This window comes from Adiantum capillus-veneris, chromosome 6, assembly GCF_014529385.1.
Source record: "Adiantum capillus-veneris isolate H3 chromosome 6, ASM1452938v2, whole genome shotgun sequence".
NCBI lineage: Eukaryota > Viridiplantae > Streptophyta > Polypodiopsida > Polypodiales > Pteridaceae > Adiantum > Adiantum capillus-veneris.
In genome coordinates this window covers 126689711-126761799 of record NC_140936.1, presented here as the reverse complement: position 1 = coordinate 126761799, position 72089 = coordinate 126689711, and the positions used below count along the sequence as shown (strand labels likewise).

Sequence of the window (72089 nt, the reverse complement as noted above, 5' to 3'; positions counted from 1 at the left end):
AACCAAATTCACAACCAGGGAACCCAGATGAACCCTAAACTAGAGAGCCATATCATACCATACCAGCTTGATCAAGAGCCAACCAAAAAACTAGCACCTCCAATCACCATAGACTGGCACGATGTTGTGCAGAACCTGCCCATAGAGAAGATGCAGGGAAGACAAAAGCTCAACGCACCTCCAAACATGACCAATAAGCAAGATCCCCACCAGCACACCAACCCTTGAACAAAGGATTTTCCACCATGCACTAGGTGTTGCCATCGGTGGATGCATGTCCCCAACTCTCAAGGGTCAAACCAACACCATTGCATCCATACAAAGAGTTGACATAGGCCACCTTTGTCTCTAGTAAGGGAAAATGGAGGGAGGCTGCACCACTTGAAGCCAAGAATAAGGGAGGCAAAAGCGAGCATCGGGGACATGCAGGAGACAAGGCAGTTGGTGCCCCGCCACTAGGGCACAACCCCGCCTCAATGGCAACTCATCACCCCAGCAAACCTTGAAGCACATTCGACCCAGTGCACCACCTACCGTAGAAATCGCTCTTGAGCCCCTCCAGCTCTTGGCTTCTCGTAGGCAAACTATAAGAGAGAAGGATGCGGTCACTCAACTAGCACAAACCCTAGTAAATGTTCTATACAAATAAAAGATCAATTAATTACATACAAATAAGGGATTTTGGCTTTCTAGAACAAGCTTTAGAGGAGTATAGAGTTAGGGGAAATTCAAAATTTTGTAGGTTTTAGTGTAATGGAATTGGCCTATTAACTTGAGAGTACCAAAAATTAGAGAGAGTACTTTTGCGAAATTACTTTGTGAGCATAGCAGGTAAACATAATTGATGGTAGCAACATAAACATAGCATTTAGTTAACTTGGCATGAACAATACTTTTGCAAGAGAGAGAGTTTAGAGAATATGACAACAGTTGAGGACCAGATTTATGTGGAGCCCGTCCCCCCTCCAATAGGCATTTGTATTATGGTTTCTCCCATCAAGAGAGACTTGTTACAATACAATCTTTGTGTTCTTTGCGACCTAGGTGATGCAATGAAGATGGAAAGCTTCAAGCATCAGGAGCATAACATAAACTTTGTGGAAAGCATTAACTATCCCAAGCCTCAGTCCCAAGACCTCAAACACCTTTGAAGGTGGAGAGAGCTAGCAAGGAATGAGGATAGGGAAGAGGAAGAAAAAACATTTCATACGAGAAAGAACTAGTTCCTCACTTATCATCACTCTTCTTGCTAGCATACATAATAGCATAGTAATCAAGATGGAGAAGATGTCAAGCTTAAGCATTGAAGCATGGCTCTTGGTTGGATTTGCATTCCATAGCCAAGAGTGTTGGTGTAGTAGGCTCTCAACCTCTCTACCTTCTTGGAGAAGGACAGGGAGCTCTTGCACTTTGCACTTTGCACTTCACACAATGAAAGTGTGTGTGAGTGTGTGTGGGAGAGTATACTCCTCAAGCAGGCCCCCTACTTGCTTTGCTCGACCCCCCCTTGTAGCTCATGCTTGAAGCTCATTGGACCCCTCCAGGCCTAGCCAATCACAAGCAAGAGTCATACCAAGCAACAAGGGTAGCCTTGGGACAAGTGTTCCCCTTTCCCCTTTGAGAGAGAGGGGTTGATAAATGCCAAAACAATTAATTAAATCATTAAATTATCATTGGACCCCTTGGAAGGCCGGCTTTAGGCATACCATGAGGGTAACCTAGCTAGGGGCTTGACATTTGTCCTACTTGCCTCTTGGAAAAGAGGTGCAATTTGGGAGAGAGAGTGGCCAAGCAACCACCCCCCCTTCTTGCATGGCTCGCCCCCTCCTTGTAGGGTTTTACTTTGACTTTTGTGCCACCTCAAGCCCCTTAACCTTGGGACTAGTTCTCACCACAAGCTTGGCCCTTAAGCCCCTAAAGCTTGGATCGGGTTCTCACCTCAAGTACAGCCCTAGCATCTCAAGCATGACAATCACCTCAAGCATCTCAATCATCAAGCACTTCAAGCATCTCAGTCATCAGACATGACAAGCACCTCAAGCTTGGGCCGGGTTCCCATTTTAAGCACAGCCCTAGCTTACCTAAGGTCAAAGGACTTTTAACACTAACTATTGGAGGTCTTTAATGAAGCTAACCCTAAGGTCTTTATGCTCCATTGATTAGCCTTGCTCTTTGATAGACAATCTCTCATTTGGGCCACTTTACCATTGTCCCCGTGTTGAGATAGATCTATAAGCACATGTCTATATCCTAACCCTTGTTCCCGTTTATTCTCCCACATTAAATGATCAATTTAATATGAGAAAATCATTTGGGTTGGTTAGATATTAGATTTTATGACATTACCTCTCTGTTGAAATCATAGTCATCCTTGACTATGAGGTAGACGAGATAAAGCTTTAGTCATTAGTCAATCTTGGTTAGCGGGTAGAGGATCCCTTTTTACCCTATGACATCTTTCCAAGATAAATGACTAATCCATTTCGTGTTTGGGAGACATAGCTGCCGCAAGCATGTCTGCTCTTTAGTCCATTTCCTTCTGCCAAGTAGAGTGACAAATTCTACTTGGTGTTTGAGAGATGTTGCCAGCACAAACATGATTCTAAGCATGCATAGTATTTAAATTTGTGCACAATAAAAAGAGAACTAGTCTTATAAGACAAAAACATTGGTCATTTAAAAGAAATTTGTACATGTGCTTACTCTAACGTAGCATTGTAAGCATTGACGAGGTTCATACTATCCTTCAGCTATATTCCTTGCATCCATCTAGCATATTTGAAAGGATAATTTTTAAACTTAATAAGATACCATCGGATAATCTTACCATGTCGTAATACCTTGTCTTCATGCCGAAGGATAGCTTCGGGTTGTAGCACCTCTTCTTGGTCTTCAACTTCGGGAGGGTCTTCAATAATTGGTTCACTTGGTGGCTCTCCTTTGTAGGGCTTGAGTAGGCTCACATGAAAAGCATTGTGTTTGAGCCAATGGTTGGGCAACTTGAGTTGGTAAGACATCTCATTGATAGGCTTCAAGATTTGGAAAGGACCATAGTATCTTTTTGCTAGCTTAGCATAATACTTTTGATGGCTCGTAGGATTTTTGCCCGTCATTTGCCTTAATCTAGCCTTAGGGAACTTAAGTAAGACCCAATCATTTTCTTTGAACATTAAGGCACTTTTGTGCTTGCCAGCAACAACTTTTTGCCTTTGTTGAGAGATGTATATAGCCTCCTTAATCTTTTGAAAATATTCTTGTAGGTCACGGCTATACTCATCGGCAGCGAAGATCTTCCCATGTACTGTAAGTAGTAAGGGACTTTTAGGTCTTCCCTCTATGATTTCAAAAGGTGCTTTTCCCATAGAAGTATGTACAGTGTTATTGTAGGCATACTCTACAAGAAATAAGTACTTTTTCCATTGTGAGCATTGATTTACTTCTGTAACATAAGTCTTTAGTAGATCGAGTATCGTAAGATTGGCTATCTCACTTTGGCCATCCGTTTGTGGGTGATAGACCGAAGAGAAATTCAATCTTGTTCCTAGATTTTCAGAGAGACCTTTCTAGAAATTACTGGTCATTCTAGGATCTCTATCTAACACGATGGATGTTGGTAATCCATGGTGTTTGAAAATCTGTGATATGAAGAGAGTTGCCTTTTGGTGTGCCTTAATAGTCTTTTTGACAGGAATAAAGTGTGCTTGCTTGCTAAACCTGTCGACTATTGTCCATATTCTCGTATTCCCAGGGACAGACTTGGGTAATCCAATGATGAAATCCATGGATATACTCTCCCATTGTGAATTTGGGATAGGCAATGGTGGCTGGAGTAATCCAGGTTGATTCCCTCTATCATAGTTCGTCTTTTGGCATACTACACATTTTGAAACATACTCTTGTATGTCCACTTTCATAGTAGGCCAACTGAAATACGTCTCCACTCCTCGGAGAGTAGGTTGAATGCCTCTATGCCCCGCATAGAGAGAAGCATGGGATTCATACTTAACTTTCTCAGGAAGGGAATGGGTAACACATAGCCTATTGTCGTGGAGAAGATAACCATCCTGCAAGGTGAATGGTTCCTCTTTCTTCCCCAAAGCAAGGGCTGACATTATGTCTCTAAAGTCAGGGTAGTAACATACTCATCTATCATAGAAGATAGATCATTGTGAGTAGCTATAGACACCGCATTAACTTTTGGTCGTGAAAGTGCATCAGCCACTTGATTGTGCTTACCAACAATGTGAGCAATATGGAAATTAAATTGTGAAAGAAAATTTTCCCACCTCATTTGTTTGTCGAAAAGCTTGGTTTGTGTCATGAAGTATTTGAGACTTTGATGGTCGGTTCGTAGAATAAATGGAGTCCCCAATAAGTAGTGCTTCCATGTGTCTAGGGCATGTAGAACAGCTAAAAGCTCTTTCTCATAAATGCCCAAGACTTGTTCATCACCTTCGGCTCTCATAGGCTATGGCATGCCCTTCTTGAAGCAAAACTGCTCCAAGGCGATCACCACAAGCATCACATTGGACCTCGAATGGCTTTGAGAGATCCGGAAGCATGAGGACTGGTTGGGAAGTAAGCTTCTCTTTGAGCTTATCAAAAGCATTTTGCTCCTTAGCAGTCCATACATATTTAATGTTCTTCTTAGTTAAGTCATGTAGTGGTCCTGCTACTTGAGAGAATTTTGCTATGAAGCGTCTATAATATGTGCACATACCAATAAATCCTCTTAGCTCATGTATTCCTTGGGTTAGGCCATGCTTTTATTACCTCTAACTTCGATGGATCCATACGGATACCATCTTGAGAGATAATATGACCTAGGTATTGAATCTCTTGAAGGAAAAATTTGCTTTTCTTTCGATTGAGAAAAAGCTTGTTCTCCCTGAATGCTTGAAAATCACTTGGAGATGTTGCTTATGCTCCTCCAAAGACTTGGAGTAGATGATGATATCATCAAAGAACACTCCAGTGAATTTGCGGTAGTGTCTAAAATTTTTCTCCATGAGACGATTGAACGTGGTCGGTGAATTAGTCAAGCCAAAAGGCATGACTAGATATTCATAAAGACCAAACGTTGTGCAAAATGCGGTTTTTAGGATATCTTCATTTACTATCCTTATTTTATGATAACCACTTTTAAGGTCAGTCCTACTGAAGTAGGTAGAGCCTTGTAGCTTATCAAACATATCTTCTACTTGAGGCACATGAAATCTGTTTTTGATAGTGATATGATTTAGTGCTCGATAGTCCACACACATACGGTATGTACAATCTTTCTTTTGCACTAAAAGGACTGGAGAACAAAAGGGAGAGGAGCTAGGTCTCACCATCCCTTTGTCAACCAATTCTTGTACTTGCCTCATGATGTCCTCTTGTTGAGCTTGAGAAACTCCATAGGGAGGTTTGCTAGGCGGTGGGCTTCCTGGAAGGAGCTCAATGCAATGGTCATCATCCCCTCATTTTGGAGGTAAGTCCATAAGGCTATTATCAATGAACATGTCTTGGAATCCTTTTATAAAATTAGACAAGTGTAAGTCTCCTTGATTCCTACCATTTATATTTGATGAAACATTAGGATCTTTTAGGGACTCTTTAACAAAAATCATGTACGCAAAAATAGAGATATTCATCAATTTATCAAAAGCAGGAGGCTTTACAAGTGGTATAGTACAACCACACTCACTAGCATCTATATACACGTTCTTTCCCCTGTAGGTGAAGTAGATTCTCCTTTCAGGGAACTTCAGGTTGACAACCGTGCGATCAAATCATGGCGCCCCTAGGATAGCATCCTCATCTTGGAGAGGAGAGATTAAAAAGTCTTCTTTGTTGACATAGCTTTGGACATGGAGCCTCAACTTCTGAATCAAGGGAGTAATGGAGGCTCGCTGTCCCTTGAAAGCATTGTCGGCCGTTATAGCATCTCCGATTTCAAAAGCTCGAATGCCCAACTTGGTGGCCAACTCTATTGATATGAAGTTGTGAGGAGAGCCAGGATCAAACAAGATGAAGGTATCATGCTCTCTTACCTTTCCCCAAGCATAGGAGAGAGGTGCACCTTTGTAATGAGCATCCTCTTTTGGAGCTTCTATGGTGGAAGCTCTAGGAGTCTCATTGCGAACATTCTTCTTGGGGCAAGAACTATAACCATGTCCTTGCTCCCACACTTAAAACACTTATGGTCCTTGCGAAAAGCTTCAAGCCCTTTAGGAGAGAGTTTGTTTTTGCCTTTGTAAACTCCCTTCTCCTTGGACCGATTGTTGTTGTTGTTGTTGGAAGTGCCTTGGGAAGAATTTTGGGCATTGGTTTTCCCCTTGGCATCACCTTTTGTCTTTATTTTCCATGGGCTTGACATTCCGTCTAGCCCCTTCTTGGAAGTTGCTGCGCGAAGCAACCATGGTGTGGTGGATTACTTCAATAATAGAGCCGTTGAGAGTTGACATACTCGGCCATCTCTTAGGTAATCCCGCACAAAACTGTTGCTTTTGCTCGAAAAAGTCTATCTTTGGGTAGACAGTAGCCTTGAGATGTAAATCCCAAAACTTGTCTACATACTTGTGGATAAATTCATGAGAGAGAAGCTTCAAGCTGCACCATTTGGTAAGCACTTCGTCCTTTGCATCGCTTGCAAGGAATTGCTTCATGATGGAAACTCGTAGAATTTTCCATGTCTTTGGGGCTTCACCGTTGCCACAAAGGCTAGCCCACCATTGACGAGCCAATTTTTGGAAGTGCATAACTACATGGCGTAGCTTGGAGGACTTTGTGAAGCCCTCGTCTCCAAAGGCCACATCAAATTGCTGGATGAAGGCCAACACTTTGTCAGTAGCACCAAAGGTGCCATTATAGGTGAGAAAAGAGGTACTCTTTTGTCCTTCTTTGAACTTCTTTAGCTTTTGTGACCTTCACCATGGAGGGTATGATTTGTGATGTCCTCCCCTCTTGTATTCTCTAGGAGAATAGCCATAGCTTTCATCGGAAGAGGAGGAAGGTAAAGAAGAAGGAGAAGAGGGTGACCTCTTTCTTGCCCTTTTCTTCCTTTGTTTCCTCTCTTCCATTTCGGGGAAACAAGGAGAAGGACTGTGTGTTGATCTTTTCCTCTTGGGAGGAGTTGCCGATCGTCCTGACCGCCGTCTTCGTGGAGCCACATCTTCAAAGGAACTTAAAGTTTCATTGCTTTCTTGCTCTTTGGATCCTCCTCTCATATAAGAGAGAGTCTTCTTTTGGGGGTCTCTTCAAGAGGCTTCTAAGCTCTCTCTACTCTTGGAGAGGTAGGGAAATCCCATAAGCACGAAGTTGTTGAGTAACTTTGGCTTGCAAAGCAGGGTTGCCGATAGCTTGTTGCAACCTAGTAACGAGATAATTGACAAACATGGGGCATCATCATTAGCATCTTCATGTGCAAGATCAAAGCTATCAATGTTCATTCTACTCTCTTGGTTATTGTCAGCCATGTTAACAAAATTTGTGTACGTACTTAGTGTATGCTTTGGCAATCAAAACCTTAGTTGCCACTCCTTTTAGCCTTTGAAAATCGGCTCTTAAGTATCTACACCCACGGCTCGAAGTGGTTAATTATAGAGAGTAGTGGAGTGGGTCTAATATTGCAGAGTTGCCGAGGGCTAGCTCCTTTTGGACTTCTTATGGCTCAATAATGGTAAAGTCGTAGGCAAGTCTAAAAATACTCCATTATTAAGTCCAAACCTCCCGAGGTGTCCACCATATCACACATAGTGGGCTCAACAAAACCAATAATAGATCCCAGTCCCACTTACCCTAATATAATCAACAAAATCAACCATTTATAAGCTACTTAAGGACCTCTCTTCTTAAGCAAGAAAAGAGAAACCAAATGCCTTGATACCAATGTAATGGAATTGGCCTATTAACTAGAGGATATAAGAAATTAGAGAGAGTACCTTTGTGAAATTACTTTGTGAGCATAGTGGTTGAACATAATTGATGGTAGCAACATAAACATAGCATTTTGTTAACTTGGCATGAACAATACTTTTTCAAGAGAGAGAGTTTAGATAACATGACAACAGTTGAGGACCAGATTTATGTGGAGCCGGTCCCCCCTCTAATAGGCATTTGTATTATGGTTTCTCCCATCAAGAGAGATTTGTTACAATACAATCTTTGTGTTCCTTGTGACCTAAGTGATGCAATGAATATGGAAAGCTTCAAGCATCACGAGCATAACATAAACTTTGTGGAAAGCATTAACTATCCCAAGCTTCAGTCCCAAGACCTCAAACACCTTCGAAGGTGGAGAGAGCTAGTAGGGAATGAGGGTATGGAAGAGGAAGAAGAAACATTTCATACGAGAAAGAACTAGTTCCTCACTTATCATCACTCTTCTTGCTAGCATACATAATAGCATAGTAATGAAGATGGAGAAGATGGCAAGCTTAAGCATTGAAGCATGGCTCTTGGTTGGATTTGCATTCCATAGCCAAGAGTGTTGGTGTAGTAGGCTCTCAACCTCTCTACTTGCTTGGAGAAGGAGAGGGAGCTCTTGCACTTTGCACTTCACACAATGAAAGTGTGTGTGAGTGTGTGTGGGAGAGTATACTCCTCAAGCAGGCCCCCTACTTGCTTTGGTCGACCCCCCCTTGTAGCTCATGCTTGAAGCTCATTGGACTCCTCCATGCCTAGCCAATCACAAGCAAGAGTCATACCAAGCAACAAGGGTAGCCTTGGGACAAGTGTTCCCCTTTCCCCTTTGAGAGAGAGGGGTTGATAAATGCTAAAACAATTAATTAAATCATTAAATTATCATTGGATCCCTTGGAAGGTCAACCAATAGGCTTTAGGTATACCATGAGGGTAACCTAGCTAGGGGCTTGACATTTGTCCTACTTGCCTCTTGGACAAGGGGTGCAATTTGGGAGAGAGAGTGGTCAAGCAACCACCTCCCCCTTCTTGCATGGCTCGCCCCCTCCTTGTAGGGATTTACTTTGACTTTTGTGCCACCTCAAGCCCCTTAACCTTGGGCCTAGTTCTCACCACCACAAGCTTGGCCCTTAAGCCCCTCAAGCTTGGGCTGGGTTCTCACCTCAAGTACAGCCCTAGCATCTCAAGCATGACAAGCATCTCAATCATCAAGCACTTCAAGCATCTCAGTCATCAGGCATGCCAAGCACCCTCAAGCTTGGGCCGGCGGGTTCCCACCTCAAGCACAACCCTAGCTTACCTAAGGTCAACAGAGGACTTTTAACACTAACTATTGGAGGTATTTAATGATGCTAGCCCTAAGGTCTTTATGCTCCATTGATTAGCCTTGCACTTTGATAGACCATCTCTCATTTGGGCCACTTTACCATTGGCCCCGTGTTGAGATAGATCTATAAGCACATGTCTATATCCTAACCCTTGTTCCCGTTTATTCTCCCACATTAAATGATCAATTCAATATGAGAAAACCATTTTGTTAATTAGATATTAGATTTTATGACATTTAGATTGTCAGTGGGTCCTTCTATTTCAAAGTTAAATGTTTTTTTTTTTTTGCAAAACTCACAATTGTGAGTTAAATATATTAATATAAATTTTTTTTTACAAGTTCTTGACATGCTCGTGTTGAGCCATGATAGCTTCCAAAGGTCATCATTATATCGATTGAAAGGGGAGCCACCCCATGGCAAGTGATGAGCCCACACATTTACTCAAGAGAGGCAGTCATAACGGTGCCTATTGCATTGTTCCACTCATCAAAGTTTATCCGTTTCTTGATGGCGATGACTGCCTTCCTACTTTCTTGGATTATCTTTGTGAACTTAGCTACTTCCAATGTGCTCTGAATATCCAATTGTTCCTTGTCTTCCAAACATGACAAAAATAGCAACATCTCACAATTTTTGTGACAATGAGTAGCATTTGACTCCTAAACACCTTCCTTTCCAAGAAAAGGTCATTCTTGAAGAATCCTATTTTTCAGGTTTTATGGACCCATTTGTAGATTTGTCCAGCTAGGCCACAAATCGTTGGGCACTCCTTGAATAGGTGAGTGAGGTCTTCACTAGATGATGTGCACTATGGGCATCTATTTGAATCAATTCCCCTAGTGAACACCTTCACCCTAGTAGGCATGGCTCCCCATATAACCTTCCACATGAATATCTTCATTCTATGTCGCCATGGTGGGTGCCAAATATTCCTCACAACTATCTCCCATCTTGACTCCGGCCAATGCTTGCCCCACTTCTTATTAAGCGGAGAGAACCAAATCTTTGAATCCATTAGTGTATAACACACTTCCTTGGTTGGTTTGAGGTTTAAGAAGGAAGTGTTGTTCTTAGGCCACTGCAAAGATTTCCACTGAAACTCGGATTCACAATCCGGTAAACACAACTTGTTAACCTGCTCTAGAGCTTTGTTGATCAGTAACCTTTCCATCCAATTACAATTGATGTAATCCCAGAGTTGACCAAGAGGTTTAATAACTTTGTTATTAATTTTCCGGGAAAAGTCTCTCCAACAGGGTCAACAGGATGCTTCCAGTCTTGGAGAACCAAGAAGAGTTATGGAATTATAAAAGTACCTAAACAACTCTCCTCATTCCAAGGACTCTCTTGCCATGTTGCATTTTTGAGCAAGTCCGCATGTCGTCATACCCCCAAGTTTAAGGATGGCCCAACAAGGGGCAAGCAACTTGTCATGCACTTTAAGCCCTTTCCACTAACCACCTTTTGAGCATACCATAGAGTTATCTATCATAGCCTTAATCATAATAGCCCAAGCCTGATCCTGTTTTGTGAGTGCAACCACAAGCTTGGACCCTGGGCTTCCGCATGAATGCTAGGGTTAAGAATCTCGAGACTGCCTTGCTCCACAAGTCTAGCAACGGTCTCCCATTTAGTCCACTACTAGGGCGTAGAGTCTTTAGTGTTCTTCTTCCATGAGAGTCTCTTAACTGGTTTAAATAACTCTTTCTAGTTGCATCTGCCAAGCTTAAGAAACAACCCATTGAAGGCTATATAAAGGAGTAAGAAGGAATTGATAACATTAATTTTGCTTACAAAGGGGAGGATCACATACTCCGACCTTTGCATCTTGCTCTTCACCTTATCCACCACCCATATGAATATTTGCTTGTGGGTTACATCAATCCCTAAGGGGCTCCCAATTCTGAAAAATGCTCCCTTTAGTTACAATCTCCCTTGCCCACATTGATGGATCGAATCAGTCATTTTTGGAGTGGTAAAGATGAATCTAATGGTTGAGTGCCAAGCTCCATCACTATCCATAAACCCAAACCGAGGAGAGGCACTTCACAAAGCATGGTATAGAAATTGTTTCCAAGGATCGGCCCTAGGAAACAATCCACATACTATGAGCTTGGTAAAAGTGGCTATGAGGTTTATGGGATTATTATCACACAAGAGGGATATTTTATCGGATTATTATCACATAGGAGGATAAAAATGGCTCTCATGGGGGACTGCTTATACCGAGAATGAGTTCATTTGAGAGATGGGAAGCTAAGCATCACAATCGTGATGTCAATGAATCAAAACTCTTGATAGCAATCTTCTTTGTAGCTTTGCAAGCCTCTACGAAAGCACAGGTGGATGAGAGGAGGAGTCAGAGCTCATACGGGGGGGTGAATGGGTAGCGACACAACAATGGCGAAAGCATTGAGGGTGGGAGATCAAGGCAATTCGCATTTGGCTCCAAAACGGAGATGGTGAAACAACACCAACTTAATGGATTTAAGGTGACAAAGTTTTTATGGCAAGCTTTATTAATGGTTTAATAGAAATAACAACCTTTGACCCCACTCCTACCCGTAACAGGCTCAACCATGGATGCATTGCTCACCTGTTGATAACTCCAGCTCAACAACATTGCAAGATCCGTTATTTGCATCCAATTCACCATGCCTATGCATTTGCTTGGTCAATACATAAAACCTACGAGGCAAGGCACGGCTTCCATTTCTTATAATTTTTGGAGAGACTACATTGCCAACTCTCCACCATACTTTTGTATGGCACTTCTGCATTATGTGCACTATATAATTAGCATTTTCACTATGTGACGCTTTATTGTAGAACAAAATGTTTATCTATTCACATTGCTTTTATATAGCATGACACAAATATTTTCGTCCAGCTTTTATAATTGGACGACACCCGTACACGATTATCAAGTTGGTAGTGCAGTTTAATTTTTATAGTATGTTCATGCTTTCTGTATTTTTTGAGTTTGTCAATGCTTCTTTTAGTTTAGCTACATGTTTGCCTCACTAGTACATGCTCAATCTCGATCATCGTATCTATGTATCAAATAGACACGCACTTCTTTTCTCATAGTTTGGGAATTTAACTTATGTTTTGCAATACTCAATGCACTCTATGCATGTTTACTTTATTCCTAGGTGGTTGATGTCAATCTATGTACATCCTTATTTAGCAATGCACTTTATATATTGCAGTCCAACATTCTCCTCTGCATAACCATCTTTAGCACAAGGACAACCTTTTATCCCAGTGTTTTCCTCCTCTCATATGTGTTGCACTAGGTTTTGTGATCGACAACCAAGTCTCCTTGCTCCCTCTGACTATGACAATGCCAAACTCTCTCTCTCTCTCTCTCTCTCTCTCTCTCACACACACACACACACACACACACACACACACACACACACACACACACACACACACATATGATGTATTTTAATAAAATAACAAGTAGAAAGGGCGGGCTTATTATACTTAGATGCATGATTCAAAACAAAATAGAGAGCGAGTATGTGCACATGTCAATGAGCTAACTCTCATAATGTCATCAACCCTAGATGATCGGCTCCCCAATCACCCTTGAATGTTTCAAGCACCCTTCAATCTTTCAAGCAAGAGAGAAAGAACCCTACAAAGAGAGTGCTATGGCTCCATTTCTATCCCTCCCTCTTCTCGCCATGGGACTCTTGACAGAAGCAGACCATACCATACAATGCCGATAGGGTGGGACTCGCAGTGCCCATCTTTGAGAGACCTCATGAGGTGCCACCAATGAGTTATTGTTGCCACTCTTTCTGCTATTGGTTCCGCATTTGAGAATGCCTCCCCCCCTCCTAGCCAAAATCCTCCCGGACGACAAGGTATCGTCTCGGAGTATGTGCCGTGCATAGGTTGAAAAATTTGTGCTAATGCTTAGCCGATTAATGTAGCCCTATTTTATGCATACTCGATCAATGCATGGAAAAATCAATGTTGTGCAAGAGAAGGGTATAAGCAAGATGCTTATTGGCATTCGCCGTCGAGGTTTCCTATTTTCTTTGCAAGTAACAGTTGTAACTCTACTGCTCTCTGTTTAATCTTCTTTCTTGCAAAAGATAGTCGCTTTGCCGCTACTGTTGATATGGCCGTAGTTGTCTCTTTGGAGAGGATTAGCTTGGCCGGAATGGCCATAGACCGTATCTCTTCTGCTTTCCATTGGTAGCTTGTTTTTGCCGGTTTCTGTAGGTTTTTTGCTACTTTCTTTGTTGCCACTGTTTTGTTGCTTATTGGCATCCACATAAGTCGGTTTTCCGGTTGCAAATGCAGTTGTCTGCCTTCCGATGTTGCTTGTACTGAAGGGAGTTTCTTTTGCTTTTGTTTCGGTATCCAAATGCGGGTAACATTTGGGTTATTGCTAAGAATTTTCTTTGGGATCCATATCTGTTTAATGCCCTTGGTTTTTGGTTGAACTATCTACTTCGGTTGAATTCTCCGTTGTATTGTTTTTGGTCTGCCATGTTATTTCTATCCTTCCGCATCCAAAGCTCATTGGGATGTAAAGGATGTGCAGGCTCATGCATTGGTTGCAGGCTCATGCATTGGTTGCATTTTCTGTGAAGTGCACCATTACTCCTCACATCCATTCATCAAAGTCTGCAAAATAGGCTTGGGATATTCTAGCAGGTCTTTATGCAAGCCGCAAAGAGCTAAAATTGCTTTGCTACGTAAAGAGCTGGAATCGAACATTATGCATAAGGAAGATTATATGGACACTTTCCTTGCTAGTGTCAAGGATATCAATAAGCAACTTATTTTCTGTAAGTGAAGTCATTTCAGATGACTGTTCTTGATGCCTTACGAGATTCTTACCACACTTTTTCTAGTACTTGGAGACTTATGACCCAAGGAAATCCTGAAGTTGTCAAGTTTGATGCATTACGCACATTGTTGTTGCAAGAGTCACTTTCCAAAAAAAACAAGACTAGGAAGTGTGAAGTGGAACAGGCTTTTATTGCTTCTCAAAGAAAGGGTGGTAACAGCAATGCAACCACTTCTTATGGTTCTGCTTCGAGTGGCAAAAAATTTGTTCCTAATGCTTCTACTGGCAGCAATTTGTCTGGAAATTCTGATGATAAGGGCAAAAAGAAGATGCGTTGCCATTATTGTAAAACTAATGATCACTTGATCAAGCAGTGTCCTAAGTTGAAGACCAAAGAGGCTAAGAAGAAAGAGGGTGGTTTCATTGCAAATGCTGCTTCCACTACAAATACAGCCATTGTTGAGTCTTCTGTGAAAGGAGACTGTGATGCTGATGTTGATGCAGTATGGGCTTTTAATGCAGAGTGCACTTACAATCTTGTTGTCCATGATGCATGTATGTCAGTTGGTGCAGATTCACATGTGTGGTATTTTGATAGTGGTGCTACAAAGCACATTACCTCACATCGTGAATTGTTCACCTCTCTCAAGTCCGTCCCTTATGGGAATTCAGTCACTTGTGCCAACAATGCATCTTATCCGGTTCAGGTAGTTGAAAAGATGTACTTACTGCTGCAAATGGCGGTTCCTTCACACTTGTTGATGCACTTTATGTACTAGGGATCAAGAAGAATCTTTTGTCTGTATCCACACTTGCTGGACTTGGACTTGTAGTTAAATTTGTGGATGACAGATGTACAATTCATGATCTTAGTTTTGGTGATGAAATTATTGCATCTAGCCTTTTGTGCCGTGGGCTGTATAAGCTTACTTTGTATCACAAGTGTGGACAAAATTTTGCAAATGCAGTTGTAAATTCAAGGGCTGTTTCAGATGCAAAACTGTGGCATGCACATTTTGGGCATTTGAATTTTTCTAGTTTGCTGCGTTTGCAGAAATCTGATATGATTGCTTCTTTGCTGCCTCTTGAAGCACATGCCAAACATGTTTGTGAAGGCTCAATTTTGGGTAAGATGCAGCGTTCGAAGTTCCCAAAGGATGGTGCAATTAGGGCCACATTCAGGTTGCAGCTTGTGCATAGTGATGTTTGTGGGCCCATGCAAACTCCATCCTTGGGCAATTACCTTTTCTTTGTGACTTTCATTCATGATTACTCCAGGCATTCATGGGTATTTCCGCTCAAAGGGAAGTCCAAAGTTTTTATGTGCTTCAAACAATTTTTGGCTATGGCTGAAAACGTATCGAAATGTACTATGGGCACCCTTCGTTCCGATTAAGGGGGGAAGTATATGTCTCATGAATTTAATGCATTTTTGGCTAGTCGTGGGATAAAACACCAAAGTATAGTGCCTTATACACCTCAGCAAAATGGTGTTGTTGAAAGGAAAAACAGATCACTTACAAAAATGGCACGATGTATGGTCAAAAGTGAAGCTTTGCCGCACTCTTTTTGGCTTGAGGCCATCATGTGTGCCACTTATGTACTTAACAGGTGTCCTAGGAAAGCTTTGTAGTCTATTACTCCATATGAAGCATGGCATGATAGAAAGCCTTCTATTGAGAACATGCATGTTTTTGGTTGTTTGGCATACACTTTGGTGCCACAAACACAGCGTAGAGAATTGGATGATAGGGATGTCAAATGTATTTTTGCTGGTTATAGTGCTGAAAGAAAAGGTTACAGGTTGTATCATCCGCAAACAAAACGTACTCTCGTTTCATGGGATGTAGTGTTTGTCAAAGATTCTATTCAACCCTTGTTGTCATGTACTAGAGACAGTAATGTAAGCTCATAGGACATTTATGACACTTTGTTGCCTCTTTTCAAGTTTCAATGAGGCAAATGTACAACCTATGGGGGTTTTTTAAAATGTTATAGATCAGCCTATTATTGATGATGTACTTGATGAGGAAAGGGCTGAAAATGAGCAGGCTAGAGGTATGGCAAAATGGCTGGTGCATACATTGCATGACATTAAATTGGATGCACCTTTGTCTAGTCGTACTCACTCAGGTTCTCGCCATGCATCTTATGCATCAGATTGTTTACCTTTGGTTGTGTCTAGCTTACATGATACCTTCTCTCTCTGTCAGCATTTTCAGAAAGCCTAGGGTATGGTGTCTTTGTGTTTCCTTCCTTCTTTGACATCGATCTTGTCTACCACAATCTTTATCATGGTGTGGATCATGTCTACTACGATCTCCATCAACATCTCTTTCCAACTTCTGCCAGCTTGTCAATTATCACGTTCACTTCTGCTACCATGTCTACCATCACCACTATTTCTATGTTGTTCCTCTTCTTTCAATTTAGCTTAATGCTTAAGCTTGTTTGATTCTCCCTCTATCATCAAGGACAAAAAGCAGTCTCAGAAAAGTTGAGATTGGCTATTTTGATTATAAGCTTTGTTTATAAAGCCTATCCACCACTGAAAGACGCTATGGTTGAAATCGTAGGAAGTTATGGTAGTGGATGCAGGTGGTTGAAGACATAGGCTGCCAGAAGGGCTTCCACAAAGGACACGTAGCAACAACTACTACCAAAGGGGTCATCAAGTCCACTTGCATGCACTGCTTTGGTAGCCAGAGGGATGCTAGTGGTTTGAATGCACCCTAAGGGTGGGTCCGCCGTCTGAGGGTGGCCACTGGCATTGCAAAAAACACCTTTTATGCATGGCTTCGAAGGTGGCGCTGCAGTCTTCTTGGCCGTCTAGGGTAGCCACTAACTGCGTCAACAATCGCAGCATTTGTGTCGGTCGAGCTTCGCCATCTGCTATTGTGAGGGCCTGTGCATCCACCTTCGCATCCTAGATGCGGTAAGGTTGCTCTTGTGCCATTCTCCTTTTAACGTTCCCTGCTAGGCGAGGTCGATGATGAACAACCGATGAGGCTTCTAGGTATGTGAAAACCTTTGAAAAGATGGACAAGTACCAATCGTCGCCTTTTTGTAGGGTGCGGAGAAGCATCTTTTCCACGAACAATTGCTAGAAGAAATTGGGTAATTTATAAATTCCACATCTCTTGATTACATGACGTGGTAAACAAAGTAAAAAAATCATCATGGGTACGTTGTTTTTGTGATATGATACGCTGGGTGTTTTGTTGTTTCTTTTTATAAGTCTAGAGTACTTAAGATTTTCAACGTTTAAAAAATCAACAAGTCTCACTTTGAGGCCATTCACACCAAACAAGGGGGGAGCCCTAAAAAGAAGAGTTGGACACATGGAAAGGTGTGGTTTCTTCTCTCTCTCTCTCTCTCTCTCTAAAGATAGGGTACATGATGCTATGAAAGAGATCTAGTGGCTAGACCACATGCATGAAAGTTTCTATTTGGGGCTTCTCTTAACAACCCACATAAGTAGGCCTATATATGGTTTGCACCCATTCACTCTTTCATGCCCTTCTCTGTTCAAATTTCGCCTCCCTTCCCCCCCCTCTCTCTCACTTTTGTGAAAGATACAGAATCCTCATTTTTTGCCCACCTTCCCTGGATCCAGGGGTGAGATTGCCTTTTGAAAACCCATCTGCATCTTCCATGTGGGTCTTCTTGTCATCCTTGTTTGAAGTTGAAAGGCACCAGACATAAGAGTGGCGCTTTGCCTTTTAATCATCGCAGGCCTCCATTGATCCATCCCTCTTTTGGATCGCCAGGTACTTTTTTCGCCACTATCAATTTTATTTTTTGCGTTTTTGTTGTTTTAGGAAGTTTGTGTCTCCTTCTTTCTTCCTCTGCCAGGTTATTTTAGTTGTTTTGAAGGGCGGGTGGGTTTTATTGTCTGCTATCACTCCGATCATGCTGTTTATTTTCATATTGGGTTTTCGTAATCATGCCGTCGGAGATCATGCAGTTCAAGATCGAGGTTTTCATGTATCGGATTGACTTCAACATAGTTATCATGTAGATTGGCATGTGTTAGGACATCATCATGAGTCTCATGGTGTTCCATGACCGTTGTGCGAAAGCATCCATTTGTATTCTTCTTGCCATTGGTGATCATGGCTTGCTAACACGTTGTGCGACAACAATAACATGCAAATGTCATTGTCTTGCAAATACTAGGTTATCAAGCCTCTTTCAAACACAATGATGACTATGATATGCTTTGATCAAGTTCTTTGCAATAGCACCAGTATTCAATGGGTGTTATTTTTGACCGGGCCGTAGAAATCAGATTTATGATCTTTCCTTCGACCAAAAACATTGACATCCTTTCTATGTCACCATCTTTAGAACTATTTTACTTCATACTTGATGATGTGATCTTGTATTCTACAATAGCATTAACTTTTTATAGAACACTATGACTTATATTGTGACAAGACAATGCTTTGAATCTTCTTTTTTGCAATAGCGTCAATTCTTATGATTCATTTTTCCCTTGACATTTGTTTGTCATTTAAAATCACGTTGATTCTGTCTTCATCTCTATTGCGTTACTTGTTTTGTGTTTGCAAAAACAATGGATGAGGAGCAAAAAGCTTGCTTAAATGTGAGGAAGCATAGGAAGTTATCTGTCAATGATTGTTAGTTGAGTAGGTTGTATAAGTTTCCTTGCGTGCCATAGTTGAAAGTCCATGACGTGCCAAATAGTGTTGAGGACATAGACCCTTTGACACATTGTGGGAGGCTTCTATAAGAGATCTTTCAAGGTAACTTGGTTTAGTTTTCCATCACTCTTTTGTGTTTGCAATGTGGAGCACTTATTTAGCCTTTGATTCCATGAGATCTTATTTCCCTTCTTGTCCTTGACATTGAGAACTCTTTGAGAGGTGAAAAATCTGCTCTGGTTTGCATTTTTTTGCAGTCGCATTTGTAGATTCACATTTCCCTTTGGTCTCATGTCCATTCCACATGTATCGACACCTTTGGACAACCCCTATGCCCTTTGGTCTCATGTCCATTTCACATGTATCGACACCTTTGGACAACCCCTATCTCGGGCGTCTTGGATCCAATATATGATGGTGTTAAATGCAACGGAATTGAGAGGTTAGACATCATGCGTTTGCAAAAGAGACTTTGTTATTGATGGTACTTTCCTTAGAATGAATAGGGAACCTGATGGAGAGATATATGTCTTTTAGATAGCTAGGATCCATGCAGAAAAATGGTGATTTGCCATTGAGAATTGTATATGTAAGATATGTAAATAATAGATCTAATAGTGTTTCAGAGAAATGGAGGGGGGGGGCGGGGGAGAGAGAGAGAGAGGGAGAGAGAGAGAGAGAGCGTGAAGGAGCTCCACCCTCTAGTTTTCTCTGTCGCTACGTGGACACGCTTCTGCTACAGTCTGGTGTCAGTCATAGTTAGCTTAGGACCTGGCCTAACACTTTGTGAGCCTCTAGCAGGATGTGCATGCCCAGGCAGGTCATAGTAGCATACCCTCTCTTGCACAGTATAGCATTTCAGCACAGAGGCATTACCGCACGTGAACCGCCTCTTAAAGTGCATTTTATTAATTGTTGACTTTTCATTTACCCTTGTTCCGACCGACCCAGACATTTGTACCTATTTAACCAGCCCTTGGTGCACCGATAGAAGCCAAAGGAGGAGTGAAGGTGCTTCTCAAGAACTAAGCAATACCAAGCGGTCGCAGTCCTCGCAGTGTCTACACCAGCGTTTTTATTTTTCAGTCCTCAGAACAGCCAACGTTTTTATCTTTTTAGCCATTGTCATCCATGATGACGACTGATCAGCCCGTAGCCTCGCCGCATTAGCAGATTCCCATCAGCATTCCGAGTGATTTCAGGTTTCAGACACGAGCATCAAGAGCATTTTCAGATTTCAGCCCATTAACTTCGACATCGTCGTCGTTGTCGACATAAAACCCCTCACTACCTCGTCATTGTCGACATAGAACCGAGCAGTACCTCGTCGTCGTCGTCGTCGTCGTCATCATCAACATAGAACCCATCAGTACCTCGTCGTCGTCGTCGTTGATATAGAACTCCTTAGTACCTTGTTGTCGTCGACATAAAACCCATCAATACCTCGTCGTTGTCGTTGACACAGAACCCATCAATACCTCAACACCCCTTAATGCCTCGCAGTACCTTAGTACCTATCAGTACCCAGTATTACCCAACATTAGTAGCATCAACACCATTAGCATCAGCATCAGCATTTAGCATCATTGTATCATCATTGTGCAAGAATAAAGAAAGTACTGGCTCTTGCAATAGAGCAAGGGGGCCCTTGAGGGTTTGGGATCCAACATTCGGTGCTCTCTGTGTGTGTGTGTGTGTGTGTGTGTGTTTACATCTCTGATTCATCAGTTTCAGTTTCTTTTTCAAGCGAAGTAAAATAACCTTGTGTTTGTGTGCGGGGAGTACTAGATCCGAGCTAAATCTTTAAACACTTTTGTTGCACCTGATATTGGTATCAGAGCTTTGTGTATGCTTCGGCTTCACGAACTCTAGGGAAGAACCACCAAGAATCCAAGGAGAACCAAGAACCCAACGAACCTCTCTCAGTTTTTTCCCCTAAAAGAAGCTTCACGTCCCTACCTCGGACTTATTAGCCTCTCGACACCCTCAGTATCAAGCATCAAGTACCAACTCCCATCTTCATTGCCATGTCTTTGAACGAAGATCGACGTCGGATGCACAAATCCAGATTTTGAGTATCAAGATCTACTTGCCTCTTATGCGGATATGGAAGCAGTTGGAGCAAGGATCCCTAACCCTCTTGGGCATTCACATTCGCATGTAGCATGCATCCACTTCCATCGACAAGAAACCCTTGGAAATATCTCCGAGCACCCTTACCTTTCAGCTTCACCCGCAATGTTTTCACAATAGGACTATTCAAGTGGTAGTACTTGCTCGCGAGGCAAAGTTAGCACCAAGGCTCGTATTCTTCGACAGTAGTAAGGCTACCTAGTAACTCGTGTGGTCGGTGTTTGTAACAAACTCGGACACCCCAAGTCTAGATTCTCTCGCGACAAGAGAGAGATTCACGTACAATACTTCACGACTTTAAAATCACAGTTCAATTTAGTCGACATGCCTGGCGTAGTTCCGTGCCAAGAGAGATTGGCCCCAAAGACTGGCGCCCCTTTTGGTATTTCTTTTATGTTAACCTTTGAGCAAAGTACAACTCCCGTAGGGTCCTCCTCTCTCAGACTCTGCGTCCAGATGCTTTGAGAAGTGAGTCACTTAGGGCTCTTTTATTCTTACAAGGGATGCCAAAAGCAGAGCCCCAAAAGTAGTTAAACTCTACAAACAACTTGATCCCAAAAGCTTTAAACTTTAAAGCAAAAGTTCCAAAAGCAGTAAAACTAAAAGATCTGTCCAAAAAGCAAGTAGCACAAATTACGAAAATCCGTACTGTTGCCACGTCACCCTGTCAGTGCATTATGCGGAAATCCGTATTGTTGCCACGTGACACATGTCAACACAAAATCCGTTGCTACTGTATTGTCTGCCACATCATCATTTATCAATGTAATTTGCGAACAGTTCGTACTATCTGTCCACGTCAGCAGATTGCTGTGTGTGTGTGTGTGTGTTCGGGTAGCATGGCCATGTCATCATTTTGTGACATCCCCCTCTTGAAAAAATTGTAATCGCCCTTGATTACGCTTGCAAAACAGACAGAGGTCATAAACCAGTTCAGTAGACACTAACTCTAAGTACCGACGCACTAGACACGACACCTCTAGTACTTGTACAAAGACAACAGTCACATTACTGCACATGACATCACATGACAATCAATCACAGCAACATTCATTCCAAATCTCAGACCATGAGTGCCAGCAACGTATTTAGTAACACATCTAGATCCATTCTGGACCTCATTGATGTCAGATTAACTAATCCCATATTGCGATCATGTCTATAGAGATTTTCTACTCAAGCACTATCATGTGCAAGTAGTCATTCGCCTCAAGCACTCTCGTGTGCGAGAATCTTTCGCCTCAAGCACGGTCGCGTGCGAGGAATCTTTAGCCTCAGGCACTCTCGTGTGCGAGAAATCTTTCGCCTCAAGCACTCTCGTGTACGAGAAATCTTTCCTGAGGGTCCCAATCCATCATTCTGTTCATACTGAACAGAGTGGTTTAATCATTCATTCCATTGAATCAGTCGTGATCCATGATTTGTTATCAAGTTCATTCGGGACCTGTCACTGCTCCAAAATCATCATCATCTCATTCTTAATTCTGCTCTTTGTCTAGAATTAATAGATTCTTTTATAAAACATCAATTTTATTCAATTTAAAATCATCTTCCAGAAAGTCTTATTTCATAAATTCATAAAGCAAAATAATGCTAGTCATCAAAAAATCTGTTCTGGAACGAGAATCGCCTCGTCCAGTTGTCCTTTGAATCTTCCAGTCATCGTGATTCTTGTGCCTTTTTGGGGCTCCGTGTAGGGATATATCCTTGTTCTCCACATTCAAAACACTTTCTTGCTTTGAAATATTCATCTCTTTGGTCTTTTGTCAGTGAAGGTCGTCTACCTCTTCGTCGATTGTTTTTGCTATGACTTCGTGAAGATTCATCTGATGGGTAAGTCAAGTTACCTGAAGGCATAGCAAATCCCCGCTTCGCATGTCCCATCAACTATTGTATAGACTCGGACTTCCTTTTGAGATAATAGTCTCAAATTTCTTTGGGAAGTCCACAACAAAACTGTTCAATCTGCTCCTTAAAACTGATCTTCTTAAAGGATGAAACAGGTAGAAAAATTTTCCAAAATTTTTTACAGTAAAAATCCAAAGATTCTGTTTTGACCATCCGAACATGACTCCAATCAGTAATTACGTCTCGTTCGTATTCTTGTGTGGGCCATGAAGAAATAAAGAGCTTAAATTTCAGCCACTTTGTCGGCGCTTGTTTCCTTAACAACAGAGTGGACCACCATGTCCGCCTGAGAAACCCTATTACAAGAAGGCCGATGCTTTGAATGTTTTGAAAGAGGGCATACGTTGACTACATGTCCTTAGCGAGCCTCGATGTCTTCAAAGCAACGCTCTTATGACAGAAAGATCCCCAGGGCCACCTCTAGCTAAGAGAGCTAGATCTGCTATTGGACTAATACTCGATATTTATGGCATAAACATCGAGAGTACAAATGAATTATGCAAAGCTTATGACAAAGTTAACGGCTTAAAAGCCCTGATCTTCTTTGACCCCGACGCTTCAGAGAACTTCATCTATCCAGTCTTCTTGAAGGCTGAAGCAGATGCTTTTTGATTATGATGTAGAGAGTGGAGAACTTGAAGCCGAGCTAGCCACGGGCAAACTCAGAAACTGTTATCGCTTATTGCCAATTGATGCTCTTCCAGTGACTATCCACCAAGGCTATCATGAAAAAGCCGATTTTGACATTATGAAGTTAGGCAATTGCGACGTTCTCTTGGGCATGCCTTGGCATGACAAGAATGATGCGACTCTCCAGATCCGGAACCAAACTATTACCGTGATACAGAAGGACAAGCAAGTCTTTCTCAAAGTTTCCGAACAAAAACGTGAATGAATTATCTACTTGTTTTAAATACTTTTGAACTCTGTTTGAGGAAGTCGTGTTTGGAATTTGTTTGAAATAGATGGTATCTGTTTTAAACCTATCTTGGTGCCGATTTGAATTGTTTTGACTCTGGTATTAAGGTGTCAATGCGTGGTGATTTACTCCTGGGTGGAGTAGTGAGAAATCCTTTTTTGGTATTATCAGAACCTCGGAACGACGCATTTCGTCGGAATGACGTAGACGGGATGTCTAGGGAGCATTTCGTCGGAATGACGTAGACAGGATGTCTGGGGAGCCTTTTGTTGCATGTTGAAAAACTTGCGAATGACGCAGATGGGATCTCTGGGAAGCATTTGGTTGTATGTTTGAAACCTCCTAGCGACGCAAGCTGAGATCTGGGGAGCGTTTGGTTGTATCAGTCCTTTGAGCTCATGGCCCGGACCTTTTGAGGTTATTTGTGTCAAAGTCCGCAATGCGAAAGCGTGTAGACCAAGGTGAGAGAGAGAGAGAGAGAGAGAGAGAGAGAGAGAGAGAGAGAGAGAGAGAGAAGAAGAAGAAGAAGAAGAAGAGAGTTTTAATGTCTTAGGAAATTATCCCAAGAGACCTCAAAGATCTAGTCGACGAGGAGAGTTGAACTCAAGACCTCTTATTCAAGAGGGAGAGATGCAATGAACCAATCAACCAAGGTAATGAGATAACAGATGATAGTACATTGGGGGCTGAGGGTTTCTTATATAGAAATAGTAAATTGCCCTACCCAAACTATGACAAATAAGTGAAATAAATCCCTAAAAGCTAAAATAAATACTAGGTTCACACTGGGCAGTTCACTTGAGATGCCTAAACTTTTTAACACCCTCTCTGCAGTTCACAGCAGACATCAATAGTGAAACCAAGTCGTTGAAGAAGCTAGCATGGACACCCAAGCAGCTCTGCAGACTACTGGATACACCTCGGTGTTGCTCTCCTCAACTTTGTACCTAAAAGAAATGTCATCTTGAGCATCGATTGCCTCTGTAGAAAATCTGAACTGTAGACAAGACTACGTCCAATAATCCCCATTCGTGAACTGTGAACATATCATGTCCAAAATATAACACTCCAAGATAATGAACTTTGGAATACATCTTGTCCATGATGCGACCAACAACAATGAATTGGCGTGCCCATCCATAGTGTCTTTGATACGCCTGATTAGTTCCCTGCCAAATGCATGTGCCTTGAACTCCGACTTAGGGGTCCAAACACCAATAACTTGAACCCCTACACAAGGGTCCAAATCAATCATAGGGAGCACTGTATGTCCCTCTCTGCCACTCACAAGCCTCTCTCTGGCTGAAGCTAGTGGTGACACCTGTCATTTGACTAGAAATTTGACGTCGAGACCACTGTGGCCACCACCACGAGTGCCATGCCGATCTCCTCTGTCAAATCTTTATTTACCATAACCTCTGTCCAACTTGCCTTGGACTTTGTCTTCAAGTGAATTCCTGCTTTTGCCTTTGGCTTCCAACTCCTGAGCCAAAGAAAGCGTCGAATCACAATCATAACTGTGGTGGTACCTCTCGGGTACGGAGGCAGCTAACTGAGTACTGGTACTGCCATCCGTGTCAAGCTTGCCGATGCCGATGTCCTCAATCAAACTCGCCCATTTGCCTTTGACTTGACAACGTCGAGCCAAACAATTGGGTGGTCTCCTTGAGAACTGTGCCGGTGCATAGGCCGCTAACTCGAAGGCTGATCTGCTCTCGATAGCTTTTAGTTGGTTGTCCACACCCTCTTTTGCTGCTCTTCCCAAGTCGCTCCAATAGATTCCTCTTTGCCGCGCCACGACCGCCGCAAAGCCTCGCACCTCTTCCACCTCGCACCTCCTCCACCTCCTTTGCACTTGCTGCACTCGCCCTCGCCTTCCTATTCGGCCGGGGGAATTACTGCTGCGTTTTGAATGCAGGTGGGCAGAGTTTCAACTCCGTGCAGGCAGGGCAGCAAGGGGTTGCGTTTCAAAACGCTTGGAGGCAGATTGCTGCGAAGGCAAGGTGTGAACAGCCAGCAGGGCAGGTTTCCGCGCAGGGAAGAGGGCAGGGCAGGGCAGCGTTTCAGAAACGCCAGGCAGCAGGGCATTTCAAAAAACGCCAGGGCAGCAGGCTTTCCAAAACGCTGGCTGTGCAGAGGAAAAACGCAAGGTAGCAGTAGGCAAAAATGCTAAATTCCAGCGCTGGGCAGCAGATGGAAAAAACGCCAGGTTGTGCCAAAAATGCAGGCAGCAGAAATCTGAAATTGCAGGGCAGCCAGCAGGTGATTTGGTGGCAAGTTACTTCTTCGTCTTCTCCTCCGGGACGCCTCGCTCCGCCAGGATCTTTCAATCGCGCTGCTCTAATACCATGTCAAAGTCCGCGATGCGGAAGCGTGTAGACCAAGGGGAGAGAGAGAGAGAGAGAGAGAGAGAGAGAGAGAGAGAGAGAGAGAGAACCAATCAACCAAGGCAATGAGTTAACAGATGATAGAACAATGGGGGTTGAGGGTTTCTTATATAGAAACCTCAGTAAATTGCAGTACCGAGACTTTGACACATAAGTGAAATAAATCCCTAAAAGCCAAAATAAATACTGAGTTTACACTGGGCAGTTCACTAGAGATGCCTAAACTTGACGAGGTAATCGTTAAGTAGCTTCATACCGCAAACCGTCTGTCTCGGGGGAGTGCATAGCGGCGCTGTTTGTTGTGTCTTATAACATGCATATGTGAGCATTTGTGTTGCTTTGTGATGTGCCAACCATTAAATATATTCCTAATTGGATGAGATTGCTTGGTATGTAATTTTAGTGCATCAAGATACTTGTTAGAGATCAAAGCGGTTTGGGTGTGATGGCTAATTTTGCTATGCCAAAATATTAAGAGCTCCGATTTGGAATGAGAATATACTCCTTATTGGATGAGATTTTTTTGGAAAGCCAACGACCTAGGATATCAAGAGCTCCAATCTGGAATGAGAAAACTAATTGTCCCTCGGAATGACTTTTAATTTTTTTTGAGCTAACTTGAGTTGTTTTATAGATATGTTGTAATCGTGGATGATTACCACTGTTGACGTTTCAAGCCACTGAAGACCTGAGCCGACTTGCATATCCCGACTGAGGGGCCTAAACCCTAAGTGAAGAAGCAACAAAAGAAGCAGCAGCAACAGAAGTAGTTTTACCAACTTGCAAAGTCTTGTCGAGTGGCCTATTTTTAAAGAAGAGTTCCCATCAACTTATGGGACCACATTCGATGGGTCCAAGTGCCTAGGGGCATTAAAATAAAGCAGGACCACACACACACTGCCCAAAGGTGATTACGTGGCAGCTGTACGAACGCCCGTGATTTGTGCTGATGATGTGGCATCTTGTATGAAATTCCACGAAACGCGTTGATTGTTGATGACCTGGTAGATTGTATGGACAACTCTTTTCCTAGCTGTTCATGTAACTACTTCTGAGAAGCGAAGGGCCTTAAAGTATGTGCCATTGGCTCAGTCTCTGGTACGTCTCTGCTTGGGAATGCAAAGGATAGAGTATTTGGCTTGTACTGAAGTCTGAGTCGAAGCAATATAAAGAAATACTGAAAGGGGCTTCAAGGTTTGGGGCTAGTGCTCTCTTAGGGTGAAACTCTGCCACTCCCCGTCTCGTGTGTCGTGCATCTCTTTCAGTTTAGTTGTTATTTGAAGTGCTTAAAGTTGTTCAGTCTGTTCTTTTCCGTTGGCATGTGGTGCCTGTCTTGTACAATTGCCTCTTGGTCTTGATGAGTTTGCTCACTTGTCGTTCTATAGCCTTGTCAAATTCATCCTCCGAGTACACCCTTTGCCTTGGTACCTCCGGTGTAGATTTCTTCTTTAAAGCCGACTTGAGAGGTGAACGAATGGCGGCATGCCATCCAGACTCCACCTTGTCAAGTGGATGCTTTGCCAAAAATTTTGTGCATTGGGGATCTTTGGAGTACTTAAGCATCTACAGAGCACAATTGTCGACCTGTTGTTGATGTTGTATCTCCAATTTTTTTCGCAAGTTGTGGGTGGTGACCATACTCTTCTCCCAAATTGTCAGAAGGAGGTTGATGTCCATTCGAATCCCCGTTCTTTTCTTCTATACTCGAGTGGTCGGGTGCAACAGTTTCCTCCTGACGAGATTCGTCGACTGAATCCATGTGTGTTGCAAGTAAAAGGATCTGATCCTTTGTAGAAGAAGAATTGTTTGAGCTCTATTGCACCCAAGTGGCCGGGTGCAACAGTTTCCTCCTGATGAGATTTGTTGATTGAATCGATGTGTTTTGCAAGTAAAGGAATCGAATCCTTTGTAGAAGAAGAATTGTTTGAGCTCTGATACCACTGTAATAGACTTGGACACTCCCAGACAAAGATCTAGTGCAACACACGTGAGAGAAACTGAAAGAAATAAACAAAGCTGAGAGAGAAATGACATGGAACGACGAAGTTCCGCGTCTAGAGCTTCTAGCCTCAAAGGCTGAGGCCTCTTCTCAGTATTTCTTTATCATTAATCTTGCATAAGTACAAGGTCCAAGGGTCTTCTCTCTCCGCGGTGCTCTCAAGCTAATCTACTGGTAGAGGAGCCCTTGGCACCCTTTTAAAGGCCCTTGGCCAAAGCAGTACACAAAAAGCATTAGTGTAAAAGTATTTGGAGCCTCAAAAGCTAGCGCCCCATTGGCTGTGCATACAGTCTGCCACGTCACTTGCTATCAGCGCAAAATCGTGGCGCATTTTGTGGTGGTCCATATAGCTTGCCATCCCATTAGTTGCTATGCGAATTGGGTTTCCTACTTTTATTGATAAGGTTTTAGGCCCCTCGGTCTGAGTATCGTAAGTTGGTACAACATATTAGGTTAGTTTTCCTTAGTTTTGGACTACTCGAATGAATTCTATAAGTTGGATAAACTTCTTCAGTTTCTTTCGGAGAATCTCTAGGCCCTTCTGTTCAGGCTCTGCCTTTTTAGGCTATGAGTCATGTCTTCGTGACACCCGGAAAGGGGCGCCTGTGGCTTGTAACTCTTGCACATCAGAGTCATACTTGCACATAGAAAGGATTAATGCCTTGGAGTATATGCTAGATCCGCGGGAAATGACAATTACTTTCAATAAGATGGCATGATCATGAAAGGTTACTCATTGTGCATATGTGGGTTGAATGCTTATATTTTTTCACAAACATCTTGGATTTATGTTTTGAAGCTAGAATCAAGGTCTGCATGAAAAGAGCTTTTATTTGATACCCATAGAGATTTATCTTTTTGCTAGCAATTTTTCACAGAAAGAAGGTTTTAGAAGCTTCTAGAAGATTCTAGGCGGCGGATTCCATAAGGACAAGTGGAAGGACATTTGTTGCAAGGCTTTCAAAAATTGGAACACTTGTCCACTCTTTTTGACCATTGAAAGAACACTTGTCGCGAATTTTTCAAAAGTTGGGACACTCCGCCTTTTTTGACATGTGGTTTGACATTTGTCACAGGCTCCTCTTTTCTCTTTTGTTCTTGAGGCCACTTCACCTATAATTACAACCCTTTTCCCCTCACTTGAGCTAAGACTCATGCTAGACTGCAGCAGAAGCATGTCCACGTAGCGCAAGTGCAAGTGCGCACGTGACACTACATTTCCCTTCTCTCTTTCTTGAAAGAACCCATTTCCGTTGTCAGGTGCAGCGGGATTTAGCTCGGATCTAGTACTCCGCACAAACACAAGGTTACTTTACTTCACTTGAAAGAGAGTCTGAACTAAACACAATGAAGGGGAGAGAGAGAGAGAGAGAGAGAGAGAGAGAGAGAGAGAGAGAGAGAGAGAGAGAGAGAGAGAGAGAGAGAGAGCATGTCAGGTCCCAACCACCCTTAAGGGCCCCCTTGCTCTGTTGCTAGAGCAAGTACTTTCTTTGTTACTTGCACAAATGTTGATACAATGACTAAATGTTGAGATGTCGAGATGCTAGCGGGTACTTGATGCTACTGATGCGAGGATTGCTGAAGGGTACTGCGGTAGGTGCCGAGGGATATTGCGGTGGATGCTTGAGGCTAAGTGCTAAGTATTGCGGGTACTTGGTGCTTAGTACAACGGGGTACTTTGGTATTGTTGGGTATTGAAGGTTCTTAATGTTGCGGTGTTGCTGAGCTGGTAGGTGCTAATGGGTGCTGCTGGAGATGCGACGACAACAATGATGACGATACTTGAGAGATGTTGTACTACAAGGCTATGGCTAAATGCTGAAAATGCTAGGGATGCTTGTTGGAATCTGTAAATGCGATGAGGCTATGGGCTGATCCGCTATCGCCGGTAGCGGCGATAGGCTGAAAACTGAAAATGCTGATGGTCTGAGGGCTGAAATCTGCAGTTTGCTGGCAATCTGCTGAATGCAAAACGCTGGCAAGGCTGATGTTGGCTTCTGAAAACGTTGAGGATATGCTGATGAGGCGAAAGTGCTGAATGGTGAGGGCAAAGGGGCAGATGGCTGATGCTGAAAATATTGGACTTGCTGATGAGAAACGTTGGCTGAACAGTCCCGTGGTACTTGAGAGGCACTTGCCACTGCTCCCATGTCCTCTTTTGGCGCCCCTAGTGCTACCTATATAGGATGAAAAAGCTAGGTCGAGCAGCTACATGGACAGCCTCATGATTTGTTAAAATACCCAAGTGACTTATAAGGGGTGGTTCCCACGCCTACATGCCTATTGACTGTACTGTGCAAGAGAGGGTATGCAACTATGATCGGCCTGGACATGCACGTCCTGCTAGAGGCTCACAAGGGTGCCGGTGTCACCAGGAGGTGTATTTTTGCTGTTGCCTTCCGAAAATAAGTACTAGATATTTTTATTTATTTTTACTTTTACTTGTTTTCCCCGGAACCCTTGAAAAGGTGCAAGTGGACATTGCATGGCCAGTGTGAAACGGCTGCGGCCGAATAGCTTTCTCACAGCGGGAGTCTTGGTCGATCAGTCTGGGACTGGTCTGGCCAGTTAGCACTGAATTCTGATGAGTATGGAAGCCTGTGTGCCCCAAATGAAGTCTGGGCCACTCGGAAAGTCACTTATAACTTTATAAGTCAGTGGGAACTAGAGAATTAACTCAAAAGGGGCAAACTGGACACATGGCGGCTCCAGGTAGTTTTGCCACTTCTAGCATGAAGAGGGGACGCCCAATTTGAGAGAGGAGGCTGATTTTTGAACAGAAGTGACCTACAGTGTGTGTGTGAGTAGTGGGTGCAGATCTACAACTTTAATGGAAAGCTTGCCTTCTCCTCTGTCTCATGTAGCGCGATGACTTGCTCTCGTGCATCTCTCTCTCCGCTTTGGCACATGAAACCGGCCCGTAGGGCGGTAGGCGTTGGCTTTCACCCGAAATTCTTTACTTTATACACACACACAGAGCACTTTGCAAAGAGAACCTGCGACGGGAGTTAACACTTGAACACACACACGGCTCGGAAGCTAGAATGCTCCGAGCAGACGCCGACAACCTGTAGGCCCCAAAATTGGCGCCCCTTTCGGTATTTCTTTATTCTTTAGGAGGGTAAATTACAAGGTAAGGTCCCGGGAATCCTTCACGTGTATCCACCTAGATACCATTTGATTTGGCCAAATTTCGGCAGCATAACAGCCCCAAAACTTGCGCGAAACCAATTCCCCTGCTGGAACTCGCTTGCACTGTCGTATACCCTCTGATTCCTGTCCAAAAACAGTAAATTCAGCACGCTGTATTTACTGGTTTTTGCCCTGTTTTCAGCCCCAAACAGTCCCCTAACTGTCCTTTGCCAGTGGGGCACGATTCCCAATGATCCTGGCGTCCGTATGGCTGAAAAACAGTCAAATTACAGCGCATACACAGCGCTGATTCTGCACCTGTACGGTGAGGTTATGACCCTCACCAGTGCCTGCTTTGGAGCAGCAGTTAGCTACCCCTGTTCCTGCTCAAGGAGGCTCTTGCCTCAGCACAAAAGCATGAACCCACACAACTGTACATCAGTCAAATGAGTAGCCCTCTTGTGGGGCATCACATAACTGCACGTAGAGGAGAAAGAGAGCAGTATGTAGCGTGCGGGGCATCACTCCCGTCACCATACTGTGCATAGAGGGCAAGGTAAGCATTCCATAGCTTCTGTACCTGTTGCAATCCGCTTGTGGCTGAAAATGGCGCCCCCTTTGTTGATATGCAGCTCGTTTTTGCCTCCCAAAGTGGCAGAATCGCTCACAAGCTGACACGTCGCCCAGTTTCCGAGTTTGGGCTTTCCCTGCTAAAAATATCTCAACTGGTGCGTCAGTTGACTTCGCGGCAGAGTTGTAAAGTGTTCCCCTAGTCATACCGAAGGTAATGACGCGAACACATTTCGTGGCCCAAAATAGCAGTTCCCTAAATTTTAGGAGATGCTCCCGTTGGGCTCCCACTGGTCTTCTGACCATCTATCCTCATTGGGACCGCATCCAAAAATGCAATGTGGCCCAACTGTCGGATACTTTTTGTTGGAAGTCCCACCTTGACTTTACGCCTTAATTGAGTTCACTTCCTAGTATCCACCAACTTGCTAAGTGCGACGGGGGGACCTATATGATCTTGCTCTGAGCCTAGACATCCTCTTACCATACGAATTCCAGTGCCGACCACTTCCCGTCTGCGGGTGAATCTACCGTTCACATTGGCCATACAATGTCCGACCGTTTGCTACTTCAAGAAGAGGGTCTTAAACAAATAAAATAAACCCCATTGGAAAGAACCAACAACCAAGGTTAGCAGTTGCCACATCTCTGTGACATGGTTAATAACTGCCACGTCCTCGTGACATACCCCCCTCTTGAAATCGCAAACGTCCTCGATTGCATACCATAAATACATGCCACTGATGATCTTGTGCTATTAACACTCTTTTATCATCGCATGTATCCGCAAGAAAGGTCGTAACATACATAGATACAAATGACTTAATGAGGCCTTCATACTTTTGCCATTTCCATCTATGGCACTGAATTCATATGTACATTTGATGTACTAGCTCTATCATTACCCCTCCTTTGCACACGGTGGGTTGGGGCATAAGTAGGCTGTAACCCAAAGGCTTCAAGGTAAAGCTGCAATACATTTGGTGACTCTGACAGTTCATGCTCTTCCATCCACTTTGCATCCATAGGCGGATAGTTCTTGAACTTCACCAAATAGCGTCTTGCAACTTGTCCTTTAACTTTTCTGTCCTTATGTGCCAAAACTTGCTCAGGTACCAGGATCTCATCAAGTTCCTCAACTTCTGGCTGATCCTCAACTGGCATATCTTCTGGCACATCACCCACGAAGGGTCTTAGAAGACTCACGTGAAACGCATTATGAATCTTCCACGCATCAGGCAATTTCAGCCTGTAAGCCACATCGCTGATCTTGTCAAGCACTTGAAAAGGCCCATAGTAACGCATGCTGAGCTTAGGAAACAGCCGTTCCTTACCCTTCATCTTCTTTAACCTTGCCTTTTCGAACCTTAAAAGAACCCAATCACCAGGTGATAGTAGCAATTCACGACGGTGACGATCAGCAGCCTTTTTCTGTTTTGCCTGAGTCTTCTCCAAGGCAACTTTAATCTTCTTATACATCTCATCCAAGTTCTCAACATATCGATCTGCCTCAAAGATCTTGTCCTTTGTATGCAAAATGGGAGGAACCTTTTTGTCGCCTTCAACAATTTCAAAAGGTGCTTTGCCAGTAGACGAATGCACTGTATTATTGTACGCATACTCAAGCATAGGCAAATACTGTTCCCACTTGCCCTTATTATCTGACACATAGCATTTCAGCAGATCTAAGACAGTAGAATTGGCCTCTTCTGACTGTCCATCAGTTTGTGGATGAAACGAAGACGAGAACTTGAGCGTAGTACCCATGTTCTCAAACAATCCTCTCCAGAACAAACTGGTCATGCGAGGATCACGATCACTGATAATCGATTGTGGCATATCATGGTACTTAAACACATTGTACATGAACAAGCGTGCCATCTGATCAGATTTTATCTTCTTCCTGACAGGGATAAAATGGGCCTGCTTGCTGAACCTGCAGATAATGGTCCATATACCATCATTCCCTGTTGGTGTCCTTGGAAGATCAAAGATAAAGTCCATAGCAATGCTTTCCCATGGCTTATCCGGAATCGGCAGTGGTTGTAACAACCCTGGTGCCTTTTGCCTGTCAAACTTGACCTTTTGGCAAACTATGCATGCTCGCACAAAGGCATCCACATCTCTCCTCAAGGTAGGCCAATAGAAGAAGGTCTCTACCGCTTTAACTGTTGCATCAATGCCACGATGCCCTGCATACGGTGGGACATGACTCTCTTCCATGACCTTATGTCGCAGTGGCCTAGTGACACAAAGTCTGCCATGCATCATCATAAAACCATCTCTGAGGAGGTAGTGCTCGTGATGTTGCCCCTCTTGTAACTGTTCAAAGATCCTTGCAAAATCTTCATCAGCAATATACTGTTCCTTCATGTCATCTAACTCATGATGATAAGGAATTGACATAGCTGAAATTTGTGGCTTTCTTGATAACGCATCAGCCACAACATTCTTCTTGCCTTCCACATGCATAATCTGGAAGTGGAACATGGAAAGAATGTTTGCCCATCGCATATGCTTTTCGGATAACTTTGACTGTGTCAAGAAGTATCGCAAGGTCTGATGATCTGTTTGGACAACAAAATCAGCACCTAAGAGGTAGTGCTTCCAGCTAGAAAGCGCATGAATCACGGCCAAGAGCTCTTTCTCATAGACTTGCATAGTCCTCTCTGGCCCTTGCAAAATTCGGCTTTCATAGGCTACTACCCGTCCATCTTGCATTAGCACTGCTCCGATGCTACTGCCACACGCGTCACATTGGACCACAAATGACTTCCTGAGATCTGGCAAAACAATAACTGGATCTGAAGTCAACTTTTCCTTTAAGAGACTAAAAGCTGAAATCTCTTTTTGGGTCCATCTGAAAGTGACCTCTTTCTTTTGCAATGCGTGAAGAGGCGATGCTATCTCTGCAAAATTTCTGATAAACCTTCTATAGTAGGAACACAATCCCAAGAAGCTTCTGACATCGTGCACAGTCTTCAAGTCTGGCCATGTCTTGATAGCTTCGACCTTTGCGGGATCCATTCTTACACCATCCTTTGAGACTATGTGGCCCAGAAAGTGGATCTCTTCAAGGAAGAATTCACTTTTCTTAGGATTGACAAGCAATTTGTGACTGCGCAGCTCTTCGAACACAATGGTCAAGTGACGCCTATGCTCCTCTTCATTCTTCGAATACACAATCATGTCATCGAAGAATGTTCCAACAAACTGTTGATGCGAGCGGAAAATCCGGTCCATCATTCTGTTGAACGTGGCTGGAGCATTTGTTAGCCCAAACGGCATCACTAGAAACTCATAAAGACCAAATGTCGTTCTAAACGCAGTCTTGTGCACATCCTCTGGGCTTATACGAATCTGATGGTACCCACTCTTCAGGTCTATCCTGCTGAAAATTGCAGCACCCTCTAAACGATCGAGAATATCATCAATGCGAGGAATAGGAAACCTATTCTTGATGGTATTCTTATTCAACGCATGGTAATCAATACACATGCGCCATGAGCCATCCTTCTTCTGCACTAGGAGCACTGGGGAGCAAAAGGGTGAAGAACTAGGCTGAATCAGCCCCTTCTCTAATAACTCCTCAACCTGGCCCATAATCTCTTTCTGCTGCGCCGCACTAACCCTGTAGGGAGGTCTATTTGGTGGGCTACACCCTGGCACCAAATCTATCCGATGGTCCTCAGGTCTCTCTGGCGGTAATTGCGACGGTAATGAATCAGAAAAACAGTCACTAAACTTTTGCAAAAATGCTGACCTTTCTTTATCTAACACAGATAAATTTGACTGATCCTTATCTGAGACATCACGTGCAAAAATCAAGTACACAGAAAGATGATTCTTTATTACAGAAATGATAGCAGAAGCAGATACAATAGGGACTGACTCTCCTTTAAGCTTTACATCCAAGATGTGAGTTTTGCCCCTATGCTGTACAGTGATCTTTTTGTTGTAGGCATCCAAGACTCCATGCACTCGGAACATCCACGGGATCCCCAATAAGGCGTCACAACCTTCCAGCGGCATGATGTAAAACTCTTCAGTGTCCACATACGACTGAATATGCAGACGCAGTTTTCCAATGATGGGAGTAACACACTCTGAGTGGCCAGGACATGCCAACCCTGCCTCTGCTGTGTACCCCATCTCTTCAGCTTTGATGCCGAGCTTCATAGCTAACTCTGGTGAGATAAAGTTGGCTTTGGCACCTGGATCAAAGAAGATGAGTGCCGTCTGATCCCTAACTTTACCCCATGCCCTGCATAACTCACTGGCATCTGTGCTGGGTCTGTCACCCACCATGTCTGGCACTAAACCTGCCGTGGGTTTAGGCTTCTTGCCTTTCTGGTCTTCTTTATCCTCTGAGTCAGCTGGCCTTTTCCTTTGTGGACAATTGATAGAAATATGACCAGGCTGCTCGCATATAAAGCATTTGTTCTCAGCCATTAGGACCTTCTTTTCCTCGAGCGACTTGCGCACAAAAGGCTTCCTTTTCTGTTTCTTTGCCTGCGCTCCAGAAGTCCCAGCTGAATCCTTGTCCTTGGTGGCCTTTTTTGACCCCTGTGACGCATCAGGAGCCGTCTTCACAAAGGGCTTCTTCGCTGAATTTTTCTTTTGCTGCCCTCCTTTATCACTGCTCGGAAATCCACTGTCCTCTCCTTTCAACAGGGCAAGACTAGTGTTTGCAACTTCCATAAGCTGAGTAAGGGTAGCCACTCTGTTCTTTGTACAGTAATCGCGAAGCCCTTTAGGCAACCCACAACAATACTTCTCTATCTGCTCTGTCAATGGCACAAATCTGTAGGAGGTCACTGAGAGTAATGCTTTACAAAACCTCCTATTGTACTCCAGCAAGCTCTTGCACGAAGCTGCCGTAAGCTGGTGCCAATCTGTCAAGACATCAGCTTCAAATTCATTTGATAGCCAAGCAGATGCAAACATTTGCTTGAAGTAAACCCAAGTGGCGGGTGCCTGTCCTTGCATTAACAATGTCGTCCACCATGTCAGCGCATTGTCCTTTAAGAAAGTGGCAGCTTTCCTAACCTTCGAGGCCTCTGTAAAATTCCCTCCCGCATAAGCTGTATCAAACTGCTGGAGGAAAGTGAGTGCCTTTGTCTTGTCCTCGAAACCACTGAAGGTACTGAACTTTACTGCTGCACCACCTTCTTTGTAAGCCTTCGGCTTCTCTAGTGCCCCCAAGTTGTCATACGGGATGGTCTGCAACATGGGCACTATAGTAGGCATGATCGGCACGTGTTGGCCATTCACATTTTGCGTCAGAGGTGCGATATCTGGCTGCTGTCCAGAAAAACCAGCCATGCCAAAATGACCCTGTGGCACCCCAAACTGGCCCTGGTTGCCGTGGAAACCTTGCTGCATGCCGATAGTACCATACATGGGGTTTGGCATGATGCCTTGCATACCCCCGAACACTGTTCCTGGCATGTACGGCTGACTTCCAGACGCATAACCAGCCATACTTTGGAACACTGATCCACCCCCGAAATACCCAGGATGTACCGTGGGTGGTGGAAAAACTGAGTGCATAGCCTGGTATCCAGCTCCCTGTCCATTCAAGACAGCATGCTGGCTCTGAAAGGTGGCGGGCTGAACTGGCATAACCTGTGGAATAGGCGTTCTAGCCACTTGTTCAAGCACGGGAGGAACCTGCTTTGGAGCCCCCGACTCCGCAACATGCGAGTGTTCCCTTTCCTCCTGCGCCTCATGAAGTACCTGGGCTTGAGCTTCAAAAAGCTCCGTACGCGGCGTAGGTTGCCTATTTTGATGTTGCACTGGTGGCGCTTGCAAGAATTCCATAAACCTCGGATTCTGCACCAGCTGCGAAAAGACATTCACCGCGGCAACTAACTGAGTCTTAAACGCATCATCCTCAAGTTGCCCTGTCATAAAGCCCTGTACTACTGGAGGGACATTGACGTTGACAGTAGGTACAGACTGACGTGGCTGTGAGCTCTCGCCAATCTCAAAAACCATAGGAATCTCCTGCCTGTCCTTTGGAGAGGAACCCTCTTCCATAATTCCCTTCCCCTTGTCGGCCATAGTGTAATCCCCGCGTTCTTGCACTGTGTGTCTTTACCCTGAACAATCCAGGCTCACTCTTTGAGAAAAAAGTGATTGATATCCCGGCAATGGAACCATGAAACCGGCCCGTAGGGCGGTAGGCGTTGGCTTTCACCCGAAATTCTTTACTTTATACACACACACAGAGCACTTTGCAAAGAGAACCTGCGACGGGAGTTAACACTTGAACACACACACGGCTCGGAAGCTAGAATGCTCCGAGCAGACGCCGACAACTTGTAGGCCCCAAAATTGGCGCCCCTTTCGGTATTTCTTTATTCTTTAGGAGGGTAAATTACAAGGTAAGGTCCCGGGAATCCTTCACGTGTATCCACCTAGATACCATTTGATTTGGCCAAATTTCGGCAGCATAACAGCCCCAAAACTTGCGCGAAACCAATTCCCCTGCTGGAACTCGCTTGCACTGTCGTATACCCTCTGATTCCTGTCCAAAAACAGTAAATTCAGCACGCTGTATTTACTGGTTTTTGCCCTGTTTTCAGCCCCAAACAGTCCCCTAACTGTCCTTTGCCAGTGGGGCACGATTCCCAATGATCCTGGCGTCCGTATGGCTGAAAAACAGTCAAATTACAGCGCATACACAGCGCTGATTCTGCACCTGTACGGTGAGGTTATGACCCTCACCAGTGCCTGCTTTGGAGCAGCAGTTAGCTACCCCTGTTCTTGCTCAAGGAGGCTCTTGCCTCAGCACAAAAGCATGAACCCACACAACTGTACATCAGTCAAATGAGTAGCCCTCTTGTGGGGCATCACATAACTGCACGTAGAGGAGAAAGAGAGCAGTATGTAGCGTGCGGGGCATCACTCCTGTCACCATACTGTGCATAGAGGGCAAGGTAAGCATTCCATAGCTTCTGTACCTGTTGCAATCCGCCTGTGGCTGAAAATGGCGCCCCCTTTGTTGATATGCAGCTCGTTTTTGCCTCCCAAAGTGGCAGAATCGCTCACAAGCTGACACGTCGCCGAGTTTCCGAGTTTGGGCTTTCCCTGCTAAAAATATCTCAACTGGTGCGTCAGTTGACTTCGCGGCAGAGTTGTAAAGTGTTCCCCTAGTCATACCGAAGGTAATGACGCGAACACATTTCGTGGCCCAAAATAGCAGTTCCCTAAATTTTAGGAGATGCTCCCGTTGGGCTCCCACTGGTCTTCTGACCATCTATCCTCATTGGGACCGCATCCAAAAATGCAATGTGGCCCAACTGTCGGATACTTTTTGTTGGAAGTCCCACCTTGACTTTACGCCTTAATTGAGTTCACTTCCTAGTATCCACCAACTTGCTAAGTGCGACGGGGGGACCTATATGATCTTGCTCTGAGCCTAGACATCCTCTTACCATACGAATTCCAGTGCCGACCACTTCCCGTCTGCGGGTGAATCTACCGTTCACATTGGCCATACAATGTCCGACCGTTTGCTACTTCAAGAAGAGGGTTTTAAACAAATAAAATAAACCCCATTGGAAAGAAACCAACAACCAAGGTTAGCAGTTGCCACATCTCTGTGACATGGTTAATAACTGCCACGTCCTCGTGACAGCACATATATGGTAATGCCCCACTAGTTGGGCTACTCAGATGAACATGTACAGCTCTGGGGGTTTATGCGCGTTTGCCAAGGCAAGAGTCTTCTGAACAGGAACCGGATTAGCTAATTGCTAATCCCCCACAGGTACGCACAGTTCCATCGCGAAAGATTTGCGAGTTCGGAGAGTTTTCTCGCGTGAAAACTCGTCCAATTCACAAGGGAACTGTCCCATTGCGTGCGGGAGCCCTTGGGACACGCGTAGGCGTGTTCGCTCTGCTAAAAACGATCCGAAACAGCGAATTACAGCTTGCTGTGTTTTTCTGCAGGTTTAGGGTTTCGCACCTAAACTGCAAAGGAACCCCGGGGGAGCCTCGTGAGAGCCTTGGGATGTGTGTATAGTCTTTTGGGCACCCGGCAATGAAAAACAGGGAATTACAGCCCGCTGAATTTTTGTGACAGCTCACCAGAAAGCTTCCAGATAGCGAGGGAATCCGTCCTAGACAGGTGCTTTTGACCTACAGGGGTTTTTGTGCCGTTATGCTGCCAAAATCAGGTCGAAAACCTGCGTTTTCAGCCCTCGCCAGGTTTGGACAGCTTTGTGAAAGCTTGTGCTAAGTGGTCGGATCGTCTACCTTAATTTGAATAAAGAAATACCGAAAGGGGCGCTAGTCTTTGGGGCCTACAGGGTGTCGGTCTCGTGTGCGCAGTGACATTCTAGACGCTGGACGCAACTGTGTTCTCTTCCCTTCTCAGTGCTCTGTGTAAAGTTAACAGGTAATTGAAATAGTACCGCCCTCTACGTTGTACAGGCCGGTTATAGCCGGGCTAGGTCCTAAGCTAAGACTGAAACGTTAGACTGTAGCATAAGCTCGTCCATGTGGCGCAAGTGCAGTGCACACGTGACATCCTCTCTTTATTTACCTTGCTGTTTTTACTACAGCAAACCCAAAAATCTGAATATTCAGCTCATTGGGCCTGACCTCGTAGTCGTAGTATATCATCACTTAACGACGGGTTGCTTGCAGTTTGTCGGTCTGCACTGGGTCCTCCATATAGAAGAACTATAGGCAATCTCCTATAAGTGCAACGTCGGCACAAAGGAAGTGCCATCAATCCTATTGTTGATGCTACAAGCTCCTTCCCTTGCCGTGGATGTAATTAAGACAATGTTCCTCTACCTTCTCTCCAAATTGGGCTGAAATTTTCTCTTGTATATATGTTTATGTTGGCAGATTTCCTCTTATGTTTAGTTTTATGTTTATGCATGTGCACACATGACATATGACATCTTGCATGATCTACGATTGTGAGTTACTTCAACTCACTATTGGGTGGATTGTAACTAAGCTCAATCCTAAGGTACTTGGATTGAGCTGAAATACATTTTCCTTCGCGGGGATTGCCCATCTTCAACCTCATTCTCTCTCTAGATTCTCATAATCATGAAGAGGTTGTCAGAGTTCTTCCCTTTTTCCTCTATTTTTCCCTCTTATATCTTCCAAGTTTTACGAAGTGAATACATAAGAAATAAGCACTCTATAGTAGTACGGGGTCCTTACACTTCTCGACACTTCGAATTCACGGGGTGGAGTTCTTTGATAAATGTCTTCAAAAACTCGCCTTCTTTGAAAGCGGAGGAGGAGGGATTTGAGAGTTTTTCCATAAGGCATCTTAGGGTGAAGCCAACGTGTGGTTAGAATCTTCATTAGAGCAGCAAATCAGAAGTTACACTCTTTGAGGGGCAAGGAGGAAGAAGATTGCGCTCAGGACATCTCTCTCTTTTCTTTTGCTCTTGGACAAGGAAGGCGAAAAAGAAGACGACAAAGGCGAAGAAAATCGGCATTCAGCTTAAAGCATTTGGCTTTGGCTTGTTCCTCTCCTCCACTTGTAGTGAGCTACATAGAGAGTGAGTTAACCTGGGTGTTTTCCGTCTGTATCGAGCATACACAGGGCCCCGTTTGCGGCATTTTCTTGTATCTGGGTTTTAATCTCAATTAGCAATATTGTTCTTGGTTCCAATTTGCAAATTGTGTAGCTTCTCGTGTTTTGATTCTTTCCAATCACTCCTTACAGCCTCTTTGGTCATCCCAGGTAGTGATAACCTCCTTTTTTGTATTCTTCTGTGAGCAAGGCAGAGGTGAAGACGCGTTTGGATTTTAACGACTTTGTAGGCGCTTCTTTGTGCAACAGTATCAGATAAGAAGTTTCTCTTTGTACTTTAGAATGTTCGGAAAATTGTCCTCCCGAAAAGATAGTGTCAAACTGCCGTATGAATGCAAGAGCTCTATGGGTGTCTTTCTAGCCTGAGAACATGTCAAACTTTAGTGCTCGCCAACCCTTTTGAAAATCCTTGGTCTTCCGGCCTTTCTTCTCGAGATGGTCAAACTGGTTCAAACGGTACAAGTGTCTTCACTTTTTTTCAAACATTGACTCATCTGAATCGTACTATCAGAGGAGAAGGTGTCCTCGTTAGAACCTTAAGTGTTTCTGATGCTTCCGAGATTTCTTATCGAATGTGCTCTTCTTGGTTCGCTTGTTCTTCTCGCTCTTCTTGCTCGTTGGAGTTGGAGGACCTCTTTTCTTGAGCCTTAGGTTGATCTAAAGGACGCTTTTGAGAGGAGGTTTCTTTTTGAGTAGAAAAAGATTTTTGCTTCACATGAAAGGTACTAAACTTGTGTTACAAGGAGATGCAAGTTTTCACTAGTGCATTATCTGAATATGTTGTGAGGATACAGTTTCATACTTTTTTGCAGTGGCAGTTGGAGCACAACTTTTAATTTCTGCATTTTTTCTTTGTCAGAGGCTTTCATAAACGGGGCAACTTTGAGAAGTATCTCCCAGAATTTGTCAACATAATCAGAAATTGTTTCATGCTCTTTTTGAGAGAGCTGATCCCATTCCTTCTTTAAAAATCGGGAGCGAGAAACTGAGCATAAAAATGCTTTTTGAAGTGCTCCCAATCCCCACCAATTGCTTAGTTGTATCCTTAAGATACATACTAATATGTTGTGACTTGGATCATTTTGAGAAATTGCCTTCTTCAAACTTTTATTAAACTAATTGGTACCAAAATACTAATATGTTGTGACTTGGATCATTTTGAGAAATTGCCTTCTTCAAACTTTTATTAAACTAATTGGTACCAATAAATTCATAATAGATCTTATGTGCACAAATATCATTGTTTTTCATTTTCCTCTATGGTTAGCAGTTTAGTCAAAATTGTTCAGACAATTTGAAAACACTTGTAGTGGAGAGAGTCAAATGTTGCGTGAACATTGATGCACCCATGCTCTGTACACACACTGCACACCTGGCTGCCACTTTTTGTGTAGGGCTGCGTCTTCTCAGTCATGATCTATTTGCTTGCTTTGTTGAGAGATCTAGTCAAGCATATTAGTTCAGCCAATCACTTGCAAAGCTTCAAGGATCCACTTTAAATGTTTAGTTTGTTCATCTGAAAGCGGCAGGCTTATAGTGGTTCTTTTTTTGGATCAGGGGATTTCCAAGGGAGTCAAGCTTTGCTCAAGCCTAAATTCTTTCTCCCTTACTGCAAGGGAATGCAAAAGATACTTAATAATGACAAGGTGCCGAGGATGGAAACAGGAACAATAAATGTTAGTCAGAATTTCGTATCTGCATACCAGGAGAGAATGGCTATGGAGGTTTTGACCTGTGTAAACAATCTACAAAGTAGATGTGATATGCTTGAAGATGCAAGTGCAATTTTGGGCTGTGCAGCATGTTGCTCTGGCATTGAAAGTACAAGTGATGGGTCACTACACAACAATTGTTTGCAAGAGAATTATTTATACACCGATGTGCTTGCAAGTGCTGTTGGTGGGAGACCTTTTATCGGCCAGTTGCATAGTTCTCAAATAGACACCAATAACCAATTTTTCACATCAAACATCCTCAACCAACAAATGTCCTCCTATGTATACGCAAAGCGGTTACGGAAGAGGCCAGCCATATCCCTAGAAGAGGAGACAGCAAAAAAGAAAGGAAAGGCAAATCACTTGGAGAGCTTATCTGATCCAGTAGGCACTCTTTTGACCGGCATTTCTGGTCAGCCACACGCTGAAAGAGAGAAATTAAAAGCAGCAAAGCCTAGGAAAGGAAAAGATTTTTCAAATGTGGTTAAAGTTGAAGATGGAAAGCCTCTTCTAAAAGCACCAGAACCCCAGGTTAGAGACGAAGAAACTGATGCAGAAACAGTTGCCTTTGAATGGCAACGGTGTGTCTCTCTGTTGAAGGGCTATGGTGTTATCGACAACCCAGATTTTGTCGACACAAAGTCAGCGCATCGTTGTGTGCCCCATCCTGGTTATGCTGGTGATGGGTTGCTAACGAAGATGTGCAAAATATGTGGGACAGCGGAAGATGCAAATAACACTGTGATTTGTGATGATTGCCAGGAAGCGTATCATCTGTCGTGTTGTGTCCCTCGCTTGACCTCCAAGTATTTCAAGCGAGAAGACAATTGGTTCTGCGTTTCTTGCAGAAAACAGAGGAGAAAAATGGGACCCAAGTTTGCAGAAAAGGGATCTTCTCAGGAGGACAATAACATTAAGGCTGCTGCACATAATACATCCAAAGCAAGATTGGGTCCTGCACATCAGGCAAACGTGCCAGAATGGCAGGAAAGGGCTCTGGAGGATGATTTAGAGCGTCGGTGAGATTCTCTGCATAACACTGTCTATAAGTATGTTGTATTTTATGTGGCTCCTGTTGGATGGGGCAAAGAAAGCTGAGCACATGTAAAAACTGTGTTTTTTAGTCCTTCGAGGGCAATTAGTAGAAAGAGGATTTTGACTTGTTAGCTTTGTTGCAGTGTTGAAGGCTGTATAGGCATGGAAGGGCAACTTACGGAAGAGCAAAGAGATGCACTGAGAGACAACCTCTTGAGAACTTATGATGCTGTAAGTTGTCACTTGATGTATTAAAAAATGTCATTGAAGAATCTTCATTGTTAGGCTTCAAATTCTCATTCTCAGACAGTTGAGACAATAGCTTTAATGATTCTGTTTGTTTTGTAGAAAATTCAATCGTTAGGTTGGTTACCTGCCGAGAAGATACCTTCTGGTACAAAGCAAAATTGGGTGAAGTGTAACAATGTCATCTCAAGAGCATACAAGGATGGTAGGAAGCAAAGTGAGACTGTTTGTGGCAAGTGGCGAAGGTAATTTCTTGTTCCAAAATTGGGTATTCCAATTGATGGCAAGTTGTAGTGGAGGTGCTCCTATGTGCAAATTAGTTTTGGATCTCTTTTTGTTTCCGTTATGGCATCCTAAATGCTCTCTGAAGCCAGCCCCACCTGCTGATCTAAGATGTCATTATTCTTGAGTGTCCATGTTGGAAATGATAGTGTTGTAATCATTTACAATTTTTGCAGAGCTCCTCTCAATGTTGAACAAACTGATGAATGGGAATGCTTTTGCGCAATAGAATGGGATCCCCTTCATGCTGATTGTGCCGTTCCACAGGTAATCGAAGTAGGCCCATTCTTATTTGTCGGGTGCAAAGGTGAATTCCTTTGCAGCCAGAGTATCTCTAGATGTCATAAGAATTTGTTGCTAACATTAAGGTTGCAATGGGCTGGGTAGGAGTTTTAATAAACCAATAGGTGCTTATGTGAAAGGAAGCCTGCATGGGTTTTGTCCTCATGCTTGAAATCCTTTTCCCAGAGCCACACTGAGGGCAATTTCTAAGTAAAGAAGAATAGTTCCAACAATCTTTTATACACATTTTGTTCCCAATTGTAGTGTGGGTGGTAGATGGATAAAGCTTTGTTTTTGCAAGGGCTAATTATAATTATTTTCATGGATGGGTAGGAGTGTTCGGATGAGGAGGTCCTCAGTAGGATTGCATATCGGACGCAAGCACCCACAGATATTCTTTCCTCCGAGGTATTCATGGTTCAAATTATTGGCTATGTGCAGCTTATTTTTTTACTGATTATCCCATTCCTTTTTTTTCAGGCTGGTGGCAGGAAATCCACCTTGAGACAAGGAAAACTTGTATTGTAAGTGGTGGCAATCAAATCGCTCCCGAAGGACTTCGTGGGCATAAAATTTTGACCCATATTTAAGTGGGAAAGTTATGGTTCAAAGGAAATGGAAAGAGGCGTGATATCCATAAATGGAAAGCGTTTACCTTTGATTACCGGCTGTATTTGTACTTTTTGAGTCACGAGAAATAGTAGGCGGAGGCGAAGATTTTGAGAAGCACTGGATTGTAGAAAAGAGTCATCTATTCTTATTGCTGGACTATACGATAAGTGCAATATCATTTTTGTGGATGAGTACTGTGAGTTGTGAACCTACACTCTTTCAGTGGTGAATGTGGGCTTTTCCTTAATTGATTAATGTATCTCTATTTAATAAGAGTTCCGGATACTAGAACACTACAATGGTGTGCAATAAGGAGAGAGTTTCTTACTGTGAATTGCTGGAGCATGTATTGATCCTACACTCACTATTGGTGACTGGAGATGTTAGTGGGAATGTCGACATGTCTAATCAACACACTGCTCATGATTGTCATGTGGATGACATGATGTCTTTTACTTGCACTTCCTGTATATCAATATTTGGGCACCTCATTATCTAAGATCTTATTTCAGCACCAATGCTCCTCTTATCTTTCCCTGTCGAGGTAGGGTTTTGCATTCTGTAAAAGAAAGCATTGCCAATTGTTGGTTCGGATATTCTCTGGCGAAGGATGAGAAGTCTCTCTATGCTTCCTAGTGTCCTTGTAAGTTTGCTCATTGGTCCAAATCTTGGAGGTTTTGATTTTTTCCCTGTGCTTTTCTTAATTGATAGGTATTAAACAATTTCTCCATTTTGGTCAATGTCTCATATGGGGAGTGGAGAGAATCGATAGGGCTTGGATTTTCAAGACTCAAGACAAGGAGCTTGCTTTGGCTCGAGAGCTTGAGAGGAGATGGGAGTTGTGAGTAGAATCTAGATAGGAAGTAGGTAGAGAATGGGATTGGGAACTTGAGCTTGCTTTGGCCATTGAGAGCTTGAGAGAGATGGGAGTCGTGAGTAGAATCTAGATAGAAAGTAGGTAGAGAATGGACTTGGAAAGTTGAGCTTGCTTTGGCCATTGAGAGCTTGAGAGGAGATGGGAGCTTGAGAGCCTAGTCAATTGAGCTTTGTCATGATTGATTAGTTGTTTATATAATCTTGATGATTCCTTAGGCATAAATAGATCCTTCTCCACCTTGGTTCTAGTCCATTAATTAAAGAAGATGAATAGGGTTTATATAATTTTGATGATTCTTTTGTCCCTTCTATACCTAAGGTTTGGTTCATCACACAAAAACAATGATCAGAGTTATATGTTTTTGATACCATACAAAATGTTGGTATCCTTCTTTTATATCCAACTTGATTTTGAGTTGGGTTGAAAGGAAAAGGGAAGAGAATCTCTAGTAAACTGAGGAATTATTTTTCTTCATAGATGTCAATGTTGACCCTATGGTGGTGGGGACCATAATGCCCAAACTTGGGAATGAGATGATGGCCCTTCAGATGTCTATGATAGACATAATAGTATGGGTGTCCTCAATGGACATAGTCATATTTGGATTTATCTTCAGAGTCATGAAATTTTTCTCAATTTTAGGTCTGTGAATAGTTAGTGTATATGACAAGGTGGTGGTGTTTGAGGAGAGCCCAACTACTTACTTGTATGTATGTGATGATGAGGATCACCCAAAAGGGTTGCCATTATAGGTCCAATGGGCTTGGACAATGTGCACCTATAAGATAGGCAAATTTTGTTGTACCTTTGAGCAAGACTAACCTTCACTTGGGTGGCTTTAGCTGACCTCTTAATTATAACAAAGAGCTTTTGTCCAATTATACAAGTAGGTAGAGTGCTCAAAGCTAAGGAAGTTTGCAAAGCCCGTTGCCTCACGTCTTTAATGACTTAATGTATGCAACCAAATAGAGGAATAATTGTTATAAAATGAGAGTGGTTGCCCAAGGGAAGATTTTAAACTATGAGATTTTAAAGTTTTGAGATACTTATATATTGGCTTCTTCTAGGCATTGTTTCTTTGATAAAATCTCAGTCACTCATTTTTAAATCTTTTTTGTGCTTTTGCTATTTGTCAACCTTGTGGTTGTCTCAATTCAACATCTAGCTTCAAGTGAGAACTTCATAGGTTGATACTTCTAACATAATTATTAGGTATTTGAAAGCAAACATAAGCCATACATTTTTGATTCCTTGCACGTCAAAAGAAAATCAATTAATGCACACATATTAAGTAAGCTCCAAACATCAATTATTTTTTCTGTAGATGTTATCATCATATTGAGTAGTGCAGAAGAAGTAGCCTTCGGCTTCCATCTCCATTATCTGCTCTCTTTGTCGCATAAGTGCGTGCAAAAGCTCAATTTCTCTCCTTTTCTATCTCTTTACATGGTATTGAAGCCTCATTGTGGTTTAGCAATTGTGAGTACAAGAAAGAATAGCGGAAGAATTGGTTGAGGGTAAGGGTTTCTCAATGCTCCTTTGTGTTTTTGTACTACACTCACCTTGAAGATTCTTGGGAAGTGTCAATAACAATATCTTATTTTGGTAATTTTTGTGAGTGATCTTGTAGTTTGGGAGCATGTGTGCGATTGTGGGGATTGAGCTTATGTAGCCGCATTACCATTTTGGGCGTGTTTTGCTTTTTTTTTGGGAGTTAGAGTGCATTCACATGTAGAAACACAAAGGTTTGGGTTTCTTCAATCTCTCATTTTGCTGTTTCCAGAAGCTTAGTTAGTGTTGCATTTTTCATAGCTAATGTATAATAGGGTGAAACAATATACTGGGTGTGTATGGATATTATGATCATAGGTGTAATAGATACATGCTATGTTTGGTATGCTATATCTTTTGTGAAGATTTTTTATTTTCTTCAATCATGTCTGATAATGATGGAATCAAGACTATTGGCAGTGGGAAGTTGGACAAGAACAATTTTCATGTGTAGAAGTTTAGGATGACCAAGTTTCTAAGGGGTAAAGGCTATTGGGAGTAGATAGGATGAACATGAAGAAACACTAGTGTTTCCCAAGGAGAATCCTATTGTTGAACATGTGAAAGCCTTTAAAGATGGGAACCAATGAGCACTGGAAGTCATGTATTGCTTATTTTTGGACTAGAATACCATGATTGTACATAGACAAGATGCCACTTTTCACCCAAGAATCTGGTCTCGCTAGATGTGACCAACAATATGGAAAATATGGCAAGAAAGCTGATAGAGTTCAATACTTTGAAGAGCATGGACCTATCGGTGAATGATCGTGTTTTGAAGATTAAGGGCATATGTGAATCCCTCGCTCTTCTTTTATTTTATTCATTCACTAACGAGATGCTTCTGCTTCCAGCTTTAGTCGAAGGCCTCTTCACCTTCTAAAAGCCTTGAAGAGGTTTTGAACGCAGCGTGTATGTCGTCAGACCTTAAGACGTTAAGCTAAACCAACAAGTCGTAGGCCCATGCTGTTTGACGCAATACCTCAGAATTAAAAAAAAGAACTGTCCCACGCCCTCCCGTTGCCTTGCTGCAACCTACCATTCGCCTTCTCCTTGCAGTGCCGCCATCCAGCCACTGCTTGATGTTGTCCCCTGCCACCTGCAATGCCAGTTGTCATCTCCGGTGACTTGCTGCCCTCCTCCGTCGTCGTCCACCCCCCTTCTCTCACTCTTTGAGTCCACATCCCCTACCTGGCTCGCATGCCGCGTGGCCTCGTTATTTTTTCTTTCCTTGCTTAACCCTCAAAGGATCTCCCAAGATTCGCCCTATTCTTTCCTTTTGAAAATGCGTACCACCTACTGGTGCTAGAGGAAAGGACGACAACAAGGTGAAAGCATGCTTACGTGGTTTAGGACTAGCATACAAGAAGGTCAAGACCTTTATTTGTACTTGTGTAGAAGCATGTTTGTGTTGTTTAGGACCAAGTAATTTGAGACCTCTTTTCATTCCCAAAATATCATTTTTTTTAAAATTGTAGAAGAAGATTGGTGAGGAATCATCTTCAGAAGGTGCACGTAATTTTGAGGAGGTTTTCTATAATAAGGAGGTAGAAGTAGATGGTGTGAAGTAGGTCAAGGAGGTGGTCCCTAGGTGGTCATAGTTGTGGAAACCAAAACCATGCACAATCAAAAGTAGAATACAAATGGTATAGAAAATTCCTACGGTAGGGGGAATCAAAGAGATTGAGGAAACTTTTTTGGAAACAATGTGTAAAATAATGACAGTGGATATTGGAGTCAAGGCCATTTCAAGAATTGTCCACAAAGAAGGGATAAAAATAGCTACACATATTCTAGTAAGGTTGTAGATGACTCGGAGAGACTATTTGTTTAGGATGAAAACCATGTTTGCAAATGTATCAAATGTATCAAATGTGAGTGATTATGTATGCATGTGGATTTGAGTGCATTGAATCTCATGACCAGCCATGGTGAGTCGTTTTGGGACATGTAAACTTAATCTTAGCAATGTGGATTTGAGTGCATTGAATCTCATGAACAACCATGGCGAGTGGTTTTGGGACATAAAAACTTAGTCTTAGCTATGTTGAGATTGCAGATGATACATCACATCCTATTGTGCACACAAGGTATGTACCATTGTCGTCGATTGTTGGAAAAGTGAAATATTTGGGTGTACTGCATGTGCCCAATACTACAAAAATCTTGGCGTATATCGGTAAATGGTTGAGCAGGGTTTGCATATTGGGTTCAATTTTGATAGTTGTATACAAAGGAATATAAGAAGAATGGGAGGCTCATTGCACAAGGGAAAAAAGGTTGGCAAACTGCTCACTTGATGTGCATATACCTCACATCAAAGCTGCTATGTTTGTCACAAGTTGTTGAAAATATAAACATTTGGCATAAGCATATTGGACATGCAAATGTCCAAAGGTAAAAACTATGCAAATTCAAGAGCCTATGAAACATTTGCTAGAATTTAAGTTCATTGAAATACCTAAGGGTTGTGAGGCTTGTTAGTCATGTGGTACTGATGTGCGTGAACACACTAGGACCGCCAGGGCATTTTTTCCCTCTTTAGGAGGTTTTTTCCCCCGTGCATTGTATATACGCCCATCACTCTAGGGCTAACAATCTTTCCATCGCACACTAAGTAACACACTCTCTATTGTGTGCCTCGAGCTTCCTTCGTCTTCTCCAAGCTGTGTGTGTTTCTCTGCAACCCTAATTCCAACAATTGGTATCAGAGCAGGTCACGTCCTCCCGGGCTTAGTCGCCAGCTGCTCCAGCACACGCCTGCTCACTTTCTCCGATTTCAGTGAGCTTTGGCGAGCGTTCGCAGGTCGACAAATATTTTGGGAGAGGTCGAAGAGCTCGGTCTGCTCAGAATTTTGATTTGGGCTCATTTCGGCCTCCATTTCCACTACAGGCAGTACTGCACATGCTATTTCATCATTTTGTGCAGATTTTCTGTCAGTGCCGTTTTCTGCATAACAGGTGCCTTATAGTCTTCTACGGTTTGTGCTATATAGCACAAGTTGTTCCCGCTCCATTTCTCCTATTTTCGGGCAGTTTTCACATCAGGTGCAGCATTTACCATGGCTGACAACAACAACACAAATGTGTTCAAGATGTTTGCTGCTGAGGACAGGTTGGATGGGGACAACTACCCTATGTGGGCTTATATGATGCAACATGTTCTTATGTCAAAAGGTGTCTGGAACATTGTGCAGGGCATTGATGTACGTCCTGGTTCTGAAGATGTAGGCGATCAGGCATCATTTCCACATGGAAAACATGTGAGAAAAATGTGTTGGAGATGGTGCATTTTGATGTGTGCGGTCTAGCAAAGACTATGCCGATGGGTGGATGCAAGTTTTATGTTGACTTCATGATATCCATAAGCATTGTTGGGAATCTAGAAAGACAAAAGCGAAAGGAATGAGAAGGTGTAAAAAATCTAAGCTTAGATAAAGAGGATCTCACTTTAGAGGAAGACCCCTAAAGGCTTAAATTGTCCCCATTGGAGGTGCGACGCATTGACCCCCTTTTGATGCAAAACTATGTGGCCAATCAAATGAAGAAGGGGCAAAGTCAAGGAGGAAGACAAAGTGGGATCCTCAACCTCAGCTTCTATAACACTTCCAAAGTGTGACCCAACTATGATAACACCTAAAATGTAGGATCACATTGACAAGGTAGGGAAGAATAACATTGCTCATGAGCACATGGTCAGTAAGTTGGCGCTCATTGCTTACCTAAAGCCAAAGGAAGTAGAAACAAATTATCAAATCCCTACATTATCCTCTTAACTGTTGGACTTAGGGTTGTAGGAAAACACACACATCTTGGAAAAGACGAAGGAAGCTCAAGGCACACAATAGAGAGTGTATTACTTAGTGTGCAATGAAAAGATAGATAGCCCTAGAGTGATGGGAGTAATGCACGGGGAAAAAAACCTCCTAAAGAGGGAAAAAATGCCCCGGCGGTCCTAGTGTGTTCACACACATCACTACCGCATGTATATGGTAACAAATCCCCCTTGGAGTGATGCGGTGAACGAGAGCTGGCACATGAGTAAAGGACCTATTGCCACTCCCATGGAAAAAGGTTTCAAATTGAGTCTTCATGATGTTGGTGATCCTGAGATGTCACTCTTTACTAAAGTGTTGTTGGATGCATCATTTATGTATGCAACACGAGGCCGGATATTCAGTTTGCAGTCTCGCAGGTCTGCAGATTTATGCATAGCCCAAGGTCTAAGCATTGGCAAGCTGTCAAGAGGATTTTCCTCTACCTTAGTGACACTTTACATATTGGCTTGTTTTATCCCAAGGACGGATCATTCCCGCCAAACTTACAAGCTTTTTTGAACTCATATGGGGCTGGTTGTTTTGACACGCAAGTGTCCACAAGTGGTTTTTGTTCATGCTTTGGCAGTTCATGTATATCATGGTTGAGCAAGAAGCAACCTACTGTGGCCACTTCTAGTTGTGAGGCAGAGTACACAGCAGTCTTCACAACTACGATTGAGTGTGTATGGCTCAGACGCCTTATGGCTGATTTGGGTGTTGGACAGGCCACTGACAACACTATCTACGTTGACAGTCAGAGCGCATTGGCAGTTGCGAGGAACCAAATTTTTCATGCTCGCACAAAGCGCACTACCACTATGTTAGGGAGAGGCTTTCGGCAAGAGACATCAGCTTGGCTTATGAACCAACACAGGACAACCTTGCAGATCTTTTCACAAAGGTATTGTCTCGTGATAAGCTCGAAGCTTTTCGCAAAGTTTTGGGCTTACTCCCCTTTGTGGACTGACCATGTCCTCAGGGCATGGCACTGCAATCCTCAAGTCCAAACTTACATAGCAATGTCTCTATGTAACTTTTCTGACACAAGGCAATACCACCATCACACTGCTTAAACTGTATACCCAAGTAATGATGCAACAACCCCAAATATTTCATCTTGAAAGTAGCATTCAAATCAGCCTTAAATTCAGCAATATGTCTCCCATTTGGTCCAGTGATCAGCAAATCATCTACATAAAGAACCACAATGAGAAGTACATCACCCTCACGCTTTACATACAGTGTGCTTTCTTTTGGACTGTTACGAAAGCCTTGTTTGACCAAATGAGTGTCAGCTTTCGCATACCAAGCACGAGGAGATTGCTTCAACCCATACAAAGCCTTCTTACATCTGCACACTTTGTCCTCTTGTCTTTTCTTGACAACAGCGAGGCTGCGCTACATAAACTTCCTCAATTATGTCACCATTCAAGAAAGCAGTAACAATGTTTGATTGATGTACATCCCAACCAAAATGAGCTGCCAATGCACATAGAAAATGCACAGTAGTCATAAGACAAGTGGGAGAAAAATTATCTTCATAATCTATGCCTTTTTGCTGTGCATAACCCTTTGCAACAAGTCGAGCCTTATGGCGATCGATCTCACTATCCGGCTTGCGTTTCAACTTGTAAACCCACTTCGTACCAATGGCCTTTTTGCCAGGAGGCAAATCACATAAAGTCCATATGTCATTTTATAAGTGCATCATATTCTGATTGCATGGCAACCATCCAATTTTCTGAATTCTGTGCTTCATTAAAAGGTAGAAGTTCCTCAGCATCATATAAGCTAGACACAGCCAAAGGATAACAATCTGATGCATAAGATGCATGGCGAGAGCTTGAACGAGTACAAGTAGACAAAGGTGCATCCAATTTACTGTCACACAATGTATGCACCAACCATTTTGGCATACCTCTAGCCTGCTCATTTTCAGCCCTTTCCTCATCAAGTATATCATGTACATCTGCATCAGTAATAGGATGATCTGTAACATTTTCAGAAACCCCAATAGGTTGTACATTTGCCTCATTGGAATTTATATTTGAACTTCCACCACTGAAAAGAGGCAACAAGGTGTTATAAATGTCCTGTGAGCATACATTACTATCTCTAGTACATGACAGCAAGGGCTGAACAGAATCTTCCACAAACACTACATCTTGTGAAACCAGAATATGCTTTGTTTGTGGATGATACAACTTGTAACCTTTGCTTTCAACAATATAACCAACAAAAATATATTTGATAGCCTTATCATCCAATTTTCTGCGCTATGTTTGTGGCATCAAAGCATATGCCAAACAACCAAAAACACGCATGTGCTCAATAGAAGGTTTTCTATCATGCCATGCTTCATATGGAGTAATAGACTGCAAAGCTTTCATAGGACACCTGTTAAGTACATAAATGGCACACATGATGGTCTCAAGCCAAAAAGAATGCGGCAAAGCTTGTCTTTTGACCATGCATCGTGTCATTTCCATAAGTGACCTATTTTTTCTCTCAGCAACACCATTTTACTGAGGCGTATAAAACACTATACTTGGTGTTTTATCCGATGACTAGCCAGAAGAATTAAATTCATGAGACATATACTCCCCCCCTCGATCAGAACGGAGGGTGCCCATAGTACATTTTAAGACATTTTCAGCCATAGCCAGAAATTGTTCGATGTGAGGTAATGTGCTTTGTAGCACCACTATCGAAATACCACACATGTGAATCTGCAGCAACTGACATGCATGCATCATGGACAACAAGATTGTAAGTGCACTCTACACTAAAAGCCCATTCTGCATCAACATGAGCATCACAATCTCCTTTCACAGAAGACTCAACAATGGCTGCATTTGTAGTGGAACTAGTATTTGCAGTGGCCTTCAACTTAGGACACTGCTTGATCAAGTGATCATTAGCTTTACAATGATGGCAACGCATCTTCTTTTTGCCCTTATCACCAGAATTTCCAAACAATTTGCTGCCAACAGAAGCATTAGGAACAAGTGATTGTCCACTCATAGAAGAACCATAAGAAGTGGCTGCATTGCAGTTACCACCCTTTCTTTGAGAAGAAATAAAATCCTATTCAACTGCACGCTGCCTAGTCCTGCTTTTTTTTTGGAAAGTGACTCTTGCAACAACAACGTGCACAATGCATCAAACTTGACAACTTCAGGATTTCCTTGGGTCATAAGTCTCCAAGTACTAGCAAAAGTTTGGTAAGAATTTGGTAAGGCATCAAGAACAATCTGCACAAGGGAAGTGTCTGAAATGACTTCACTTGTAGAAATAAGTTGCTCATTGATATCCTTGACACCAGCAAGGAAATTGTCCATATAATCTTCCTCATGCATAATCTTCGATTCCAGTTCTTTACGCAGCAATGCAATTTTTGCCTCATTGCGGCTTGCATAAAGACCTGCTAGAATATCCCAAGCCTGTTTTTCAGATTTCGTTGAACGAATGTGAGGAGTAACGGTGCACTTCATAGAAAACGCAATCAATGCATGAGCGAGTGCATCCTTTACATCCCAACGAGCTTGTTATGCCATAAGCAAAACAACTCTAATAACAACAATCCTTGCAGTAAGACCTGCAACATCCTCAACATCACCTATATCCTCAGAACCAGGATGTACGTCAATGCCCTGCACAATATTATAGACGCCCTTTAATTCACAAGAACATGTTGCATCATATAAGCCCACATAGGGTAATTGCCCCCATCCAACATGTCCTCAACAGAGCAAACATCTTGAACACATCTCTGTTGTTGTCAGCCATGGTAAATGCTGCACCTGATGTGAAAACTACCCGAAAAGAGGAGAAACAAAGTGGGAACAACACATGCTATATAACACAAACCGTAGAAGACTGTAAGGCATTTGTTATGCAAAAAACAACACTGACAAAAATTCTGCACAAGATGACAAAATTCCTTTCCCCCCTTCTTCCTTTTGCTTTGCTCCAATCATCTGGTGCCGGTGTTTGATTTGCATATGCCTCCTTGGGCCTCTCTGTGTGTGAGAGAGAAAGAGAGAACGTGTGTGCTATGGCATGATTGTAAACATGCAAATTTATTTTTTCGAGAAAAAGATCCTTCTATTAATTACTGAAACTGCCCATAGGGCTACAACCACCTCTTCAAGAGAGGGCTACAACAACCATGGTGGGAGACTCTCCCAATGAAAAAACTAGCATATGTACAATGGGGCTAAATCAAGAAATGGGGGGAGGGAAAAGCCACATTGGTGGTTGGTAATGCCATCGGAGTACACCCTAGACCATGGTGTAGAAAGGCCCAGGACGCCAGAGTCAAAGGAAAGCCTCTCTGCACTCCTGCATGCGGTCCGAACTGCCTTGTAGTCCCTCGAGCTGTCCTCTAAGAGTGTGGATCAGCTCTAGCCAAAAATCGCGAACAGTCTTTGCTCGTGGCACGGGGCGAGCCTCAAAGATGCGGAAGCAGCGGGCCCGCCAGATGAACCAGAGTGTCAGGCCACTGATGAACTCCCAACATTCCTCTCTCTCACTACACCACTCCTGTGGAGTAAGCTCTGTAGCAGGTTGGAGTGTAGGTCGCCCCTCCTGCATCACTATCATCCTGCTGGTGGAAGATAGCTCAAACTAAAGTGCCGGGCCTAAGAGGGTGGACCAAGCCGCTGCTCCCCAAGTGTAGTGTCGAGCCGTGGAGAGAGCATGCATGAGCCGAAGAACCGTAGCCACACCTGCTAGGCGGAGGGACAGTCCCAAAGACAGTGACACTGACTCTCCACAAGGTGGTCACAAGCTGCACATGCGGCTGAGAGACCACTATGCACTAGCCAGCTCCCGACTGCTGTAGCTTTGTGTGCGACCAACCACCACTGAAACAAGGTGAATCGCCTCGGCTGTATGGAGTCCCACAACCTCTCCCAAAAAACTTCCAAGAACTCAGCTGTGAGACCCTCCTCCTGCCAATGAGGTGCTGCAGTGGGTCGGGCCTCTCTCTATGCTGCTAGTATATGACATCCCAATCGAATAGTGTACTGAAAGAATGGGACTCTTGGGTGGTCTGCAGAAGAGAAGGGATCCCTCCATAGCCACTCACGAGGATCCCACTGTACTCGTGCCAGTGGACAACACTCGCAAGCCCACAGCCTCGAGTGTCCTGTCTCAAGGGCTCCTAGGTCAGGGTCTATGACACAGGTCCTCCCACAGATACCCACTACTCGGATCCTTTGAAAATAGCACTCTGCTACGTGCGGGGCCTCTACTGCAACTCGCTGAAGGCTTTCCCCACCCTGAAGCTCAAAGAAAAGGGCTGGGACAGTCTCTGAGCAGGCCCTGACAGAGATGAGAACCTCCAGTCGTGTGAAGGCTCCCATCCACCGGGGTGCTACTGGCTCGAGGGGTGGGAGCCACTCGGCTGGAACTGACTTTGAGATGTCCTGACACATGCTCTGCACCCCTCTCATGCTCTGTAGTTGAAGGCCCTGTACCTCCTCTGACAAACATGTGAACTCTAGCCAGTCACCTAAAGAGCGCGCTGGACCTGCTGCCATGGGACCCCAGGAAACATGAGGCCGACTACCAACCAAGTGACCTCTCTGAGTGCTAACCATGGGGTTCCAGACGAGGGGCTGCTGTAGGTGCTCCTCCATGCACGTAGGCTGTCTCTGCTCCAGGCCACGCCGCAAGTGCTCCCAAGATCGCAGCAAACTCACAGTGAAGAGGTCCTTCAGTCTCCTGCTCAGACCAACTCTGCACATCTCTGTAGAGATCCATCTGGTCAAAGGCTGCCAAGGGCCTCCTGCTTGAGGCACCCTAGCACGAAGCCGCTATAGCAAGAACTCCTTCTAGGGCTCCTCACCTGGAAGAAGTCCTCTGACGATGAACTTCCCAAGAAGGGCTCTGCTGTGCTGGATCAATGATCCCAAGCCCTCCCTGTGAACAAGGAAGAGTGATGACCTGCAAAGCCACCTTGGCTCCTGCTATCTGAGTGTCACATCCTGACCAAAGGAAGTTCCTGATCAGCCTCTCTACCTGGCTGATACAAGAACTCGAGAAGATCCAACAGGAAGTGATGTACCACATAGTCGCCAATAACACGTGGTTGGTAACTACTACTCTGCTAGCCAAAGAAAGTCGCGCTGAGCTCCAGTGTAACAACTTTCTCCTAATAGACAGGAGAAGGGGAGAAATCTGCTGCTCGGGAGACAAGTCCAAACCAACCTGACAGCCCAAGTACCGAACTCCAGTCCCTGGGGGAATCCACTTGAAACCCTCTCCTGGCATCCAATCTCGCACAGGAGCACTATCAACCGAGAAAGCCACTGTCTTTCTCCAGTTGATCAGTGCGCCCGATGCACAACAGAAGGTCTCCAGAGCCTACTCACACTTGTGGAGGTTGGCCTCCTAACCATCTAAGTACAAGGCTCAGTCATCGGCAAACTCAGTGTCCAGTAGCTCATCTCCCTGAATAGGGAGTGCTAAGCCTCGTAGACCAACCTGCTGCGACACCAAAAACTTGCTCATCGCCTGCGCATAGAATTGAAAGAGGAAAGGGGCAAGAGGACAACCCTGTCTGACCGAGCGTGTAAGCATGAAGCAATCACCTCTCCCTCTTGCCAAGAGTACCTGACTATGAGCCTGTCTGTACAAGGCTCACACCCCTCTGATCCAAGCATCTGAGAAGCCCATCCTGCGTAGAGTTCCCTGTAGAAAGTCCCATTCAACTGTTTCGTATGCCTTCTCAAAATCGAGAAGAAGAATCACAAGGTCCTCACCACGGAGCCGTGCCAGGGTAGAGGCCTCCCAAAAGGTAAAGATGTTGTCAAGGATACTGCGTTCCTTGACCAAACCTGTCTAAGTCCCATGTATAAGGCTCTCCAGAAGTGGCTGAATCCTCAAACTCAGAGCCTTGGCAAGAATTTTGTAGGCTGAGTTGAGGATGGTGATGGGGCGCCACTGTCGAATCTCATCCAAGGAGCCACCCTCCTTGGGAATGAGGTAGATCAGGCCCTCACTCATGCTGTCAGGCATCACTCTTGTGTGCAAAATGTAATGAAAAGCGTTGCAGAGATCTGGGCCAAGCAGGTCCCAGTATTCCAAGAAAAAACTGTGGGAGTCAGCCCATCCTCACCTGGACAACTACAATGGGGGAGGGCCCTAAGAGCCGTGTGCAGCTCCTCAAGCTGAAGTGGTAGCTCAAGCCTCTAACGCATCTCCTCAGTCACAAGACAAGGCATTTGTGCCCAAACCTGCTCCCTGCATGCATCGCGACGCTCTAACTGGGACTTTGCATACAGTAACTCATGGTAAAAGTCAGTAGCAATTGCACGCATATCCTCGGGCTCAGAAGCAATTGACCCATCGGGCCTCCTCAACTGACTGACCTTGGCATGTGAGTGCCGAGGTCCCACTGCCTCAAAGAAAGCACCACCGACTCTGTCGCCCACCTGGGTCCACTGAGATGCCTATCGGTGGAAAGCAAACTCATGTCGCCTCTCCTTTGTCCTAGAAAGCTCCTGTCGAGGCTCCTGTTAACTGCTCCTCCAACCAAGGACTGTCTGGATGCTGCTCATGCATCCTCTGTAACAAAGCAATGCCCCGTCTGAGACGCTACTCCTCTCTCGCTGTAGCCCGGCGAGCCAGAGACTCCTGGAGAAAAAAATGACTAATCTGTGCTAGGCCTGCGGCCACTCTGTCAGCATGAGAGTCCTGCCTGTCCAAGCCCTCTGTCCAGAGGGCCTCTACCCTCTCTCTGAGTGCTGAGTCCAACAAGACCCTCTCTGGGATGCAAAGCGTCGTGCTTCCACTCCTCTGCCTGTCTGCTACTGTGAGGATCACTAGTGCATGGTCCAAGAAGGAGGTCCCTGCCAGGATGCCCACTGTCCCTCCCAAGTCACTGAAGTGGTCACTAGTGTAGAAGCGATAGATTCACTCTTCCCACTCTGCGGTCCGATCGAGAGAAGGCAAGAGTGTCTGGGGGCCTCACAAAACCAGAGTGCTGCCAAGCATCCGAGACCCTCAAAGTCATACAAAACCTCTCCCAAGCTACCAACTCAACTCCATGCACAATAGCATGTCTACCACCAATCCTGTCAGAAGGGTCCTCCAGCATGTTGAAGTCCCCCCCTATGCACCAATGCTCTACCTGCGGCAGAGACTCAACTATCTATGACCAAAACTCTACACGAGCACTCGCCACATTGGGCGCATAGACGTTCAGGAAACACACTAGGCCACCCTGAACCTGCATAGTAATCCACTGAGCCTTGCCTGGCACAATAATCCCTTTGCTCACAATGGCCTGCTGCAAAGAGTCTACAATAGTCATACATACCCCACCTTGGATGCCTCCAGGTCCAAAAGCAACTAACCAAAAAGTATCATATCGTCCACGCAAGAGCTGACCACAACATCTAATGCGGCTCTCACACAGATGGTGCTCCTGAAGCATAAGGAGATCCATCTCTCCTCCCACAAGACAACACTGAAGCTCCTGATGCAGTCGACCCCGCTGATGCTGAAACTGGGGCCCACCTAGTCCCTGCACGTTCCATGAGACGATCCTCATGGGGAGCGAGGGAGAATAGATGCTACCACAGCAGCTAGATGGGCTATCTTCGAGGCTGGCTTGGATGGGGAGTAATCCGTATCCGAGCGTCCTCTAGATAGGCGTGACTGCAACAAATGCTTGGTCCAAGCCCAATCCAAGCCCAAGTAGAGCAAGCCGTACATAAAGAAACCTCCTCTGTCCAGGAGTCCTCATGAATGTATACATATCATGGCAAGCACTGTGTATCGGCAAAGAAGTAAACCACAATGTGTCTACATCCTGCTGAGTCTGGAGGTGTCACCGCAAACTTGGCCAATGACCACAAAGTCTGGAGCATATCTGTAACTCCTAGTTCTCCCATGTGGTGAGAGAACTCTAGGACCTATGTGTGTAACCATCCCAACACTGAGTCGAGAGTCCACTCTGTCTGGTCTCTGCCGCAGAGGGGGAAGGAGAAGCCAACTGCTAATTCCAAGGCCTCCGTCCCCCTAGCGGCAAGGAACAGAACATGGATCCTGAAGCAGGCTGCCTCATGGTCTGCTGAAAAGTCACCGAGAAAACGAGTAAAGCCGTAGTCAAAGAAGTCCCATCAACGCCGGATGTCAATGCTCGTCAGACCACGAGGGATAGATGCAAGGGAAGATGTCAGTACCTGCAGAGGTGGCTGTAGAAAAGGCTGTCCCTCTCTCGATAAGTGACTCGTGGCAAAGGCGCTACCAAGAGATCTCCTAGCCGAAGAGGCCCTGCCCCCTGGGTGGACTGTGGAACTGAAGCAGGAGGGGGGGGAGAGGGAGGTGGGGGGAGCGGTGGAGAAGAGGGAGCGACAGAGGTAAAGGGGCGGGGGGAAGAGATGGCGAGGGGGAGGATGAGGAAGAGGGAGGGAACTCTAGGGGGGAGGGGCTGTCGAGGGTGAAGCTAGGGAAGGGGCTGGGGAAGGGACCTCATCCTACTCTAGAGGACCAAAACGGTTCCCCGTGGGAACCCACTGCTGCTGAGTAGGTGCTTGAGGACCACTTTGAGTGCCAGGCTAACGCTATGGCCCCTGTCGTCGTCTACCACGGACCTGCTGCCATCCCTCCTCCGCTGGAGCCCCAGGCTCAAAGGGTGGCTCTGCCTGTGTGCGCCGTGTCTGCTAGCCAGCCCTTATAGGCTGGGGCTGTGGCTGAGGCTGTGGTGTAGGTCGAGGCCTCAGGCCTTGCCCATCTGTCGACAAATGAAGCACTGGTTCGGGAGGCCCGAATATTCCACACTCTGTCTGAACGAATCCCCACTCACCCGAGGTAGAATAATAACCTTCAGGAGCATGTGAGTGTCTCTGACCAAAACGCGAACTGAGGGAATGCCAGCCGCCTTGGCAGCTACTGAGGCTACCGTGCGAGGTGTCTCCAGAATAGTCCCAATGGCTGAGCCTATCCTAGATAGAAGTGGTAAGTACTCCCTCCACAAACCCGAAAAGCAGACAGAGATGGGGATGTCTGCCTCCTCTACTAGAATATCCGAAGCAGGGTTGAAACCATGTCTCCACTATCAAAAGTGGGCACGTGCTTCCCGGATGGTTAGTGGACTCATGGCGATGACCTTGGACGCCATCTCGAAGGTCTCAAACTCGATTTGATAGTAACCGCGTCCGAGTATCTGTACATCCAAGATCTTGCCCACCTCTGCAAGAAGGCGGGCCTGGAGAAGGTCATGCAGCTCTCCTCTGCTAGGTTGAGTGCCGAGAATCTTGCAGATGATAGAAGTCGCCCGCAATCGCTCTACCTCTGCAGCTAGGCTCGCTTGCTCTGTCGACGAAAGAGAAAGTCGAATGGTGGGCTGAGCGGGGTCGGGCCAGGGGGCTTTGGATGAGTCCCTCTATGGCGGAGCTGGAGCCTCCATCTGTGTCTATTGCTGTGGCGGAAGAACTGACGGCGGGGAGAATCTGCAAATAGATGCGCCGAGCACTGCCCAAAGAAGTTAGTGCGGCACAAGCCAAAGTGCAGATAACTTTGGGGAAACAAGGAGGGCGGGGGGGGGGGGGGGGGGGGGGGGTGTACAGGCGGCAGCGGGCGGGGGGAGATGCGGGGGGTGGGGGGGTTGGCAGCGCGACAGGAGGCAGCGCGCAGGGGTAGCGGGCGGGCAATGCGAACAGAGTGGGTAGCAGGTGGGCGAGCAGGGACAGCGGGGGCGGGAGTCTGTGTAGGGGGGGGGGGGGGGGGTTAGCGATGACGCAACAATGGGGGTGTCGAACAACAACAACGAGCATTTTTGTAGCATAAACATGCAAAATTTTATGTGGCATGCTATCACTTGTGCGAGTTTTGAAGGTGAACTCTAGTGGATTGGGGTGTAGTGATTATCCTGGGCTATAAAGAGGTGTGGTGTTTGGGTTCTAGGTGTGTTCCCCTTTCCCCCCATCCATCTTTTGGTGCTCCCACTAAGGAGTTATTTGATTGCTTTGATTTGAAGGTAAAGTTGTAGTTTTGGAGCAGATGAAGTGAAGATACGGTGCAAGATGGCATGGACGGGTTTTCCTATTTTCACTGGCGTAGAAGATGCGTAAACCTAGCTGCAGGATTATGTCGTATTTGTGTTGGAGAAAAGGCTAGCAAGAGAATAAAGTGTGATACTTATTTTTTTGCTATTGGTTTTGGGAAGTGCAAAATGGTGGTTTGACGAACTACTTGAAGAAGAAAAGGTGAATTGTGAAGCTTTGGAAAGGGCCTTTTGATGCCAGTACGTGCCATCGGTGTAGATGCATGAGGTAAAGAGAAAGCTGGATGATCTAAAGCAAAAGGTGGATGGAGATTTCCAAGCGCTCATATGGGAAGTCAAAGCCCTTTGGCAAGAGCTAATGGAGGTAACTAATACACAAAGTTTTGATTTTCTAAAATTGAGCAAGTTTTTGATTGTCGGCATGAGGAGGTCAGGGATAAAGTGGAGACGCATGGGCCTGCAACGTATGTTGAGGCGGTGGAATTGGTGATTGGCCGGACCAAAAAGATATTGAGGAAGCGGTAGGCCAAACAAGGGTTGTCAAATGTTTTGGTGCCTAGGCCAATTGAAGCAGTGAGGGTCGAGTCAGAGGTGATGCAAAGGAATGTACCGATGTGGGAAGAGCCCATGGTTTTATGGATGCAAAGAGATGGAGCGGTTTCCATGCCAAGGTTTCCAATTAGAGCAGCTCCAATTTAGCAAGAGGTGGACGCGGTTCTAGATAAAGTAAGAGAAGTAGTGCCAAATCAAGGTATGGATGTTCAATCTCCTTTGAAGGATGACAATGATCAGAAGGTATGATTTGCAGATGAAGTCAAGGCGATAAAGCTGGAGCAGATTCACCAACTTGAGACAAAAGAAAAGCTGAGCCGAGCGAGTGTAGCTCTAGGGATGCAGAGATAAGCTGGGAAATGGAGCCAACCCAGTCCAGGTATGAAGAGTTTGATATTTTGCATGTACATGGAGATATGGTGGATATGTGTGAAGACCAGGGAGCAGTGAAAGCTGATATGTTTGATGGGGATCAAGTGGAGAATTCTATGTCCACCTACGAGGGTATGCAAGTAGAAGTGGTGCAAGATTTTTCCAAAAGGAATGAGGTGGCCTTGTCTATTGATGAGGACCAGGATGATGCAATGTGGGGAGAGTCTCTCTGTACTTTGGCAGAGCATGATGCAACAATAGAAGAGGTGATTGGAGAACATGTAGTGGAAGATGATAGGAAGGTGGAGCAGATCAACCTTGAGGAGCTAGTGGTTGAAGAAAAAGGGCTTGATGATGCTAGTATGGAGGGCATTGCTGGAAAAGAGGAGAGTACGAATTCAGAGGAGGTGGTGAGTCCAGTGCAACATGCATGTCATATGGTAGATGAAGGAGATTCCCTAGTTGTGTCTAAGCCATGTAAAGAGGAATGCAATACATGGTTGAAGTATATGCTTGTAAGTGTAGCAGTGAGGTATGTTATCTACCAGATATAGGGTTCCATAGAGAGGAGCTATGCTTTAGGGTCAGAAGTGTTGGTTGGTACAGATGATGTGATTGCAAAGCCACATACATTGGTTGGTTCATGTAATATGCTCGCAGGGCCGTGTGTGTTGATGAGGCAGGTAAATGGGTGAAGAGATGCTAAAGTGCTTTGGGCATATTGTGTGCATGGATGGATGCGGACATGGGTGAGACACTGTTGGGAGGTGCTACAAATGGATGGAGAAAATCAGTGCTAGGTTTTTGATCCAGGTGGAAGCTGTGTGATGCAGGGGGTGGGCAATGGAAGCAACATGCAGGAGTAAGGCCTTGTACATGTGGTAGTGTTTTTTGGTTGCTAATAGTCACTTGCCAAGTTTTTGCAGTTGATAGAAGACTAAAGCAGTTTTTTTGGTTGAACATGAATGTTCAACAAGGGGGTTGGACAATGATGGTGTAGCCAAAGTGTGTTGACCCTAGAAGAGGATGCAAGCAATGGTATGTATGCTGATAGATGCATGGTACAGTGCTAAAGAAAATGTGGAAGGCCTGTGCAGGCAAGTGGAAGTAGAGATGTATGCTTGATGTGGTTTTTTAGACCAAAAGGGATTCAAGGTAGTCCATATGGATGGTAGGTGAAGGATGTCCAAGGTGCTACTTTTTGGCTTGAGGGTATAGAGCCTGAAGAGCTGAAGGAGCAGGTCCAGACGGCTCATCAAACAAACTTACATGGAAAAATATATGGTTGTTCAAATTTGGGAGTGAATTGCAGATCTAAGACGGACAGGCCAAGTGATGGTAGCTTGTCAGAGTTGTTTTCAATGTATGGATGTGTATAGATCATTATATGGAGCATGTTGGTTTTTCAGATCATCATTTGGAGTCCCATATGAAGTTTTGTCAGGGGCCCGATTTGTGCCAGTTTGATTGCTTAAGAAGACGTGCCATCTGGTAGTTCCCGGAGCTTGGTGCAGTTTGGGAAGGTAGTGCTCAACATATGGAACTAGGAGGAAGTGATTGCTCATGAATTGGATACTCGAATAGCCCACTACTCCCAGCAGTTGAAGTTGGTGCCAGACAACAGCTATGCGGTGCCAGATGTTTGTTGCAGTTTTTGGACCGAAGTTAGAAAGGCCCGAGAAGATCAAAGCGCATTGGGATTTGTATGGATTGAAGTCGGGAATGGCAGTCATTTGAAGTTGGCCAAAGAACTGGAAAATTTGGGAGTTTGTGAAAGTTTTTTTGATGAAAAGCTTGAAGGCCTTGGGGGCCGATCGCCCATGGTCCGCCACGTGGTTGCATATCCCACATGCACAAACAAAACGCAGAAGCAAGGGGTATATGACCTGCTGGTGTGCGCCTTAGAGGAGCAATGAGATGTGAGAGAGTGATCCCTCTTGGAAAGCTAGTCATGGCATCTTAGTCAATGGGCGTTGTGCGGGTGCGAGTGGAGGCTTTGTTTGTCATTTGTGGTGGTGTCGACTGACGTTTGTTGCCGTTGATGGCGGGTTGCACAAATGACGTGGCTTTGGCCACGTGTGGGATCGTTCTCATGAGGCCTTCAAGGGCCAATTATTTTGTATGAGGAGGGGATCCCACTGCCTTGTCACACCACCGTGACGACCCGGGGGGCTTGAGAGAGAGTGGTCAAGTGGTACCTTGGGCTCCAAACCACAACTAAGAAAAGAGACAGTTTATGTGGAGCTAAGAAAGGTGAAAGTGGTCGGCTAAATTGGGGGAGGCCTCACATGCCCTTAAGAGGCCCAAATTTTTGGCAATTTGGGATATTTTTGAGGAGGCAAGAGGGGAGTTCTCAAAGCTCAGAGAGGAGTCCAAGAGGGAGTTTTTGGGAGGAGCTCAAAGAGGAGTCCAAGGGGGAGTTTTTTGGCAGGAGCTCGAGAGGTGCTCTCTAGAAGGTGGAAGCCGTGGATTGCTTTTGAAGCCAACAAGGGCATTGACAACAATGTTTTTTTGTTGCTGCTCTCAGCGAGGAGAGCTGCACGGAGGTGAAGTCGGAGGTTGCCCAGTTTCTTCATGCTTGATATTGCCATGCCGAGCCAGTTGTTAGCAATAGGTTTTGATGGTGTTGTAGATGAATTTTTTTGCCATAGTTTAAGCAAATCGTATCAAAATTAATTTCCATTTCTTCCCCCTTTCTCACCTTCTTCTTTTTGCTATGCTCCAATCATCTGGTGTCGGTGTTTGAGATACGTGTGCCTCCCCAGGCCTCTATGTGTGTAAGAGAGAAAGAGAGAATGGTGTGTGTGCTGTGGTATGGTTGTAAACATGCAAAGTTGGGTGTGGTGTTGTATCAATTATGCGAGTTTTGAAGGTGAACTCTAGTGGATTGGGGTGTAATGATTATCCTGGGCTATACAGAGGTGTGTTGTTTGGGTTCCGGGTGTGTTCTCCTTTCCCCCCCATCCACATTTAAATGAGATTTTTGCGAGCGTGATCTTCTTGCTCTCTTACCACATGTAGATCTTTAAGGAAGCATTCTACACGGGGCTTAAAATGAGCTACTTGAGAAACTAAAGGCAAACCCTATAGATCTCACACTACAGGGGTCTAATATGGCATATCAAGCAATGAAAAAAAGAAGAAAACACTTAGAAATGGAGCTTAAAGTGGAGGATATGCAAAGAAGGGAGCTCCTTTCTCCTTCATGACCAAAGAAGAAGCATATTGAAAGTAGATAATTGATTTATAGGAAGCCCTAGCAGCAGAGCTAAAGAACAATCGAAACGCAAGCAAAAAGTAACAGAAGAAGATCTATCCGAATTAGTGGCATCGGAGACTAAGGCACTCAACTTGTTATAAAAAAGACCACACTTGAAAGAGTCTCCCCAAATTTTTCCTTGGTTTTGCCCTTATACTTATTGATCTAATGTAGACAAGAGAATTCTATTAAAAGAAATTAACAAAGTTTTAATTTCTACGTTTCTATGCACGTGCCTTTACTTGAGACCTCTTGCCTTGCATGATAGTGTGTCATAATAATCAATATCTAATTCTCCTAAATGATTTTCTCATATTAAACTGATCATTTAATGTGGGGAAGTGCCAAGGGAGAAAAAGCTGGAATATTGATTAAGCTAGCAGATCGGCCACTGTAGGGATCCAAAGGAGGGAAAATAAGGATCCAAAGGGGGGGCCATCTGCAAAAGAGCCATGTGCAACAATGGGAAAAAAAGACCCTAAGGTTCAGCCCATTAAGACTTCCAAAATGCTAAGGTTCCAAAATTCAAAGGTTGTGTCCAAAGGTCAACCATGGGGGGAATTGGATGCTTTGTGTGTGACCCAAAAAGTCTTTGCAATCCCTACTTGGGAGGGGGCGAGCCTTGCATGTAGGGGATGAGAGAGAAAGCCACACATACACACACACAAGCTCCCTTTACACAAAGGGAATGAGGGACACATGTCAGCTCCCTAGGCCAGATTCCCACAAGGTGTACCCAATTCCTATTGGATGGCCTTGGAGGTGGACCAATGAGAATTAGGCTAGAGTAAATATAGTTTAATTAATTTAAAAACACTTAATAAAAGAACCAATGAGAATTAAGTCTCCTAGATGACTATTGGACAGTCTCCCAAGGGGTCCAATGAACATTCAACAACCCAATGGCTTGCCTGATTCCTATTGGCCAGGTGGCAAAGGGGTCCAATGAGAGTTTAGTTGAATTATTAAATTACCTAAAGCTCTCACAAAAGGGGAAAGGGGGACACATGTCAGAAGGCTATCACTTATGCTGCTTAATAGTCATTGGCTTGACCTGGGGAGGTCCAATGAGGGTAGAGCAAGAGCAAATAGCAAGAGGGCTCGCCCAAGAGAGAGAGGGGGCTGAGTTTTGCAAGGCATTATCACACACACACTCACACACAGTCTATGTGTGAAGTAAAGAAGACTATCTCTTCCCAAGCTTTAATGGAGAGCTCATCACCTACTCCAAGCTTGTGAGATAGAAGCCTACATCGACACACTCTTGGCATGTGGATGCAAATCCAACCAAGAGCCAAGCTTCAATGCATGCTCATCTCCTCTACCAAGCTAATTACTAAGCTAAGCTATGCTAATATGAGTGATTATGTGAGGAGATGTACATCTTTCTCGTAAGATACTCCTTCTTCCTCTCAATCTACTCTCATACCCTGCTAGCTCTCACCATCTTCGAAGGCGTGTGAGGTCTTGGGTCTGAGACCGGGGATAATTGATGTTGTGTTTGCTAAGTGTTTTGCTTAGTGCATGAAGCTTTCATCTTTATTGCACTAGCTAGTCTTGAAGGAACACAAAGAATTGTATTGTACAATGTCTCTCTTGATGGGAGAAACCATAATACAAAGCCTTTTGGAGGGGGGACCGGCTCCATGCAAATCCGGTCCTCAACTGTTGTCAATAGCTTAATTTCTCTCTCTTTTGAAAGTATTGTTCATGCTATCTAACTAGGTGTTATGCTTTTTGTTACTCTCTCCACCCAAGCACTCTTGTAATTCTCATTAGGAATCTATTCTAATGAAATGCCCACTATGTTCATGCTAATTTCCGCTACACACAAGTTTTTAGGCCATTAAATGTTACATTGGTATCAGAGCACAAGGTTTCTCTTTTCTTTCTCAAGAAGGAGGTCCTCAAGCTAGCTATAAATGGTTGGTATTATGAATTGCCTGTGAGTAAGTAGAATAGGGATTTTTCAGCCTTGCAGTGCGCCTGTCTTCGTGCAGTTAACGGGACATCACTGTCGAGAGTTATGGTCTTAATAGTGGAGTCCTACGGGGCTTGCCTATGGCTTAACCACTATTGAGCTATTAGAAGCTTGACAGGAGCCGGTGCTGTTTTGGTGTTGAAAGACCCTCTCTTCTATTCCTTGCAATTAATGGTATTCGAGCCACGGGTACAATAGCTTGAGTGATTTTTCTAAAGGGGTAAAGAGGAGTAGCAACTAGGGCTTGAAGTGCCAAAGTACTCCTAGAAAAGTTTACACCTAAAAGTTGTTAGAATGGCTGACAATAGTAAAGAGAGTGAAATTAATGTTGATAACTTTGATTTTGCTAATGAGCAAGCTACTAATGATTCTCCGATGCTTGTTAACTATATTGTTTCTAGGCTTCAACAAGCCATGGGCAATCCATCTCTCCAAAGTGAAGTGCAACGGCAGCTCTGTGCTCACAGGATTCTGCAAGCTCATCACCATGACGAGAGAACACCTAGGAAGCCTCCTTGTGAGACTCCCAAAAGAGGTCTCTCTCCGATTCGGGAAGAAGAAGAGAATCCTTACAAAGGGCTCAAGAATTTACTTCTTGATGATGCATCTCCTTCCCAAAGGAGAACTCAAGAGCCTCCACCGAAGGAACGAGAAAGAAGTGAGTCTCCCGCCACCTCGGCGGAGATGGCTCCACGAAGACGGCGGGCTAAACACTCTCCATCACCACCAAAGCGGAGAAGACCATCACACTCTTCTCCACACCATAATTCAAAGAGGGATGATAAAAAGCAAGAGAAGAAAAAGGCGAGAAAGAGGACACCCTCTTCTCCATCTTCTTCATCCGCTTCCTCTTATGAAAGTGATGGTGAAGACGACGAAGATCAAGACAAGAAAAAGGCGAGAAAGAGGTCACCCTCTTCTCCACCTTCTTCAAATTCTTCACCTTCTGAAGAAAGTGATGGTGAAACCTTTGAACCATCAAAAAGAAGAGGCCATAGGAAATCCTATGCCGCATGGAAGAGGTCGTCCAAGTTGAAGAAATTCAAAGAGGGAGGGAAGAGCATCTCTTTCCTTACCTATGATGGCAACTTTGGTGCTACGGACAAAGTCTTGGCCTTTATCCAACAGTTCGATGCGGCGTTTGGAGATGAGGGCTTCACGGAGTCCTCTAAGCTACGCCATGTAGCTATGCACTTTCGAAAGTCCGCCAGGCAATGGTGGTCTAGCCTACGAGCCAACGGTGAAGCTCCACGAACATGGAAAGCTTTAAGAGCTTCCATTATGAAGCAGTTTTTGGCCACCGATGCCAAAGACAAAGTACTCACCGAATGGCGAAGCTTAAAGCTCTCTCCCTATGAATCCATCCACAAATATGTAGACAAGTTTTCGGACCTACAACTCAAAGCCACTGTCTTCAAAAAGTTGGATTTTGGAGAGCAAAAGCAACAATTTTGTGCGGGCTTCACCGAAGAAATGGCGGAGTATGTCAATTCCCAAAGGCCACGTACCATATCGGTGGTAATACACCATACTATGGTGGCCTCTCGAATCAATTTCCAAATGGGGGCTAAAAGAAATAATAAGCCCATGGAAAACAAGGGTTCCAAAGATCCTAAGGGGAAGGACAATGTCCAAAAGTCTCCTAAGGGAAACTCTAACAAAGCTAAAGAGAAGGGAGTTTACAAAGGTAAAAACAAACTCTCTCCTAAAGAGCTTGAGCGTTATCGCAAGGATAACCGGTGTTTCAAGTGTGGCGAACAAGGGCATGCGTACCGCGCTTGTCCCCAAAAGAACAACCGCCAAGATCCTCCTAGAGCTTCCTTGGTTGAAATCCAAGAGGAGGAGACTCACCAAACTCACCACAAAGGATCTTCTCTATGCCATGCTTGGGGAAAGGTAAGAGAACATGATGCTTTTATTCTCTTTGACCCTGGTTCTACTCACAATTTTATATCTATAGAGTTGGCCACCAAGCTAGGCATACAAGCTTATGAGATGGGAGATGTCCTACCCGCAGACAGTGCCTTCAAGGGGAAAGAAGCTTTAGTCACTCCCTTAATCGGGAAATTGAGGCTTCATGTCCAAGTGTATGTGGACAAAGAGGACTTCTTTCTCTCTCCTCTCAAGCATGAGGATGTAATCCTAGGGGCACCATGGTTTGACCGCCTAGCTGCCAATGTTAAATTTCCTGAAAGGAGAATCTCCTTTAAGTTCAGGGAAAAAGACATGTATATAGATGCTAAGGAAATGGGTAACATTATCCCCATTGTATATACACCAGCTTTCAACAAGTCAATAAAGAGCTCTATTTCCGTGTACATGATTTTTATTAAAGATTCTCAAAATGAACCTAATGCTTTAGCAAAAGAAAATAAAAGCAACCAAAAGGAATTAGAGTTATCCAATTTTCTCAAGGGGTTTCAAGATGTTTTTATTGACGACATCCCTTGTGAGCTACCTCCTAAACGAGGTAATGATGACCATGCAATTGAACTTCTTCCAGGAAGTTCACCGCCTAACGAACCTCCTTATAGAGTTTCTCAAGCTCCACAAGAGGAGATTATGCGGCAATGCATGAGTTAGTTGAGAAGGGCATGGTTAGGCCTAGCTCATCTCCATTTTGCTCACCTGTGCTATTAGTGCAAAAGAAAGACAACACATATCGTATGTGTGTCGACTATAGAGCACTAAATAGGATCACTATCAAGAATAGGTTTCCCGTTCCACGGGTAGAAGACCTATTTGATAAGCTACAAGGATCGACCTACTTCAGTAGGATTGACCTAAAAAGTGGCTATCATCAAATAAGGATAGTTGATCAAGACATTGTAAAGACCGCATTTCGCACCACATTTGGTCTTTATGAATACATTGTCATGCCTTTTGGCTTGACCAATGCACCAGCCACATTCAACCGCTTGATGGAGAAGCTGTTAAGGCTTCATCAAACCTTCACTGGAGTGTTCTTTGATGATATTATCATCTATTCTAATTCATTAGACGAACACAAGCAACACCTCCAGGTAATATTTCAAGTTTTGAGAGAAAATAAACTTTATGTTAATCGAAAGAAAAGTGAATTTTTCTTGCAAGAGATTCAGTATTTAGGTCACATTATCTCTCAAGATGGCATCCAAATGGATCCA

General features: G+C 44.2%; 1 protein-coding gene across 1 annotated transcript; it reads left to right on the top strand.

The window, feature by feature from the left end:
* Positions 1–17467: 17467 nt before the first annotated feature.
* On the top strand, positions 17468–45786 carry LOC147456238 (uncharacterized). Its single transcript, XM_086514772.1, has 7 exons — positions 17468–17822; positions 42899–44075; positions 44235–44322; positions 44440–44582; positions 44796–44886; positions 45235–45309; positions 45382–45786. Exons 2-7 carry the CDS (start codon positions 42961–42963, stop codon positions 45427–45429), a joined length of 1560 nt encoding a protein of 519 aa, XP_086370898.1. The 5' UTR covers positions 17468–17822; positions 42899–42960; the 3' UTR covers positions 45430–45786.
* Positions 45787–72089: the final 26303 nt, after the last annotated feature.

Excerpts from the sequence above, each read along its gene's own strand:
- LOC147456238 (XM_086514772.1), top strand. The coding sequence starts at position 42,961 with ATGCAAAAGATACTTAATAATGACAAGGTGCCGAGGATGGAAACAGGA. Across the intron at positions 44,887-45,234 it reads CTGATTGTGCCGTTCCACAG|GAGTGTTCGGATGAGGAGGT; the intron begins GTAATCGAAGTA and ends ATGGATGGGTAG. Across the intron at positions 45,310-45,381 it reads CAGATATTCTTTCCTCCGAG|GCTGGTGGCAGGAAATCCAC; the intron begins GTATTCATGGTT and ends CTTTTTTTTCAG.